Here is a 72,089-nt window from a genome sequence, read left to right as displayed (position 1 = left end):
CTCACTATATATTTTTTGCAATGCCTACTCAGGAGTTTTAAATCGTCTCTTTTCAGCAAGTAGTTACAACTTACAAGGCAACAATTTTCCGTTGAGTGACTAACAATTGCATCTCAGTACTGAAAATGGTCGAACAAGAAGTCATCCTCAATCGCGGGATGTCATTTTTTCAATAGCATTTCATTCTTTCCTGTTATTTTTCTCAGTTTTAGACAACCTGACTTGCCTTTTCACTATCTTTTCTGCAGTGAATGAGATACAAACACAAGATATCCTTTTTTTTTTTTTTGTGCTTCAAAGAATGGAAAGCTTTGTGGCCGAGTCGGACTAGACTAGATTGCAACGAAATCATTTCTATATTTATAAATTAAGACAAGAATGATAGGCAAGGGCAAGCATAAAGTGAAAATCGGCAAACTCTTTTGATTGTAGAATTATGCATATTTCTCAATGGCTTCAATGCAGCTTTTCCATCCTTTGATCAATGAGATACTGGCTTGCTCTTTCCCAATATCTAACGAGTAATCCAGTATTGGAATTCCAAGCAAATAGGTAACTGAAACGCAAAGAGATTTATCGCATTAATTAACGACAGAATGAAGAATCTACCAATAATTATATGGTAGGATTTTTCTTGTCTAAACTGGATTTATAAGAACTCAAGACATATGGTGGGAATACATAGGTGAGGCCCGCCGTATACTTTGTATCTTGAATCCATAATATACCAGGTCTAGGTAAGAATTTCCTTGTATAGTAAATGTGACAAATGAAGAGCTAGTGCTCAAAAAATGAGCTACTTCATGTCTAGCAATTGGGCCTGATAACAAGGAAAAAAATGTTGAAAAGCTACTAATAGCAGCGTGATGAAGCCTACATTATTAGCAGATTAATAAAAGAAGCTTACAGGAGCTTTGCGTCAACTCTGAACTCCTATTTAATAAAAGAGAAATAAATTGTGATAATTTCAATGCCTTGAAGGCTCGTGAGTTCTGTAAAACTAGGTCTTACCCAGGAAAAAATGCTCCCAATCAAATATCGTACAAAGAAGTCCCAACCCTACAATGAATATAATCGAATGGTTGCTTAGGAGGATAACTCAAATCTAAAAAGGTAAGTGTTAGCCATAATGTTTCATATAATCCTAGATACATACCCCTAAGTTCAGTTTTTGCACTCAAACGTGTAACAACATGCTATTTTTTGCTTCTCCACGTAACGAGATTATCACCTACAAAGGTGAAATAACCTAAAATAGATTGTCTGTCATCTATTGCTCCAGGCCAATCAACATTAGTATATGCATCTATACTTCGATAATATGCATTTTTAGTGGATAAAATCTCCTTTCTTAAAGCAGACTTCGGATACCTAAAAAAGCGCGTAACTGCAATCATATGTTGCTCTCTATGATTATGCACAAACTAGCTAACAATACTCAAAGCATATGCAAGGTCCAGCCCTGAGTGTGCTCGATGTATCAATCCTCCTACCAGTCTCTGGTATCTCCTTTATCTGCTGGCAACTGATTAAGCTTAAGGCATTGATAAGTGCATAATTTATTAATTTTACTTCCATCACATTGAGTGTTTCTAGGGTATATTTATGCCTAATTTAGTTGATTAAAGTATAATTATCTATTAGGCATATGTTTAGAGAGTTGTTGGAATAATTATGTTAAATGGAGAAATTATTAGCATTTGCATTAATCTGACTCTTTCCGTATTTTTTAGGGTTTTGGTGAAGTCCCAAAACATAGAAGTGTGGAAGAAAGCTTAGAAAGATCGAAGGATTGAGAAGCGTTGTTGATACAAAGTACACAGGTCGTGTAAGCACAACCATGGACCCGTGTAACATTCTGCCAGAAGAAATCCAGAGAACCGAGAAAGCAACAAAGTACACGGGCCGTGTAACTTGACCCGTGTAAATCTTGGAGACCCATGTAACTTTCTGTGCCAATGCGAAATATACCCATTCAGCTCCAGTAAGTTACACGACCCTAGGCCGTGTAGTGATACACGGGCCGTGTATCCATCGACAATCAGTTTCCTGATTTTACTCCAGTTGCAGATTTTGACAGAGACTCTAAAAGAAACCTAACCCTAGACCATTTATTATAAATAGAAGGGATGCCTCCACACCTTCAAGATCCAAAATTCAGCAGCCTCTCCATTCGTCTTTTAGAATTCATTTTCTTCTTTAATTTTCTATAAGCCATGAACATGAGTGGCTAATTTTTTTAATTCAGTTCAAGGGATTCAAGTTCTTTTGCTTGATTTGTGAGATCAGGTTTTAATTTAATTTATGTCTTTTTGAATATCTATTATTTTCTGATTTAATTATTTTTGATATGTAAAATGATTTGCTAAAAAGGCCTATTAGTTAATTATTTGATTTGATCAATTGCTAGTTCATCTTCATAATCCGTAATTGTTGTGTAAGATTGAACATGAGTAGCATTTAGGTTTTATTAATTATGATTCCAGTTTTTGATAATAACCTAAGGAAACAATAGGGTGGATTAAATGATTTATGCTTCATAAATTGTTGTTCAACTTAACTACTTCCTTTTCTTAAAGCAGTTATTAATTTGATGAGGATTGCTTAATACCAACTCAGTTAATAATTGGAGTCAATAAGAGTATTGGGCTCGAATTGATGAGTATAGGGAAGTCAGGGGTTTACCTCACTGTTTGTTAAATCTATGTTAAGTATTCAATAAGAGATAATTGTATTTCTTTTGTCTATGATCAAATCAATGCATTGGAATGAGAATTACATTGGACTGAAGTTTGTTTAAATTGAGATTTTCATATTTAGTTATTGAATTTCTAATTTCTTCTGATTTTGTATTACAAACCCCCCCCCCCCCCCAATCTTTATCTCTTCCATTTTCCATTACATAAGTGCATGAAATTTAATAATTCAGTCTCTAGGGTTTGACCTGGACTTACCACTTACTGCAGAAAATATCTCATAATTGGTGATTTTAGTTAATTTAATTTCTGGTGGATTCGACACCCATTAAGAATTTTGGTGCCGTTGCTGGGGACTGAAATTCATTGGATTTCGTATTTTTAGTGTTAGGGCATTTTGTTATTAATTTTGTTTGTAAAGTGTTGTTATTTTCAGGTTTTCGAAGAAGAAGAAGAAAAAAAAAATTTATAGTGTTACTATTTATTAAGAATTTTGGTTGAATTTGGAGAGTGGCCCATACCTATTTTGAAGGAAATGACGCTCTGATCAAGATCAATAAATCCGTCCTTGGCCCCACCCTCTTGAGGCCAAATTCTATCATTTTCTAGGGTTTTGAGGCATTTTTCTGTTTTTATTTTGATATGTCTTTGTTTATGACAAGAACTTCTCAATCTGGTGAGTTGATATTTGATCCAGAAGTAGAAAAAATAGCTAAACAATTGAGAAAATTAGCTAAGCAAGGTAGGCTGATTCCGAGTACATCTGAAATAGTCCAATCTCCAAAGGAGCTAAGTTCGGATTCAGATTCAGATTCAGAGTCAAGTTCCGAAAATGAAACCATGGCTGATAGAACTTTGAAAGAGTTGGCTGCTCCTAATATAAACCAACAGCCTTTGTGTATTCAATACCCTGCTTTAAATGTTGCTTTTGAGTTAAAATCTAGACTAATCTATTTATTGCCTAAGTTTCATGGTCTTGCAGGTGAGGATCCACATAAGCATCTAAAGGAATTTCATGTTGTGTGTTTCAGCATGAAACCTCAAGGAGTTTCAGAGGTTCAAATCAAGCTTCGAGCTTTTCCCTTCTCACTGGAGGGCACAGCTAAGGATTGGTTGTATTACCTTCCTTCTGGATCTATCAACTCATGAAATGGGATGAAGCAGATATTTCTGGAGAAGTATTTTCCTGCTTCCCGTGCTGCCAATATAAGAAAAGAAATTTGTGGCATCTGGCAATACAATGGAGAGAGCTTGTATGAATATTGGGAACGATTTAAGAAGCTGTGTGCAAGCTGTCCCCATCATCAAATAAGTGAACAGCTTTTGATTCAATATTTCTATGAAATGGACTGCAGTATGATAGATGCTGCTAGTGGAGGAGCTTTGATTGACAAGACACCAGAAGAGGCAAGGAGACTGATTGCTAACATGGCAGCAAATTCTCAGCAGTTTGGAATGAGAATGGATCACACACCCATTAAGGTTAATGAGGTAAGTACATCTAACCTTGAGAAACAAATTTTTTATTTAACTTCTTTGGTGAGACAGTTGGCTGTAGGGAACATGTAGACTGTTAAGGTATGTGGAATTTGTTCGGGTTCGAGTCATGCTACTGACATATGTCCTACATTACAAGAGGATAAATCAATGCAACATGCTAATGCAGTAGGACATTATGGACAGCCACAACGCAGGTATGATCCGTATTCTAGTACTTATAATCCAGGATGGCAAGATCATCCCAATTTGAGTTATGGGAATCAACCGGTGCAAAACCGATACCTGTAGCAAAGACCACAAGTGAATCAACCACAACCACCTCTGCCTCCTTCAAATCAAGGTATGTCACTTGAAGAAATTGTTAAGGCTTTGGCTAACAATACCCAACAGTTTCAACAGGAGACCAAAAATAGCATTCAAAACATAGAGAGGCAGATTGGTCAGTTAGATTCATCTGTGAGCAAGCTTGAAGCTCAAGGTTCTGGAAAGCTCCCATCACAAACAGTCATGAATCCCAGAGAAAATGCGAGTGCTATACTGTTGCGAAGTGGGAAAGAAGTTGATAACCAGACTCCACATGAGAAAAAGAAGAAGTAAGGAGAAAAAGAGTCTGAAGTTCCTGAAGTTGAGGTAAATACTGAACCTAAACTGAATAAGGTTAATAATTCTATTCTTCCTCCATTCCCCTGCAGGTTGGCCAAGACGAAGAAAGAAGAACAAGAGAAAGAAATTTTGGAGACTTTCAAAAAGGTAGAGGTGAATATACCTCTACTTGATGAGATCAAACAAGTTCCCAAGGATACTAAACTCCTTAAGGAATTATGCACTATAAAGTGCAAGTTGAGGAATAATGAGAAGATTAGTGTGGGGGAAAATGTGTCGGCATTAATTCAGCAAAAATTACTCCCTAAGTGTAAGGATCCAATTTCATTTTCTATTCCCTGCAGAATAGGAGATTCTACATTTGAACGTGCAATGGCAGATTTAGGAGCATCTATTAATGTTATGTCAAATTCAGTTTTTCAAACTTTAAATTTGGGTCCTTTGAAAGAAACCAATGTCATTATTCAGTTAGCTGATCGTTCTAATGCTTACCTACTGGGAGTAGTTGAAGTTGTTTTGGTGCAGGTTGGATAATTGATTTTTCCTGCAGATTTTTACATTTTGGATATGGAGGATAGTGTTCCCACATCAAAGTCAGCTTTGATTTTATTTTGAAGACCTTTCCTAAAAACTGCCAAGACAAAATTTGATGTGGATAATGGTACCTTAACTATGGAATTTGATGGAGAGACTGTCAAATTTAATATCTTTGATGCCCCTGCTGATGACCATTCTATTTTTTCTATTGATGTTGTTGATACAATTGTGCAGGATGTTTTTGAGTTAAGCATGGAGGATGAGTTAGAAGTGGTGATTAGTCAAGGAATTCAAGAAATCAGTACCAATCAACCATTAAGTATAGAGGTTCAAGAGGCAGTAATGGCATTGCAGTCATTACCTCCAACTTTAAAAGGTATGAAGTATCAAAGATTGACTTACCTATATCTCACACAAAATTATTTCCTTTTGTGGTGCAGGCATCAGTTCTTGAACTCAAGCCTTTACCTGAGCATTTGAAGTATGTTTACTTGGGAGACAATGAGACACTTCCAATTATCATCTCAAGTAATTTAACAAACATTCAAGAAGAAAGATTGATTAGGGTTCTAAGAGAACACAAGGAAGAAATTTGATGGACAATAGCTGACATCAAAGGTATAAGCCCATCAGTGTGCATGCACAGGATTTTACTGGAGGATGAGGCTAAACCAAGTAGAGTAGCTCAAAGGAGGTTGAACCCACAGATGATGGAGGTTGTGAAGAAGGAGATTTTAAAGCTACTGGATGCAGGAGTTATTTACCCAATTTCAGACAGTAAATGGGTAAGTCTAGTCTAAGTAATGCCAAAAAAATCAGGAGTCACTGTGATAGCAAATCAAGATAATAAACTTGTTCCAACAAGGATTCAGAGTGGATGGCGAATGTGCATAGACTATCGCAAGCTGAATTCAACAATAAGGAAGGACCACTTCCCACTGCCATTCATTGATCAGATGCTTGAATGGTTAGCAGGTAAGTCTTATTTCTGTTTTCTCGATGGCTTTTCTAGATATAATCAAATTGTGATTGAACCAGAGGATCAAGAGAAGACTACCTTCACTTGCCCTTTTGGAACTTTTGCTTTTAGAAGGATGCCCTTCGGGCTTTGTAATGCACTGCCACATTTCAGAGATCCATGATGAGCATATTTTCATATATACATTGATGCTTGCATTGAGGTGTTCATGGATGATTTTACTGTGTATGGTGATTCATTTGATGCATGTTTACATCATTTAACTTCTGTTCTTGAGAGATACATTGAGAAAAATCTTATTTTGAATTATGAGAAGTGTCATTTTATGGTGGAACAGGGGATTGTCTTGGGTCATGTTGTCTCTAATAGGGGTATTAAGGTGGATAAATCTAAAATTGATTTAATTGTGAACTTACCCTACCCCACAACTTTGAGGGAAGTACGCTCTTTTCTTGGTCATGCAGGTTTCTATCGCAGGTTCATAAAGGATTTCTCTAAGATAGCATTACCTTTGTCTAGACTCTTGCAAAAAGATGTCCCTTTTGAGTTCAGTGAAGAGTGCAAAGAGGCTTTTGACAAATTAAATTCTGCATTGACATCACCCCCTATTATCCAGGCTCCTAATTGGACTATACCATTTGAAATGATGTGTGACGTGAGTAATTATGCAGTGAGAGCAGTTTTGGGGCAGCGTGTTGGGAAGCTCTTTCATGTGATCTATTATGCATCCAGAATACTAAATTCAGCTCAGTGCAATTATTCTATGATCGAAAAAGAGTTTTTGGCTATAGTTTTTGCTTTAGATAAATTTTGGTCATATTTGCTTGCTTCTAAAATAATTATCTTCTCTGATCATGCAGCGTTGAAGTATCTCTTAGCAAGAAAGGAAGCAAAACCAAGGTTGATTAGATGGATCCTTCTGCTGTAAGAATTTGATCTTCAAATCAAGGATAAGAAAGGAGCTGAGAACCTGGTAGCAGATCATTTGAGCTGGTTAGTGACACAAGAAGATCCACTTCCTTTGCAGGAACTTTTCCTGATGAGCAGTTATTTAAAGTGCAAGGTATGATCCCTTGGTATGCTGATTTGGTGAATTATTTGGTTACTAAGGTTGTGCCTTTTGATTTGAGTAGAGCTAAGAAAGAGAAATTGAAAAGTGAGGCTAAGTATTATGTGTGGGATGACCCGTATTTTTGGAAATTTTGTTCAAATCAAATTATTAGGAGATGTGTTCTTGATCATGAGATTCAATCCATTCTTGCTTTTTGTCATGCCTATGCATGTGGAGGTCATTTTGGACCCAAGAGAATAGGTAGAAAAATATTAGATTGTGGTTTTTACTGGCCCACTATATTTCGTGATTCATATTTGATTTGCAAAAATTGTGAACAATGTCAAAGAATAGGAAGTTTAACCCGTAGAAATGAGATGATTCAGAATCCAATACTTATTTGTGAGATTTTTTATGTGTGGGGTATTGATTTTATGGGTCCATTTCCTTCCTCTTTTGGCTTTATTTATATATTACTTGATGTTGATTATGTTTCGAAATGGGTGGAAGCCAAAGCCACCAAGACTGATGATTCTAAAGCTGTTGTAGGTTTTATCAAGTCAAACATTTTTAGCAGGTTTGGAGTTCCTTGAGCTATAATCAGTGACCGGGGCACACATTTTTGTAATAGAACTGTTGAGGCATTATTGAGGAGATATGGTGTTTTCCATAGAATATCTACAGCTTATCACCCTTAAACAAGTGGGCAAACAGAGGTGTCTAACAGAGAGATCAAGTCTATTTTGGAAAAAACAGTGAAGCCAAATAGAAAATATTGGAGCCTTAGACTTGATGATGCTTTGTGAGCTTACAGGACTACTTATAAGACACCCATAGGTATGTCCCCCCTCAAATTGGTATTTGGTATGTTGTGTCACTTTCCTGTGGAGTTAGAACATAAGGCTTATTGGGCTTTTAGACAATGTAATTTGGGTTTGGATACTGCTGGTGTGGAAAAAAAATTATAATTGCAGGAATTAAAGAAAATTCGACTTGAGGCTTATTAGAACTCTAAGATCTATAAAGAAAAGACCAAGGCATTCCATGACAAACTAATTCTAAGGAAGCAGTTTGTGGTTGGACAAAAAGTTTTATTGTATAATTCCATATTGAAGATGATGTCTGGTAGTTGCGTTCTCATTGGATTGGACCCTTTGTTGTTACTAATGTGTTTCCTTAATGGTGCAGTTGAAATTCAAAGTTTAAGAACCAATAAGGTGTTCAAGGTCAACGGTCATAGACTCAAGTCATTTTATAAAGGGTTTCAGGAGTATATAGTGGAGGAACTCAAAGTAAGTAACCCAATTTATAGGATTAAGGAGCTTGCCATGTCGAGCTAACGACATTAAACAAAGGCGCTTCTTGGGAGGCAACCCATGGGTGGCTTGTTAGCCACAATCAGATTTATTTTCTTTCCCTTAGTTTATTTATTTTCTAGCATTTTTTTCCTTTTCTTTTGCATTTGGGCTTTACATTGGGGACAATTTAAGTTTTAAGTGTGGTGGAGGAGAAATTTGTTGCTTTAATAAAAATAAAATAAAATAAAATAAAATAAAATTTGTTCTCATAAGCTTGATTCATGATTCTATATTAACTACCGAAGAGAAGCGCTTTGTCCTTGAAATGACTTTTCTATTTTAGATTGAATTTTTGAAATTTTAGGCAAGGTAATAGTAACTTTAATGATGGATTTTCCCTCTTCTCCATACTATAGAGAAATTTTTTCTTGCATAAATCATTTAGGCTTGATTTAATAGTGAAATGATTAGTTATGTGTACTTTAAACTAGTGTCATGTATATTTCAGAACTTTGTTTAATCTATCAGGGCACTTTATAATATGTAGATGCATAAATTGGGGGAAATAAAAGGTTGAACTTGAAAATTGCTCCGCTATTTTAGTTAAGCAAACTAACCAGGGGTCTTCATAAACCCCATGTCGATTCTTAGGCCAAAAGCTAGCTAGGATATGAGCAAGGTACTTTTCTGAAAGTGACGGTTGAAATAATAAAAAAAAAAGTGATAACTGGGACAAGAGAGAAGTACCAATTTCAAATAAAATAAAAATTAAAAAAAAAAAGCATTTCTATCTCCCCTAAGAATTGCAAAGAGCTATAATTATTGTGCCTTAATAAATTAACCTTGTGTTTTGATATGAATTGATTTAAAATTTTATGGAACTTTAATTGTGTGAGCTTAATTTATTTCAAGCCTTTTGTTTTGTATTGGAAAATTATTGATATATTGGTATAGTGTTGATGGAATTTGTTCTGATGGTTATTACCTTGCTTGCCTCTTCTTTCAAACTTTTAATCTTTTGTTAGAGAATGTTGTGATAAGGTGAAGGTAAGGAACTTCTAAGTAGAGTTGATTGAGAATTTAAGTCATGCTTGAGGATAAGCATGGAATAAGTATGGGAAAATTTGATAAGTACATAATTTATTAATTTTACTTCCATCACATTGAGTGTTTCTAGGGTATCTTTATGCCTAATTTAGTTGATTAAAGTATAATTATCTATTAGGCATATGTTTAGAGAGTTGTTGGAATAATTGTGTTAAATGGAGAAATTGTTAGCATTTGTATTAATCTGACTCTTTCTGTATTTTTCAGGGTTTTGTGAAGTCCCAGAACATAGAAGTGTGGAAGGAAGCTTGGAAAGATCGAAGGATTAAGAAGCATTGTTGATACAAAGTACACGGGTTGTGTAAGCACAACCATGGAATCGTGTAACATTCTGCCAGAAGAAATCCAGAGAATCGAGGAAGAAACAAAGTACATGAGCCATGTAACTTGACCCGTGTAAATCTTAAAAACCCGTGTAACTTTCTGTGCCAATACAAAACATACCCATTCAGCTCCAGTAAGTTACACGGCCTTAGGCCGTATAGTGATACACGGGTTGTGTATTCGTCGACAATCAGTTTCCTAATTTTACTCCAGTTGTAGTTTTTGACAGAAACTCTAAAAAAAACCTAACCCTATACCATTTATTATAAATAGAAGGGACGCCTCCACACCTTCAAGATCCAAAATTCAGTAGCCTCTCCATTCATCTTTTAGAATTTATTTTCTTCTTTAATTTTCTGTAAGCCATGAACATGAGTGGCTAAGTTTTTAATTTAGTTCAAGGGATTCAAGTTCTTTTGCTGGATTTGTGAGACCAGGTTCTTAATTTAATTTATGTCTTTTTTAATATCTATTGTTTTCTGATTTAATTATTTTTGATTTGTTGAATGATTTGCTAAAAAGGCCTATTAGTTAATTGTTTGATTTGATCAATTGCTAGTTCATCTTCATAATTCGTAATTATTGTGTAAGATTGAACATGAGTAGCAATTAGATTTTATTAATTATGATCCCAATTTTCGATAATAACCTAAGGAAACAATAGGGTGGATTAAATGATTTATGCTTTATAAATTGATGTTCAACTTAACTACTTTCTTTTCTTAAAGCGGTTATTAATTTGATGAGGATTGCTTAATACCAACTCAGTTAATAATTATAGTCAATAAGAGTGTTGGGCTCGAATTGATGAGTATAAGGAAGTCAGGGGTTTACCTCGCTGTTTGATAAATCTACGTTAAGTATTCAATAAGAGATAATTGTATTTCTTTTGTCTATGATCAAATCAATGCATTGGAATGAGAATTACATTGGACTGAAGTTTGTTTAAATTGAGATTTTCATATTTAGTTCTTGAATTTCTGATTTCTTCAGATTTTGTGTTACAAGTCCCCAATCTTTATCTCTTCTGTTTTCCATTACACAAGTGCACAAAATTTAATAATTCATTCTCTAGGGTTCGACCTAGACTTACCACTTACTGCAGAAAATATCTCAAAATTAGTAATTTCAGTTAATTTAATTTCTAGTGGATTCGACACCCACCAGGCATAACTTCAATCCTTATTCAATGGTGTATTTGTTGGTTTACAAGTTGAGATATTAATTTCCTATATTGAATCTAAGGTATATTTTCTTTGAGATAGAAAATTTCTATTAATAGATCAAGACACTTAAATTCCAAGGAAAATTTTCAAGGGACCAACGTCTTTCATTTCGAATTATTTAGACAAGTAATTTGAAGAGCCTCTCTTTCTTCTGAATCATTCCTTTAACTATCATGTCATTTACATATGCGATAAGTGCAGTGATCTTACTTTTTTTTTTCAAGAATAAAGTATGGTTTGCCATAGAATCTGCACACTTTTTGAGCATGTATTCTTGGCATCCTTGTGGAAGACCCATGAAGACTTCTTCAGACAACTTGCCCTACATAAGGTGGCATTTTTCACATCAAATTGTAGCAAAGGCCAAACCAAATTCATAGCTAGAGATAATAGGACTCCGATAGTGTTGCTTTTGGCTACAGGTGCAATGTCTTTGTGTAATCAATCTCATAGGTTTTGTGCATATACCCTTTTGCCTCTAGTCTCGCTTTAAAGAATTCAATTGTGCCATTTGCTTTGTACCTCACTATATGCACCCATCAAAATCCAACTAGTTTCTTGTCTAGTGGGCAATCAATAAGTTTTCAAGATTTGATTTTTCGCAAGGATTTCATTTCCTCATTTATCGCTGCCTTCCACCCCTAGTCAGTTAGGGCTTCCTGCCCGCTGTTATGAATAGGTACAAAAGATAATTGATTTACAAATAACTAATTTGATTCTAACAATATTTATAAGAGCATCCTCAGCTTGCAATTGGTTGGATATATATATATATATATATATATATATATATATATAGTTTATCAACATCCAACTTATTATCACCACCCAACTATAAGTCCAAATAATATATGGTTTATCAACATCCAACTGATTATCACCACCCAACTATAGGTCCAAATCACTTGCATCTTAATCAATAGCATCACCACTTGCACTATCATGAGTTTAATTTCAGAAGTGAGTTCAACTGATTATTTCTTTTCTTTAGATATAAACCACCATATCAAAGGTCAGAAGTTCCTCTAAGTACTGCCTTTAAAGTCTAGCTTCTTACAAAATAACATTGAATCTTCATGGAACAGTACATTCATCATGATGAACATTTTTTCAGTTGCGGAGTAATAGCATCGATACAAATGCTAGACAACCAAATATACAGGGAGGCAAGTGATGGACTGCTAAAGTAACAACTTCAAAAAGCGCTTGGAATGGTGTTCAAAAATCAATAGTGCTAGAGGGGACTCGGTTGATCAAATATGTTACAGAGATGAGCTCTTTTCTCCGATAGGACAATGGCATATGAGATTCATCAATAAGGCACGAACAAGTTCCAATAAGTGATGACTTTTTTACTCGCCGCTACATTATGCTTGGGTACAAGGACAGATATTCTTATGAATAATCTATGCACTTTCAAATATTGATTGAATTCAAAACTCAAATATTCAACCTCCATTGTTACTACATAAACCTGAATCTTTGCCATTGTAATAAGTATAAATTTTTTTTATGAAAATTCTAAAATAACAGGTTCACTTCACTTTTAAACTTCTGCATGCACACTCAAGTCATCCCTTTACAATCATTAACAAAAGTAATGAACCGACATGATCCACCCAAAGTAGCAATTTTGGATGGACACTATATATTAGAATATATAACTATAAGAGGAATTGAACAAGTTTATTGAGTGAACATTGTGAACATAATCTCTAATAAAGTGATGTCTAATCTCTATGTGCTTTGATCTAGAGTGCTAGATTGGATTTTTTGTTAGGTTGATGGTACTAGTGTTATCACACCTTATAGGAACATGACTAACCTTTATACCAAAATCTTCTAATTGTTGCTTCATCCATAGGATTTGGGCAACACAACTTCCTGCAGCAATGTATTCTGCTTTAGTAGTAGAAAGAGCTACAGAAGTTTATTTCTTGCTATGCTAAGACACTAAGGTATGCCCTAGGAATTGGCAAGTACCCAAATTACTCTTTCTATCCAAACTGCTTCCAGCAAAGTCAGAATTACTATAATCAATTAGATCAAATGTGCCATACTTAGGATACCATAAACTAATTGAGTGTCTGCCAATGAGATTTTTAAAAATCCTTTTAACAGCAATTAGATGAGATTTCTTGGCACACGATTGAAACCAAGCACACAAACACACACTAAAATGAATATCAGACCTAGATGCAATTAAATACAAAAGAGAGCCAATCATACCTCTATATAGCTTTTCATCAACATCTTTACCTTTTTCTTTATTTTCCAACTTGATGGTGGAGCTCATAAGAGTTCCAATACTCTTTAAATCATCTACCTTGAATTTCTTTAGCATATCTTTGATATACTTGGATTGATTAATGAAGATACCATCATTGTGTTGCTTAATTTATAGTCCAAGGAAAAAGGCGAGTTCACCGATCATACTCATCTCAAATTCATTTTGCATCATCTTAGAGAAGCTTTTGCATAAAAAAGCATTAGTAGCACCAAAAATGATATCATCAACATAAATTTGAACAACAAATATATCATATTTGTGTATCTTTGTAAAAAGTGCATTGTCTACTTTTCCTCTTTGAAAATCATTTTCTAAAAGAAACTTACTACGCCTCTCACACTAAGCTCTAGGGGCTTGTTTCAATCTATGTAAGGCCTTAGTGAGTTCATAAACATTATTAGGAAATTCATAGCTTTCAAAACCTGGTGGTTGTTTAACATAAACTTCTTCATCAATATAACCATTCAAGAATGCACTTTTAACATCCATTTGATATAATATAAAATCCTTATAGCATGCAAATGCACATAACATCCTAATAGCTTCAATTCTAGCAACAGGAGCAAAGGTTTCATCATAATCAATACCTTCCTCTTGATTGTATCCTTAAGCTACTAGTCTAGCCTTATTTCAAATAATATGCCCTTTGTCATCCATTTTGTTCTTAAAAACCTACTTAGTACTAATGATAGAATGATTTCTAGGCCTAGGAATAAGATTCCATACTTTATTTCTCTCAAATTGATTAAGTTCTTCTTGCATAGCAAGAATCCAACTCTCATCATTTTGAGCTTCATCATAAGACTTTGGTTCTAATTGAGAAACAAATGCAATATTACCAAAGTATTTTCAAAATTGAGCTCTTGTCATCATCTTTTGTGAAGGGCTATCAATGATATCCTCCTTTGGATGATCTATATGATATCTCCATTCTTGAGGTAGGTCATCATGATGTGGTTCATTAATTTGGAGCTCTTCAATATTGGGTAATACTTCTTGATTACCTTTTTTATCTTTTTCATTTGCATTTTCATTAGTAATTCCATCTGCATTTGCACTTTAAGGCTCATCAATAGGTTGACTTTGCTACTTTTGAGTCACATCCCTTTTTGTTCCAAAAGTTCCACCTAGTTCATCATCATCACAAATAATCTTTCTTTCCAAAGAGTTGTTAGTTTCATCAAATACGACATGAATAATTTCTTCAACTAACAAAGTTCTTCTATTAAAAACTCTATATGTTTTGCTATGTATGGAATATCTAAGAAAAGTAACCTTATCCAATTTCACATCAAACTTTTTGAGGTTATCCTTCTTGTCATTCAAAATGTAACATTTACAATCAAATGCACGAAAGTAAGAACTGTTAGGCTTTCTCTCTTTCCATAACTCCTAAGATATTTTCTTTAAAAATGGTCTAACCATTGCTCTATTTAAAATATAGCAAGCAATGTTTACGACTTTCGCCCAAAAATATTTTGAAAGATTGTTTTAACGAAGCATTGTTCTTGCCATTTCTTGTAAAGTTCTATTTTTCCTCTCTAAAACTCCATTTTGTTGTAGAGTTCTAGGAGTTGAAAAAGTTATAGAAAAAGCCATTGTTTGAACATGTTGTGCACTGCGGAAGCGTGTAAATAACAAAGAAACAAAGCAAACACGCAAAACACTAATATTTATGTGGTTCACCCTTTCACAATAAGACTACATCCACAGGCATGTCATCTTCCACTATCAACAAAAATAAATCATCATTACAAGCTCATAGCTATACTACTCATCAACCCAATTAAACCTAAAAGAACCCATACAATATAACTGCTTATAATAAATATATTAGTTAGTCCCTCTCAATCTTTTCTAGACATAACCCAATATATTTACTATTATAATAATACACCACAAAGGATGTCTTCAACTATATGGGCAACAGCCCTCTCACTAATGGACAAGAATCCCTTCCTTTTAAATTCTATGTCCTTACTCTACCGTAGGCCGAAGCCTCTCTCCACTGCAATGGGCAAGTGTCCCTCATCAATGGGCAGAGCCAAATCCTCAGTAATTGGCAAAGCCCCTCTCTACCATGGGTGACAGCCTCACTCCATGGCTGAAAGCCACTCTCTTCAATGGGTAAAAGCCAAATAACCTTTTCTATCATTCTCCTATTTATAGTGTTAATTCCCTCAATCCTTATCTGATTAGGAGTCTTACTCAATTTAGGAATAACACTAAAATAAGAGTTCTACTCATTATAGGAGATATTCCTCCATCCTATTGAGGAATATTTCTCCCACTCAAATTAGGAAAAGATCTCTCTCCAAATCCCATTAGGATTTTTAGTCATAATTCTAACAATCTCCATCTTGACTCAAAATCCATCAACCATTGCATACCTCAAATTCTTGGGTGTCATCAAATCTATATGCTTGAACTTGAACCCTTCAAATCATCAATTCTTCAATCTTCATCTTGGGTGAAACTTGCTTTATTCTTCAAAAAATCTTCACGTTATCAACCATCTTGATTTTGCATCAAGAGCTCCACCTCAGTTTCAACTCTCCACTACCACCATTATTGCGTGTGTGATTTTCTACATGTCGCAACAGCTCCACCTTCAACCAAACTCACCAAGATCATCCCTATGCTCTGATACCAATTTGTTGTGTACTGTGGAAGCGTGTAAACTGCAAAAAAATAAAGCAAACACACAAAATACCAATATTTACATGGTTCACCCTCTCAACATAGGATACATCTACGGGCATGTCATCTTCCACTATCAACAATAATAAATCATCATTACAAGCTCATAGCTATACTACTCATTAACCCAATTACACTTAAGAGAACCCATACAACATAACTACTTATAGTAAATATATTAGTTAGTCTCTCTCAATCTCCTCTAGATATAACCCAATATATTTACTATTATAATACTACATCACAAAGGATGTCTTCAACTATATGGGCAACAGCCCTCTCTCACCAATGGACAAGAATCCCTTCCTTTTGAATTCTATGTCCTTACTTCACCTTAGGCCGAAGCCTCTCTCCACTGCAACGAGCAAGTGCCCCTCATCAATGGGTAGAGCCAAATCCTCAGCAATTAGAAAAACCCCTCTCTACAATGGGTGACAGCCTCACTCTATGGGCTGAAAGCCACTCTCTTTAATGGGCAAAAGCCATTCTCTTCAATGGGCAAAAACTAAATAACCTTTTCCATCATTCTCCTATTTATAGTGTTAATTCCTTCAATCCTTGTTTGATTAGGACTCCTACTCAATTTAGGAATAACACTAAAATAAGAGTTCTACTCACTATAGGAAATATTCCTCCATCCTATTGAGGAATATTTCTCCCACTCAAATTAGGAAAAGATCTCTCTCTAAATCCCATTAGGATTTTGAGTCATAACTCTAGAACAAAATTCATTAAAAGATTGGTTTTCAAAGTCTCTTCCATGGTCACTTCTAATGGAGGAAATGAGTAAGCCTTTTTCACTTTGTATTTTCTTGCAAAAGGGTGCATTACATCAAAAGTTTCATCCTTGTGTGCAAGAAAATACGTCCATGTATACCTAGTGTAATCATCCACTATGACTAATGCTTATGCTTTACCACCAAGACATATAGGTGTAATAGGACCAAACAAATCAAGATGCAATAACTCAAGAAGCTTAGATGTAGAAACAGCATTCTTTGGTTTGAAAGAAACTTTAGTTTGTTTTCCAAGAGAACAAAGCTTGCAAACATGATCTTTTTCAAAATTAATTTTTGGCAAACCTTTAACAAGATCATATCTTAAAAGTTTTGAAATCACATGCATGCTAGCATGACCAAGCCTTCTATGCTATAACCAAATATTTTCTTCAAGAGACACAAGTCTCCTTTCATTTCCATTTTCAATATCATTCAAATCGAGTAAATATACATTTTCACTTCTAGGTGCAATGAACAATGTATGATCATCATCCAAACTCCTAATCTCATAATTTGAAGAATTAAAAATAACTTTGTAACCTTTATTACATAGTTGACTTACACTAAGAGGATTGAATTTCAAACCTTAAGCTAGTGCAACATCCTTTATGCTTGGATTCTTCCCAATAGAGCCACTTCCAATGATATAAGCTTTGCCTTTGTTACCAAATCTCACATGTCCACCACTTTTTATGGTAAGGTTTCAGAATTTTTTCTTGTCTCTAGTCATGTGCCTTGAGCAAGCATTATCAACATACCACTATTCACATTCTTGCTTACTTCAAAGGCATACCTAAAATTAGTTGACTATTTCTTAGGTACCCAAGCAAATTTGGGTCCTTGGGGATTAGAGACATTAGAAACTATTCCTTTAGGTACGCAAATCTTTTTCACCTTTAAGGAACATTTCCTTATGGGACAATGACTAACCATATGACCATTTTGATTACAAAAGAAGCAAATAACATTTGGTAATGAAGAAGATGAAGCTTTCACAAAGAAATTTTTGTATTTGCCATAATGCATGAATCCATCATAACCAAGACCAGATTTTTTATTTGATAATCTTTGAGAACTAAGTAAAGTATCAAGTAAAGTATCAAGAATTTATGTGCTATTGGTGAATGTAGCTAAATCATTTGTCAAAGATTCCACCTTGGCTTTTAAAATCTTGTTTTTCTCAATGACTTTTTCATAAGTAGTTTTTGAATCTTCTAACTCCTTTTTCAACTCATCAAAAAAAAGCATTTGATTTTTATAAAACTTGTTGTCTTGCATAGCAATACTCAGAGAAATATTTTCTAATCTTAAAGAAGCAATTTCTTTATTTAAAAAAGAACATCTTTTCTTACAAACTTTGCATTCTTCATACAATTTGGCAAATGCATCTTCATATTCTTCAATACTAATAGATTTACAATTATTTGCCTCATTGTTGCTTTCTTTTAGGTGAGAACTTTCTGGTTTGTTCTCTTTTAGAGCCATGAGACAAATGCGTGCAACCTCCTTGTCACTTGAGGAGTCTTCACTATCCTTTCAGCTAGCAACTAATGCTTTCTTGCACTTATCTTTTGAATTCTTCTTTTTCAGCTTAAGACAATTTAGCTTGATGTGGCCAGGTTTGTTGCATTCAAAGCATTTGATCTCACTTTAATCCTTGCTTGTTTCACCTTTGGGAGAATACTTCTTTAGAAATTTCTTATATTTCGAACCTCCCTTTTTGAATGCTTTCTTGAATCTTCTTGCAATCATAGCAATATCATCTTCATCACTTGAACTATTGGAGCCATCACTTGAGGCAGCCTTAAAAGCTATAGTTTTCCTTTTCTTATCCTTTTTGTTCGATTTCAAGGCAATTCCTTTCTTTTTTCTTTTTTTTTCATCATCTGCATTGATCTTGTTCTTGTCATAAAGCATCTCATGAGTAATAAGAGAACCAATCAACTCATCATAAGTGAATTTGGAGAAGTCTTTGGTGTTAAAGATCACTATCACTTTTGATTCCCATGATTTAGGTGGTAACCTTAAGACTCTCTTGACTAATTCTTCTTCAGTGAATTCCTTTTCAAGTGCTTTAAAGGCATTCACAAGATCAGTAAATCTTGTGCTCATTTCTGAAATAGTTTCTCTAAGTTTCATCTCAAATAGCTCATCTGGAACAAATCTATTGGCTTTTGGTTCCTTCACTCGATTAGTCCCTTCATAAGTGATTTCAAGTTTATCACACTTTTCTTTTGCAGATGTGCAACCTAAAATATGATTATACTCAGTTTCATTAAGTGCACAATGAAGAATATTTAAAGCTTTAGCATTTAAAGTAATTTTCTTCTAATCAAGTTCATTATATTCCTCTTCAATTTTTTCTCTATAACCATCAACATGCAACACTATTGAAATTTCAGGACCTTTAATAATTCTTTGCCATGCTTCAATATTAATAAATTGTATAAATTTTCTCATCCTAACTTTTCAAAAAGAATAATTAGGACTATTAAACAAGAGTGGTCTAGTGATAAAGTGTCTTTCAGCCAAAGGTGCAGGGATACTAGCTGTGTTAGATGTGCCAGCCATTATAGGATCTCTCTAAGGTGTTCAAACCTTAAGCAAGAGAGAAAAGCTCTAATACTAATTTGTTATCCCAAAGAAAATGACCAAAAGGGGGGTGAATTGGACACTTTAGGCAATTTTTTAGTCCTTGCTTAAGACTTAGTGAAATTTTGTGACTAAGCACTTCTAAGCATGTGTATACTCTGTTTTCATAGTGTAATCTAAGTAACCTAACAAGTTATGCACAAACAGTAGCTGAAACACAAGATGATAACTTAATATCAAGTATTTCTTTTTACATATAGTTCAAAATATGCAGGTCTGATTATTCAATATTAACTCATTAAAACAAATTCTCAATACATTCAATATATAATAAAGTCATAAAATGCTGAAAATTAAAGAGTTAAGGGAAGAAGATTATCAAACACAATATTTATAATGGTTCAACTTTCTTGGCCTACATCCACTCTTTCCAAAGTCCCACTTTGAGAGTCACTCCACTATTTGATCTCTTTCAACAGGCCAGAATCAAAAGCCTTGATAATATCCGCAAGCTTCTCAAGTGCTTAAAACTGATACACTTGTATTATATAGATTTTTTTAAGTACATTTGTATAATATTTCATAGCATTTAGAATAGTAATCTCATGCATAACCATTAATCTCATTAACTTCTGTAAATTCCATTGCCAAGCTCTAAATTCCATGTTTTCTGCATCATTTCAGGTGTTTGGGTGAAGTCCCAGGGCATAGGAGAGCAAAAGGAAACTTGGAAAGGCCAAAGGATTGAGAAAAGCTTCTGATACACATTACACGGGTCATGTAAGCAAAGTCACAAACCCATGTAACCCACTGCCAGAAGAAAGCCAGAGAGCCAAGGAAGAAATAAAAGTACACGGGTCGTGTAATCAGACCCGTGTAAGCTATGGAAACCCATGCAAGTCTCTATCGGGAACATGCTTGAAGAATTTTCTAAGAATAGAAGAACATGGGTCATGTAATCAGACCCGTGTAACTAGCGGACCTGTGTAAACTCTTGTGCCAATGCAAGACACAACCATTCAGCTCCAGTAAGTTAGGGTCATGTAGTGACACACGGGCCGTGTACCATGCGGCAGCCAGTTTCCAAATCTGAATTCTAGCTCTTGTTTACACACTCCAAACAGACTCCTAATGCTTTTGGGGATTCTAAAGACCTAACCCTAGACCAGCTATTATAAATAGAAGTAAAAAATGACATCAGAAGGGGGCTCCTTTTAGTTCAACCCTTTTGCAGATCTTTTTAGAGAGTTTCAGAAGGGTTTTCACTTTTTCATACTTACATTCTCTGCAGCCGTCTTGAAGAGTGGAACATCAGCATAAAAAGGAAATCCTCAGCCGAAGTCCCATAAAGATTAAGATTGCAGTCATTCCTCTTTGGTTCTTTTGTTTCATCTCTCTAAGCGAACTCTTTATGTTCTTTTATTTTATTTTCTCTATGTTTGTTAAACTCACCATGAGTGAGTAATTCCTTTATTCTAGAGTTAAGAGAGTAGCACTTGCAATTGTTATTATGGATAAATATTGAGTTTTATTTATTAGATTTGAGTTTAGTTCTTTGATTCAATTTCTTATATTCTTAATGCATGCTATGTGTTGGTACCCACTTAATATTGATTGTATATATTAATTGAAGGACTGAAAGGTGAAGATTAATATTAGAAAATCAAGATCTTGAACATAGGAAATATGACCTAGAGATAGGCTGATGACCTTTGTAGAGTTCCAAAATTAATCATAGATCTTAAAGGATTTTAATTAATTTAATCACCATGAAAGTAGGGTTTGGGTTAAGTAAAACACACCTTGAGTGCCTTGAGAGAGCACTCAGGATATCTTAGGATTAATTTCCATCAAAGCAACTATTCTCAATCCGATGAATAAACGAGATTAAAATCCATAGTAAGGTTGCAGTGTGAAATCTTAATTCTAGAATTGCTTTTATAAATAATTTAATTCAAAATTTACTTTCAGCATCGAAAATAGGTTAAACTCATTTTTCATCTATATTCGGTAACCTAAACAGTCAAAATTGCTATGTAGCCTAGTACTTGATAACTAAATTCCTCGTGGGAACGATACTTTACTCATCACTTTATTACTGGTTAGCGATCCGCGCACTTGCGATAGTTGAAAAACCAACAAACAAGTTTTTGGTGCCGTTGCTGGAGAATTTTAATTTTAGTAATATTAGGCGATAAGTAATTTAGCTGATTTAGGTATTTTCATTTATTGTTTAATTTTGTTTAAATTGTTTCATTCTCTTATTCTTTCTTAGGTGATTGGTTTGGTACATGACCAGAACAAGACCAGAGGAAGAAGTCTTTGATTTGGAGCCAGAGATAGACAGAACCCTAAGAACTATCAGGAGGGAGAGGAAACATGAAGGATAAGATCAAGGATATCCAGAAATTCCAAATATGGCCAACAATAACAACAATAGACCAAGACTCTTGAAGGATTATAGAGCTCCCTCCATACAAGGATTCCAACCTAGTGTTACAAGACCCACAGTGGATGCCAACAATTTTGAACTAAAATAGGCATGGCTCCAGATGATCCAATAGACGCAGTTTGGGGGTTCACTAATAGAAGATCCACAGTACCACCTCCAATGCTTTCTTGCCCTTTGTGACACATTCAAGATGAATGGGGTCTCTGGTCAAGCCATAAGACTCAGAGCATTTCCATTTTTCCTTCGAGATAGAGCAAGGAAGTGGTTACTTTCTCAACCAGCTAGAACATTCACCACTTAGGAAGACCTCTCATAAGCTTTTCTAGCAAGGTACTTCCCACCTGCAAAGACTGCAAAGTTTGAGAGTTAAACTCAACACCTTTAGGCAAAGTGAAGGTGAATCACTCTATGATGCATGGGAGAGATATAAGGACCTATAGAGAGAATGGCCGCACCATGGCATAGAAGATTGGCTCTTAGTTCAGAACTTCTATAATGGGCTACTGCCCTCTACAAGGAGCACAGTAGACTTAGTAGCAGAAGGTGACCTAGTGGAGAAAACAGTAGATCAAGCACTTGAACTTCTAGAGAGGGTCGCATATCACAACTACGAGTGGTTAAATGAAAGGGGAAATACAAGGAGAACAGCAGGAATCCTAGAAGTGGATGCCCTAAGCATGATAAATGCTCAATTTGACTAGCTCACAAAGGGGCTTGATAAAATGCAGGCCAATGCTATAGAGATGAACAGTCAACATGATGACAGCTATGGAGGAGGATACATGAGTTCATAGTATAATAGCTTCAATGAACTCCCCATGGAACAGATGAACTATGTGAATAATGGAGGAAGCTTTAAACAAAGATAGCCCCACAATCCATATTCAAACACTTACAACCCTGGATGGAGGAACCATCCAAATTTCTCATGGTCCAGTCAACAAAACTAGCCAATAAACAAACAGTAAGGGTACAGACCACCAGCACCCCTGGGATTTCAGAATAAGGGACAAAACCCTACACAGCCACCGCTACTCCCTTAGAGCAAATAGCTTGAATCAAGGTCAACTATGGAATCCATGATGGAAAGCTTCCTAGTAGCCCAGCAATAGCAAAATGAAATGATCAAACAGCTAGCTTCCAGAATGGACCAACTTGCCACCCACAATAAGATGCTTGAAAATCAAATTGCTCAGTAAGCAACCTCTTCAAACAAATCTGCTGGTAAACTGCCTAGTCAACCAGAGATGAACCCAAAGGAGCATTGTAAGGTAGTTACACTAAGAAGTGGAAAAACTCTAGAACAACCGGAGGAAGAGCCAATAGGGAAAACCTCTAAAAAATCTGAAAGTCAAGCAAAGAAGAAAGAGGAAGAAGCCAAGAAGGATCAGGAGGAGGAAACAATGAAGAAAAAGAAGCTACCAGAGCCATATCAGCCTCCCCTACCTTTTCCTCAGAGATTTTAAAAAGCCAAATTGGACAAGCAGTTTGGGAAGTTTTTAAAAGTTTTACAGAAACTCACATTCCTTTCACTGAAGTACTCTCTCAGATGCCATCCTACACCAAATTCCTTAAGGAAATTCTATCAAATAAAAGGAAGCTGAAAGACTATGAGACTGTTGCTCTAACAGAGGAATTGTCACGACCCAGGGATGGGGTTGGGATGTGCTTGTTCAACCAGCTACGCACTGGGGTGGAAACTTCGTGTCCCACATCAGAAACGGGAAGAAAAGATTTGGGCCATATATGTGGGAGCCTTCCTCACCTGGTCAGCGTGCTTTTGGGAATGAAACCTCCCAAGGGACAAATCCGTGAGGCCTATGGGCCAAAGCGGACAATACTAACTGGAGAAGGATCGGGCTGTTACAATTTGGTATCAGAGCTAGACTCCCTCTAGTACGGTGTGTGGTGCGAGGACGCACCAGGCGGAAGCTGGTGGGCTTGTCACGACCTAGGGATGGGGTTGGGACGTGCTTGTTCAACCAGCTACGCACTGGGGTGGAAACTTCGTGTCCCACATCGAAAACGGGAAGAAAAGATTTGGGCCATATATGTGGGAGCCTTCCTCACCTGGTCAGCGCGCTTTTGGGAATGAAACCTCCCAAGGGACAAATCCGTGAGGCCTATGGGCCAAAGCGGACAATACTAACTGGAGAAGGATCGGGCTGTTACAGGAATGGAGTGCCATACTGCAAAACAAACTGCCTCTAAAGCTGAAAGATCCAGGAAGCTTCTCCATACCTTGTCTCATTGGCAACAACAAAATAGACAAGGCCCTCTGTGATCTTGGGGCAAGTGTGAGTTTAATGCCTCTATCAATATGCCAAAAGTTGGAAGTCAGAGAACTGAAACCCGTAACAATTTCATTGCAATTGGCTGACCAGTCTGTTAAATATCCTATGGGAATACTTGAGAACATTCCTATCAAGGTGGGCAAATTCTTTATTCTAGTTGATTTTATTGTCCTTGAAATGGAAGAGGATGTTCAAATCCCTATCATCTTGGGAAGTCCTTTCTTGGCAACCGCCGGAGCAATCATAGACATCAAAAACGGGCAGTTGACTCTCAAGGTAGGAGATGAAGAAGTGGAATTCAATTTGTTCGACACGATGAAACACAAATTGGAACCTGATGAATGCCTTAGGGTTGACATAGTTAACAAGCAAGTTGAGGAGAAATTTCATAAGGTCCATCCTGAAAATTCTCTTGAAGCATGCATTATGCACAACCACACAGCGAATAATGATAACACAGAAATAGCAGCCTGTGCACAACATTTAGTAGCTCATCCACTCCTACACTTGGCTCAAGCTTTCAAGGTAGAGGAGCTGAAGGAGGAACAATCCAAAAGCAAGCCGGAGAAAAGCACCAAACATGTAGAATTGAAACCTCTTCCCTCTACGCTAAGGTACGCATTCCTGAAATCAAATTCTAAATATCCTATTATTATTAATGCCAATCTATCTGAAATAAAAGAGGAAAAATTGCTAAGGGTGCTTAGAACCCATAGTAAGAGCATAGGGTATAAAATAGAAGACCTGAAAGGGATTCATCCTTCCATTTGCATGCATAGAATAGTCATGGAAGAAAATAGTAAACCCACTATTGAACATCAAAGAAGACTTAACCTAAACATGAAAGAAGTAGTAAAAAAGGAAATTCTGAAACTATTAGATGCAGGTATTATATACTCGATCTCTGATAGCAAATGGGTTAGTCCAGTGCATGTAGTGCCTAAGAAAGGTGGGACAACTGTCATTCAAAATGAAAATGATGAACTAATCCCTACTAGGGTAGTTACTGGTTGGCGCATGTGCATAGATTATAGGAAATTAAATAGTGCCACCAGAAAGGACCATTTTCCTCTTTCTTTCATAGATCAAATGTTAGAAAGATTAGTAAAACATTCCTACTTCTGCTATCTAGATGTGTATTTGAGATTTTTCTAAATTCTTATTCACCTAGAAGACTAAGAAAAGATCACATTCACAAGCCCTTACGAAATATTTGCATATAGAAGAATGCCCTTTGGTTTGTAATGCCCCTGCTACCTTTCAAAGATGCATGATGGCTACTTTTTCCGATTATATTGAAAATATCATGGAAGTATTTATGGATAATTTTTCTGTTTATGGCACCACCTTTGATGATTGCCTAGCTAACTTATCTAAAGTGTTGCAAAGATGTGAAGAATCAAACCTAGTCCTGAATTGGGAAAAATGCCACTTCATGGTAAGAGAAGGCATAGTTCTTGGTCATCTGATATCAGAAAGAGGGATTAAAGTTGACAAGGCAAAAGTTGAGATCATTGAAAAAATGTCACCACCAACATCAGTCAAAGAAGTGTGAAGCTTTTTGAGACATGCAGGCTTTTACAGAAGATTCATCAAGGATTTTTCCAAAATAGCTAAACCGTTGACAAATTTATTAAGTCAAGATATTCCCTTGGATTTTGATGAAAATTGCCTTGTTTCTTTTAATAGGATAAAAGAATCCTTAATCTCAGCACCCATTATGCAACCACCTGATTGGAAGCTACCATTCGAAATCATGTGCGATGCAAGTGATTATGCTGTGGGAGTAGTACTTGGACAAAGGAAAGATAGAAAACTCCATGCAATTTATTACGCCAGCAAGACACTTGACGATGCATAAATCAATTATGCAACCATAGAAAACAAATTTCTAGCAGTAGTGTTTGCAATTGACAAATTCAGATCCTATCTTCTTGGATCAAAAGTCATTGTATACACAGACCATGCTGCTATCAAGTACCTTTTGAATAAAAAGGAAATGAAGCCAAGGTTAATTCGATGGATCTTACTACTTCAAGAATTTGACCTTGAAATCAAGGACAAGAAAGGGGTTGAGAATGTGGTAGCCGACCATCTCTCAAGGCTGAGATATGAGGACATAGAAGAGGCCGAAGAGTTGCCAATAGATGACTTATTCCTAGATAAATACCTATTAGCCTTATCCTTAGTTCCTTGGTATGTTGATTTTGTGAATTTTCTTGTGTGTAAGGTTTTGCCACCCAACATGTCTTACTATCAAAGAAAAAAATTTTTGCACGATGTGCAATACTATATATGGGAGGAACCTTTGCTATACAAGAGATGCAATGACGGGCTGATAAGATGATGCATACCAGAAGAGGATATAGAGAGTATTCTTCAGCACTGCCATTCATCACCATATGGGGGACACTTTGGCATCACAAAAACAGTAGCTAAAATTTTGCAAGCAGGATTTTATTAGCCTAACCTGTTTACTGATGTGAGATCCTTTGTGCTGGCTTGTGATTAATGCCAAAGAATAGGTAACATTTCCAGAAGGAATGGAATGTCACTGCACAATATATTTGAGGTAGAACTATTTGATGTGTGAGGGATAGACTTCATGGGCCCATTCCCCTCTTCTTTTGGAAACAAGTATATTTTGGTTAGTGTTGATTATGTCTCAAAATGGGTAGAAGCAATAGCCACGCCAACCAATGATACTAGAATGGTCACAAAGTTCCTTAAGAAGAACATCTTCACAAGATTTGGTACACCATGAGCGATAATCAGTGATGGAGGAAGTCATTTCTGCGACCAATAATTCAAAACATTATTGAAAAAGTATGGAGTGACTCACAAGGTGGCCACACCTTATTATCCTCAAACCAGTGGTCAAGTAGAAATCTCAAACAAGGAGCTGCAATGAATCCTAGAGAAAACAGTAAATCGCTCAAGGAATGATTGGTCTGTGAAGTTAGATGATGCATTGTGGGCATATCATACTGCAAATAAAACTGCAATTGGAACAACACCCTTTCGGTTGATTTATAGGAAATCATGCCACCTCCCTGTCAAACTTGAACACAAAGCCTACTGGGTGATTCAGACCCTAAATTTTGACCTCAAGGCTGCTGGTGAAAAAATACTGCTATAGCTCAATGAGTTGGAAGAAATCCGACAGGATGCGTATAAGAATGCTAAAATCTTCAAAGATAAGACCAAAAGATGGCATGACAGACGCATAACAAGAAAAGAAATAAGAGAAGGAGACCTTGTCCTACTCTTCAGCTCTAGACTAAAACTTTTTCCAGGGAAGCTGAGACCAAGATGGTCAGGTCCATTTAAGGTTATACAAATCTTCCCGCATAGAGCTGTGGAAATCTGGAGTGAAACTTTAGAGGCATTCAAAGTGAACGGGCAAAGGCTGAAACCATATTTTTCAGGGAGAACCCATAGAGGAAGGAACCAACTGTACCTTCAACAACCCTCTGGACAGACCGTGATAGAACAAAGGCAAAGTCAAGCTAATGACAATAAATAAGTGCTCTTTGGGAGGCAACCTAAAATTTCTATTTTTATTTCTATTTTTACTTTATTTTATATAGTTTCCTTTATTTTAACTCTTATTTTTGTTTTATGTCTGTTTATGCTTTATTTCATAGGCACCCCCAGTCTTAATTCAGTAAAAAGCAAGAACTAAGGGCAATAAAGGAAAGGAGACGTCAAGTCTAAACCACACAAGAGGAGACCATACATAACCAGGGAAGTAGCTCTATTGCTAACTTTTTTATTCATTTTATGCATAGTGGTAAGCATTAATTTTTCATACGGGCAGAATTGGAGAGTCAAAAAATTACACGGGTCATGGTTTTACACGCCCCGTGTAACCTTTTGGGATCTAGAAAAAACCCCTGTACAAGCCCCAAAAACTTATATGGGTTGACCCCGTGTAACATTACACGGTGCGTGCTTTGATAATGGAGAGAGAAACTTTAAATTTGAAGGAGGCAGAGGGCTACACAGGTCCCAAATCAAATTTACACGGGCCGTGTAATTCATCTAGCATTTTCGTTCTCGGACAGGAAGTTACACGGGTCCCTGAATAAATTTAGACAGGCTGTGTAACTTGACAGAAAAGGAAAATCTCAAACAAAAGATTACACGAGTCTCCAGGTTGGGACCCGTGTATCATGTCATAGACGTGACTCCTGGGGCACGAAACTCGTGAAACAAGGGTTCACAATGACCCTTTAAATTCACCCCACTCCCTTAAACTCCCTCACAATCAAAAACTCTTCCCCTCCAAGACTCCTTCCCTTTAAAAAACGCGCAAATCTCTTTCTTCTCTCACAAACCCTAGCCTCTCCTTCTCCAAAACCATCAATGGCACCTGCAAAGAGACCAACCCAATGAATGGGCTCTTCCTCAAGGCAAAGAGGCAACTCCACACTCTATCCTCCTCAGCCATCGCCTCAACGCCCAAGAACCAGGCAAACCCAGCCACAAGCAGCAACACAACCACCACAACCTAAATTTTCCATTGCCTGGCCATTCTGAGACAACGCCCACCAGGACTTGTGTGTCCGACTGAACAATGGGAGGATTATCTCCACCAAGTACATGGACTTCGGGCTGTTGGAGCAAATTAGCCTATGAGAGGAGATTAAAGAGCTACTAGATAGCATTGGGTAGACTAGATTCACCCAACTACAATTCCTAGCCTACCACGACACCACCCTAGAGTTCCTAGGGAGTTTCAAGGCCACCCTATGGCCCACAAATCGAGAACACAAGGTAAAGATTGAATTTAGGCTTTTTGGTGTTGACTGCATTATGAACATGGATGAGTTCAATGCGGTGTTTGGCTTTGACAGCGTTGGATTCTAAGAGATTCCACAAAACCAAATGACCTACAATAGTGTGGACTTCTTAAGCTCCATCACACTAAACACTGACATTTATAACTCCAGCAAATCTAAATCCTCTGGCATCACCAGTCCCGCCCTGAGGTACATGCACCGACTCTCCGCACACACTATAATGTGCCATGGGGATAGGCTGTGTGTAGTAAACACTAACAAACTCTTTTTCCTATGGTGTATGGTCACTGGGCAGTGCTGCAGCACCAGCTTCTTCTTCTGCAACCACCTTCGCTGCCTATGTCACTAGCCTATAGGGCAAATCGTGCTTGGTGGCCTCATCACAACCCTCGCACTCCACTTCAGCTTCGTCCTGGGGCATCATAGACTACGCTCTATTGCTGGTATAACCAGAATCAACCAAACCATCTGCATATCCATAGGGATATGCAAGAAGGTTAGGAACACCTATTTCCTGGTCGATGCTAAAGGAAATGTCATTCCCAAAAGAGAAGAAGCACAACCAAAGCCTGATGAACCATCAAAGCAATAGAAGGAAGCCCAAGAGCCACTCCACCATGATTTCCTAGCCCGAGTGCCTCCCTACACTCTACCCCCGATAGACCCCATCCTTGCATACCTTCATCGAATGGAGACCACCATAAACAACAAGATGCAAGCGCTCGAGGATAGTCTCCAGGAGGCCCACAACAAGCTAGACATGATCATGGAGAGACTTGATTGAGAGGGACAATCATCACCATCAAAGACTTTTTAGAGCTAGAACTTTAGGATAAGATCTTTCATGTAAAAATTTATATGCCCTAATCCTATTCAATGCTCATAGGTCTCCATTGCTTGCTTTTTGTCTAAACTTTAAATTTCTTAATACATAATATGCTTTTGGATAATTTTGTGTGCTATGCTTTAATTTTGCATATTGTGTTGACATTGAGGACAATGCCACATTTGAGTTTGGGGTACTGATGCATTTCATGCATTGCATCTCATTGCTTAATTATATCCATATCATACTTGTGTATCAAAAATCCAGAAAATTTTGCAAATTTCAAATTTTTGAACTGGTTTTTAACTTAGAACTGTAACCTCAAAAAAATCAATGAGCTAATAATTGGACTCCAAGGAATGAGGAATGAATGTATCTGGATAGGCAAAAAAGCTTTAATCTGTTGTCTGTAAAACAACTTAATCACTTTAGTGGAGCTAGACTAGTTAAATCCATTCATAGCTATTAATTTGTCACATTGAACTTGCAAAGTTAGGAGAAAATTTTTGAAATACAAGTAAACCTAAAAATGCCTCACTAGCTCTAGAACATGTCCCTTGGACCTATCGAGGCGAAATTCTAGCATATGTTTGAAAAAGAGATGATTAAGGCATTCTTTGATATAACCTCACTAAGCCTTAGCCATGCTTAATTAAAATAGATATCCCTTGTAACCAATTTGAAACCTATATCTATTCCTTAGAATTTATTGCTTACCCATATTATTTACCTAGTTCCTAGCCTAAATATCTATCCTACCCTTTTGAGGAGGCTAAATGCATCAGTAAAAAGTATATTAAGTGTAAAAAAAAAATAAAGAGAGGATGTAGAACTCAAGAAAGAGTGCAAGTGTGCAATTGAAATCAAAGAAAAATTTATCTTTCCAACCCAACAAAAGCAATGAGTTTGAGGGAGAGGACAAAAGGGACATAAAATTAAAAAAAAAAAAACAAAAGAAGAGGTCCCAAGATAAGTATCATGGAAGCATGCTTGGCACTATAAAAATAAAAAATAAAAAAAATAAAAAAAAAAAAAAACAAAAGCCCTTCCTCTCCATACAAAATCAGTGAATAAACTTAGCATACTTGATATTTTATGCATACATGCTATCCTCACATTTGCATTCCCTAAAAATCTTTCATTGTCAACCAAGTCATTATCCTCTAGCCCCATTACAACCCTTTAAAGACTTTTTGATCTTTTGAAAAGTGTATGCTACATTAGTGGAGATAGAAAATTGAGATATGCCTATGGAGTTGGAATCGAGTCATTCCATCACAATCATTCATAATAGAGGCATATTTGGGGGAGTAAGTGTTTCTTGAGTCGATCCTGACAAAACAGGTTATTTGTGACTCATTAATAACCTTGCATAGAGGAATAACTAGTTGAAACTCCATGAAAGGTGTGAAGGTTTAAGCAGGTAGCTATTGAAGCCCTTATGCCTTGAAGGAAGGGAATTGGTATGAAGGTTGAAGGTAGCTATTGAAGCCCTAAAAAGTATTCTAAAAATAGTTTTAATTTGCTTGAGGACAAGCAAAAGTTTGAGTTTTGGGGTATTTGATACATTTGTATTATATAGATATTTTTAAGTACATTTGTATAATATTTCATAGCATTTAGAATAGTAATCTCATGCATAACCATTAATCTCATTAACTTCTATAAATTCCATTGCCAAGCTCTAAATTCCATGTTTTTTTGCATCATTTCAAGTGTTTGGGTGAAGTCCCAGGGCATAGGAGAGCAGAAGGAAACTTGGAAAGGCCAAAGGATTGAGAAAAGCTGCTGATACACATTACACGGGTCTGTGGCGGGTCGTGTAAGCAAAGCCACAGACCCGTGTAATCTACTGCCAGAAGAAAGCAAAAGAGCCAAGGAAGAAACAAAAGTATACGGGTCATGTAATCAGACCCGTATAAACTATGAAAACCCATATAAGTCTCTGTCGGGCACAGGCTTAAAGAATTTTTCTAAGAACAGAAGAACATGGGTCATGTAATCAGACCCGTATAATTAGCGCGGACCTGTGTAAACTCCTGTGCCAATGCAAGATGCAACCATTCAACTCCAGTAAGTTACACGGCCCTGGGTCGTGTAGTGACACGCGGGCCGTGTACCATATGGCAGCCAGTTTCCAAATCTGAATTCCAGCTCTTGTTTACACTCCAAATAGACTCCTAATGCTTTTGGGGATTCTAAAGACTTAACCCTAGACCAGCTATTATAAATAAAAGCAGAAAATGACATCAGAAGGGGGCTCTTTTTAGTTCAACCCTTCTGCAGAGCTTTTTAGAGAGTTTCAGAAGGGCTTTCACTTTTTCATACTGGCATTCTCCAAAGCCATCTTGAAGAGTGGAACATCACCACAGAAAGGAAATCCTCAGCCGAAGTCCCACAAAGATCAAGACTGTAGTCATTCCTCTTCGGTTCTTTTGTTCCATCTCTCTAAGCGGACTCTTTATGTTCTTTTATTTATTTTCTCTATGTTTGTTAAACTCACCATGAGTGAGTAATTCCTTTATTCTGAAGTTAGGAGAGTAGCACTTGTAATTATTATTATGGATAAATATTGAGTTTTATTTATTAGATTTGAGTTTAGTTCTTTGATTCAATTTTTTGTGATCTTAATACATGCTATGTGTTAGTACCCACTTAGTATTGATTGCAGATATTAATTGAAGAACTGAAAGGTGAAGATTAATATTAGAAAATTGAGATCTTGAATCTAGAAAATCTGACCTAGAGATAGGCTAATGACCTTTGTGGAGTTCCAAAATTAATCATAAATCTTAAAGGATTTTAATTAATTTAATCACCACGAAAGTAGGGTTTGGATTAATTAAAACACACCTTGAGTGCCTTAAAAGAGGACTCAGGATATCTTAGGATTAACTTTCTTCAAAGCAACTATTCTCAATCCGATGAATAGACGAGATTAAAATCCATATTAAGGTTGCAGTGTGAAATCTTAATTCTGGAATTGCTTTTATAAATAGTTTAATTCAAAATTTACTTTCAGCATCCAAAATAGGTTTAACTCATTTCCCATCTATATTCGGTAACCTAAATAGTCAAAATGTTGTGTAGCCTGGTACTTGCTAACTAAATTCCTCATGAGAACGATACTTTACTCATCACTTTATTACTTGTTAGCGATCCGTATACTTGCAGTGGTTGAAAAACTAGCAAACATAAACCTTTACAAGCGATCCGTACACTTGCGGTGATTGAAAAACCAGCAAACAGAAACCTTTACAATGTCTTTACTTCCTACAAATGACCACAAGCTTCACTAGGTGCTTGAAAACCTTTCATAAGTGTGTCTTCACACTTACACAACCTTAAATAGGTTTTGCTGTAGATGAAATCACTCTCAATAACTCTCAAATACATAAATAAATGCTAAAAGATTAAGAGAGAAGATCTATCACTCAAGCTCAAAAGTATTGAATGAAAGCTTTGTGAAATTAGCATAATAAATTCTCAATGAATAGAAGCACTTTCATTCGGTAAAATTATAGTAAATAATGCCCTTTATAGGTGCTTTTCATTGCTAAAAATGTTTACTAGAGAATGTTTCTAACGAGTCTTTAAATTTCAAAAAATTAACTGACAATTTATTGAAAGTTGTGCAGCAAAGTTGTGTTAGTTCATATCATAAAAATAGTTAACTAAAATTTTTATAGGTTAACTAGTTTCATAAGATAGAAAATTTAGCCAACAGAACTAGGTAACTAATTTAGCTACTGTCTGACTTGAATTTTGAAATTTTGAGTTTTTGAAAAAAAATTGTAAAAATTATTTTATTTATTCAAAAACCATAGGAATGATGTAAAAATACTTTCTAAACACTTGAATCTAAAAACAAAATTGATTTGAGGTCTTAAATGGCATAATCTCTCTAATCTTGTACAATTGACCTAAGAACGTAATTTCTATCCTATTTCTTCATAGACTTTGATTCATCTTGTGTAATACAAGATGGTAATCTCCTTTTAGATTAGCCATTTCGATAGAATAGTCCTTCCATCAATGTCTTTGCACATCATAACTGATAAAATCACTTCAAATACTATGCATAAAGGGTTAAAATATATTTTATTAAGTTTTTCTATCATCAAAACCAAGCTCATTGTGGCTAGTGGGGCCTACAGTTTTATCTATAACTAATATTTTTATAGTACTATAAAAACAATATTATATATGTATTTTATTTTACACTAAGCAGGTTTACTTCCATTAAATTAGTCAATTTCCCGTAATTAACTACTTTACAAAAAATAATATAATTTTACGGAAATATTTTGAGTTGAGTTACAAAATTATGTTAAATCATCATAATTTTTGCAATATGTTAAAATGTGCTATAAATATAATTTTAAATAAAATTTTAAATTTTAAATTTCTAATGTTAGATTACAATATTTTATTTGATTTTATCTATAATTAATAATTTTTTATAGTATTACTAAAAAATATTATATATGTATTTTATTTTACATTAAACAAGTTTATATTTTCCATTAATTTAGTTAATTTTCTGTAATTAACTATTTTACAAAAAATAGTATCATTTTTGGAAAATTAATATTGTGAAGTGACTTGTAAAATTATGTTAAATCATAATAATTTCTGTAGCCTCTTAAAATTAGCTATAAAATGTTATGATTTTAATTAAAATTAAAATATTTATGTGGAATGTTAGATGACAATATTTTATTTAGTTTTATCTGTAACTAATATTTTTATAGTATTAAAAAAAATTATATATGTATTTTATTTTACGTTAAGCTAGTTTACGTTTCCTATTAAATTAGTTAATTTTTTGTAATTAATTATTTTACCGAAAATAGTATTATTTTACAAAAATATTGTGAATTGAGTTGTAAAATTATATTAAATCATCACAATTTATGCAACATCTTAAAATTTATTATAAAATGTTATGATTTTAATTAAAATTAAAAATTTTAGATGTGATCTGTTAGATGAAAACATTTTATTTGATTTTATCTATAATTAATATTTTAATAGTATTGCAAAAAAAATATTATATATATTTTTTATTTTACGTTAAGCTAGTTTATGTTTTCCATTAAGCTAGTTAATTTTTCATAATTAACTACTTTACAGAAAATAATATCATTTTACAGAAATATTATGAAGTGGGTTGTAAAATTATGTTAAATCATTATAAGTTTCGTAATATCTTAAAATTTTCTTTAAAAATTTTTAATTTTAATTATAATTTTAATTAAAATTTGCAGAGTTTAAATATAAAATGTTAGATGATAATAATATTTTGTTTAGTTTTATCTATAATTAATGTCTTTTATAGTATTATTAAAATAATTTATATATGTATTTAATTTTAAGCAAAGTAAGTTTACTTTTTTCATTAAGTTAGTAAATTTTTTGTAGTTAATAACTTTATAGAAAACAACATTATTTAACAAATATTATGAAATGAGTTATAAAATTATGTTAAATCATCATAGTTGCCGTAATATCTTAATTTTTTTTTATAAAATTTTGTAACTTTAATTAAAATTATAGATTTTAAATGTGGAATGTTATATGACAATATTTTAAATGCGGAGTTTATATTTTTTATAGTATTACTAATAAAAATGTCATATATTTATTTTATTTTATGAAGTAAGCTTATATTTTCCGTTAACTTAATAGATTTTTTGTAATTAACTACTTTTCCATTAAACTGTTTTGAGCCTCACCTGTTGGGGGCTTAAGGTGTTGTTTTTTGTGTAGTAGATTGTACACTGGTTATACATCATAGGTTTCAACTTGCTTGATATGGTAAAATTTGTAAAAAGCCTAAAGAATACACCTTTTTCTTTCTTTTGGTCCTTTCGCTTAGGACACTCAATTTTTGAATTATCTTGAACTGCTTTCTTTAATTTTGTCAATTTTGATTAATTTTCTTATTAAATTAATTCTTTCATAGTTATTTCTAGCACTCTCTTAGTTATCACTCCCTGCTTTTACAGATACTTGTTCAACCCAAGACTAATATGCAGAATTGGATACTACTTTGAATTATTAAAATAATCAAAAGCTACTGCTATTGCATCTCAACTGAGACTATTTAATATAACAAAATTTTCAAAGAACTAAGCTAAACAATAATTAACAATTTTTTATACTTTTTAAATGTGTGTTTAGTATTACTTTTGAGAATTGTAAAATTAATTGGGATAACCGCCAAAAAAACTATACTTTTCAAATTTTACAATTCTACCCTACACTATGAAAATTTTCAATTAAACAATAAACTTTTTAACCCTTACTAATTCTACCCCAGCCATTAAGAAAACTATTATTTCACTAATAGAGACGGCATGTAAGTGCTACATAAGAAGGCAACTTCAATTATATGCAATATTTTTTATATTAGCATACTGAAATAATATGCTCCTACCCAAAAATACATGTTCTCAATCTCTTTCAATATTCTAATCCCATATTTTTGTTTCATTTGTCAATAGTAAAGAATTGTTTAAGTGCAACATGTCAAATATCTATTAATACAAAGTATTTATATTGAATTAAACATACTATTTTTCCTTTCATTCAAAGATATATCTTCCTCTTCTATGCTAACTGCAACTAGGTCATACTCACATGGCGTCTTACGTGCAGTCTCTGTTAGTGAAATAACAGTTTTTTTAACAGTGGAGTAGAATTGACAAGTATTAAAAAGTTTAAGGTTTAATTATTAATTTTCATAGTATGGGGTAGAATTGCACATTTTTGAAAAGTACAGGGTTTTTTTTGGCACTAATCCCAAATTAATTTATTATGGTTTTTTTTTTCCAACTGAATTCGTCAATAGAAAAAACACTTTTTTTGGTCTCCCAACAAAAATGCTAAATGGAGCATTATAATATCTTCACATTATAATCTCCATTTTGATGCTAAAAAAATTTTAACTAATTGTAAATACCTGTAAAATATTAAACAATAAAAGCAACTCATCAAACAGACATACTAGGTGAAAACAAATGGCACAACATATTTGTTTGCAACCTATCAAGCCCAAGTGATTATTATTCCTATAAAACACTTGAAAACTTCAAGTGCTTTATAAATCTATTCCTAACAACATAAATAAATGATAGTAAAGATTACAAATGAATATATTTGCATGGATCCTGATATATGATACTAATACAAGTTAAAGATGGTTGTAAATGATAGCAACTATCTACAGCTAATTCTAGATACAAGCCAAATAGGTGACATTTTTACCTTTCCTATTCAACATTCACTATTTCCATTCACCATCATTGCTCTTTAAGTCTTAAAGTTGAGAAATCAATGAAGCTTCATTGAGATTTATTTTGTCCTTCCCCAACAATGATCTAATAAAAGATATTTTTCCAATGCAACTAGACAACTAAAGAGGCAAAATTGATAATTCCCATCTAGGTGGTGTGTCAATGTAGAAAATGAAATTTAACAAGAAAATGAAATTTAACAATGTTGCTAGCACATCACGCAAATGGTAGCCAACTTGGTATTTGCATATGTACAGTGTTCACATGGCTAATGGCCTAAATCATCCATAAACAAAATTGTTGTTGTGTCTTTACAAGCACCAGGAACATGATCAAGTGAGTTACTGTCACCTAAATTCAAATGAAAAAATTGTGAATATATATATCATTATCTAGCATCATAAAATCCTATATTTTATTTTTAATTTCTTGAAAATGACAATTAGCTTAACAAAATCTAAATGGACAAAAAAAAAAAAAAAACACAAAATCTAGTAGTTTGAATGAGATATCTACATGTGCTTCTTACATTTCAACCAAGAAAGTAAGGTTTCTAATTTTAATTAGTAGAACTCCAGTCAAGTTGAACAACCTACAATAAGCTGTAAATGTTTGCACCAAAAAAGTAATTTTTTATCTATAGGTCCAGATTAATTAAATTAGTTTTTTGTAAAATTAATTTAAGTAATTAAATGGCTGAGATAAATTAGTAGATATATGTGGGTAAAGATAAATATCAAGAAAGAGTTAGCAAATAGATAGTTAGCTAATAGAGTAGTTTGAAGAAGTTACCTATGAAATTGGGAGTTAAGAGAAGTTACAAGTAGTGGGCAGGTAACTACTAGCAATAGCAGAACGTGGATATGACTTTCTAGATTCTTCTAGGCACCTACATGGATAACCATAAATATTAGATGAGTAGCAATATTTATAACCCCAACAACTCAATTCAACAACACCAATTAGACTCCAACTGTAACACCCCAAAATTTTATTATTTATGAGTATTTTTGGTATTTTAATTTTATTTAAATTTTAGGAATTTTTTTGAGATTTTTCGGATTTTAAAAAATCGGGTTCGATTTTCCGAAAATATAAACTTTGAGGATTTTTAAAAATTAATTTAAAGACCACGTGGCAAAACTAAAAATATATTTAGAGTATACGTATTTTTCTGAGTTTTATGAAATTTTTTTCGGAATTTTTGGACCTCGTTTTCGGTCTCGAGGCAGAGTAAAAATTCAAAATTTTGTATCCTGAATCGAACCGGCCGAATCGAACCGGACCGGATCGGACCGATCGAATCGGACCGGCCCTTTTCCTTCTTCCTTTTCTTCTCCCGCGCGCGATGGCTCTCTCCCTTCTCTCCCTCGTTTCTCTCTCCTCTCCGCCCCTAGCCGCCTTGCGCCATGACCAGCCACCAGCGGCGACGGTAGCCAGCCACCAGCCCGTAGCCCAATACGGCCGGAAAAACGCGCGTGAAAACGCCCCTGCCAAATCCGGCCGATCCGGCCACCGATTGGACCGGGTCTTGTGTCCAAAATCATCTACTCGCCGAGAGCTTTCCATAGACACCAAGAACGCCGAAATCCATCGAGCGGATTGTCCGATTTTTGCTCGGGAAGATTTTAGCCCATTTCGACTTTTGGGCTAGATTTCTCGAAAACCGTGAATCCCACGAGAAAACCGAGGCCACCAGCACGCTCCATTCGTCGAGAGCTTCGCAACGACATAAATTTCGAATTTTTCCGACACCGTTTTTCGGTGGGTCCCACGGAACTTCGCAGTGTATTTTCGAGCATTTAATGAGCTTGGAAAATTCTGAAAAATTTATGTACTAACCCCCGTGTTATGGGCTTCGTGTAGGTATCCTCGATTCGCGGAAATTCGGCGATTGGCCAAGATGCGCAAATTTGGGCGAACGGACGTTCTGGAAAAGTCCCCGAATTGGATCGAGGTTTTGGCTAGCCCCCCATTGTCAGACGTCCCGAGCGCGTTCCCGAAGTCGGAATAGGCAAAGGTAAACCCGAACCTTGCTTTTTCATAATTTTCTAGTGCTTAAATAGGATTAAAAATCCATAAAATATTCGTGGTAGCTTAGAAAATTATGATTCTTTTTGCAATAGCTTAGTAATATTGCTAAGGACCGCGGGGCAAAGTTTTATAATTTTTAGAGCTTGTTTGGGCAGTTTTTGCAAAAATGATCAATAATAAGGACTAAATTGAAATTTTACATATTGTGATGGATGACGATTTGATGGGCGGGAGGGTGTGTGATATGATTGTCGGTGAGCGGATGACCTTCTTCCTCCGCCCAGCCGCCACAGTGATTGTCGTCAAGTCTATGAGTAGAATATTAATTTTAATTGTAATTTCGATATTATTATATGTTCAGCATGCCCATGCATCACTTATATGCATATATTTATGTAGTTAAACTCTAGGCACGATTTTTTATGCATTGATAAATGTTAAAGTGCCATGTATGTTGTTGTGGTAATTTGGAGCAGTGTGCGTGCGTTGGCGTGCGTGTGATGTGGTGTGGACTATGGATAGGACGGGTAGACACGGCTTGAGTTCTTCGCTGGGACCCCGATTTGGTATTTAAGTGGAAGTCCGAGCTGAGTTCTTCGCTGGCACCAGGTTGGATTTAAGAGAGCTGTATAGGATCGGCTCCCATATATTATGATTGATGTTACGAGTGCGTGAGTGCTCCAAAGTACCTGTTTGATGTTATGATGTGAAAATGATGTGGATGTTGCATTTCACTCTACAGGGTGCATTAGATTTAGATAGTTATAGAGATTATGGTTAAAATTGATATTTTACTCTCTGAGTCGAACGCTCACTCCTGTTCAATATTTTTTCAGGTTACAGGAGGATTTTATTTTGGTTAACCTGCTTTTCTCCCTCGCAGGTTGTTTATCAATGTTTGTGTAATTTTATTAACTCCTAGAATTTCCGCATGTGTTAGAAGTATTTATTTGATTATGGTCTGTAATATTATTATCATGTTGGACCTGTAAACGTATAATGATATGCATGTTTGATGGATTGGATGAGGGAGCTGAGCTCCCATTTATTATTATGTTGATGAGTATGTGGAGGGTGAGCTGAGCTCCCCAATTGACTATATATTGTGTTTACAGGTCGGGTGAGTCGAAAACTCCCCGTTGGAAAGTCCATTTTATGGCCGGACTCGGTCCGTTTGTTTTCTTGATATTGGGCCCAAATGGGCCTTAGAGTTGGGTTAATGAACAGTTAGGCTTACTACGGGCCTCTGGGGCTTTAAGCTGGCCCAGGTCCTAGTGCCGATCCGGCCCATAGGTTGGGTCGTGACAAATGTGGTATCAGAGCTTAGGCTCCAGATTCTTAGGGAATGTTGTCTAAAGTGTTGGGAAGAGTCTACTAGGAGTCACATGCGGAAAAATAGGGTCCATATTCGTCTTGCATTGTCATCTTTGCTTCTAGTTTCTGCTCCATATGTTATGTATAAATATGAGTCTATAGAGCTGTGTAATGAGCAGTTTTGAATTTTTGTGGGCTAATGCTGTTGAATTTCAGGAAAATGCGTAGAAGCAGGAGAGCTGCCACTGCACCAGAACCAGATGTGCCCGACGAGGTGTCGGCACAGGATGAGGCGCCTGCCCCGAGGAGGCGGGGTAGGAGGCCTAGAGCTGCTCAAGTAAAAGAGCAGCTACCCACAGTTCAGGAACAGTCCTTTATGGCACAGGGTCCCATGGACCCCATGGCAGCTACTCTAGCTGGTTTGCAGAGAACCATCGACATGATGGCACAGTATATGGTCCACCCTCCACAGCAGCAGCAGTCCACTGCACCAAGAGAGGAATCTTACAAACAGATCATAAATTTCAAGAAGTTGGTGCCTGGAACTTATGATGTGTCAGACGATGCATATCGGTTTTTAGATTCCTGCAGACGAGCAGAATGTAGTCTGATTGGTGATAGAAGATTGATAGAGTGTATGCAGCAGGTCATGGGGCCTATGCCTAGACAATGGATGAATGACTACGTGTTACCCCGGATGGAGGGATTGACATGGGCTCAGTTTGTGGAACTTTTTATCAATCGGTTTGTGCGTAAAGCTTGAGATCGAAGCGGTGGGCCTTTGAGGCCTTAAGACGAATGGCGGTGCAGTAGATGAATATGCTCTGCAATTTACGGAATTGAGCAGATATGCCCCTACGGCAGTATCTCTGAGAGACTATGAAGGTGAAAAGATTCCTAAAGGGGCTTGACAGGAGGTATGCGAACTGGCCATGATGTCCGATCGATCTTTTGATGTGGTGGTTGATCGAACCAGACATTGAGATTAGCTATCTTTGTGGATGACAATGGAGAGCAAAGAAAAGCGAGCGAGAGGTTCTTGTGTGTTACCCACATGGGTACTACGGATAGTGGTGGCCAAACTACTTACAGAGGAAGAAGCGAGGAATAAGAGGAGTGGTTTTAGACACAAATCACGAGGGTTCGGACCGAGTGCGGATCCAGCGGTGGTAACGATTCGAAGTGCGGCGATTCAGCTCGTTCAGATCCTCTTTGGCACCGTGTGCACTGATGTGGAAGAGCACATTCAGACCTTGTTTGATGGGTTCAGAGTATGCTTCAGTGTGGCCAACCAGGTCACTTTGCTAGAGAATGCCCGTTTTGATGAGCCACAGATGGGGTCACAGTGGTTACATTGCTAATGTTCCTCGCGATTGTATCCGGTACTTCCAACATGGCGGCGATCGATTCGATGGCCACAGGCCGAGGACAAGGGGCGTGGATTTGGAGGCGGATCAGAGGTAGAAGTCGATGTCGTGGTTCTGCCACTCAGGGTAGGGGTCAAGCTCGGGTTTTCACCCTGACTCACCAGGATGCTCAAGCTTCCAATGCAGTTGTGGCAGGTATTCTTCTGGTCTGTTCTTATGAGGCTCGTGTTTTGATAGATCCGGGTGCTACGCACTCATTTGTCTCCCCTGTGTTTGCCATGAGGTTGGGTAGAAACCCCACAACTTTAGAGTGCCCTTTGTCAGTAGCTACCCCACTTAGTGACAACATAGATGTAGATATGGTTTTTCCGGGTAGCCCGGTGGTAGTGGATGGAAAGATCCTCCCAGCAGACTTGGTTCCTTTACCAGTAATGGATTTTGATGTAATCCTGGGGATGGATTGGCTGTCAACTCACTATGCCACTTTAGACTGCAGGAACAAAAAGGTGTATTTCCACATACCTGGTGTGGAAGAGTTTAGCTTTGATGGTGACAGGAGCGTGGCTCCATATAATTTGGTGTCAGCAATTAGTGCTAGAAAAATGTTGAGGCGTGGATGCCAAGGGTATTTGGCATTGGTGAGAGATACATCTGTAGAAGGTGTCAGCATGGAAAATGTTCCTGTTGTCAGAGAATTCATGGATGTCTTCCCTGAGGAGCTTCCAGGGTTGCCACCAGGAAGGGAAATAGAGTTTTGCATTGATGTTGTGCCGGGTACAAACCCCATATCGATGCCACCTTACAGGATGGCACCAGCAGAATTGAAAGAGCTGAAGGAACAACTACAGGAGCTTTTGGACAAGGGTTTTATACGTCCGAGCACTTCACCTTGGGGCGCTCCTGTTTTATTTGTGAGAAAGAAGGATGGGTCATTGAGGTTGTGTATCGACTACAGACAGCTGAACAAGGTGACAGTGAAGAACAAGTATCCACTTCCTCGGATCGATGATCTGTTTGATCAGCTCCAAGGAGCTAGATTCTTTTCCAAGGTAGACTTGCGATCAGGCTACCATCAGTTGAGAATCAGGAATGAGGACGTGTCCAAAACGGCTTTCAGAACAAGATATGGTCATTATGAGTTCTTGGTGATGTCTTTTGGACTCACTAATGCACCAAAGACCTTCATGGACTTGATAAGCGAGGTGTTCAAGCCATTTTTGGACCCGTTTGTCATCGTATTCATAGATGACATTCGGTATACTCTCGAGGAAGAACACGTGTGGCACTTGAGAATGGTGTTGCGGACTTTGAGGAGCACGGCTATATGCCAAATTTTCAAAATGTGAATTTTGGCTAGAAAGCATCTCATTCTTGGGACACATGGTTTCTAGTGACGGCATTCAAGTGGATCCCAAGAAAATTGAAGTCAGAATCGATTGGCTTAGGCCTACAACAGTCACTGAGGTGCGAAGTTTTCTGGGTTTAGCTGGCTACTATAGGCGTTTTGTACAAGATTTCTCCAGAATAGCGGCTCCCCTAACTAAGTTGACCAGGAAGAATGTTCCATTCATTTGGAATGATATGTGATGTGAGTTTCCAGAAGCTTAAGGAGTGTCTAACCACTGCCCCTGTGTTGACACTACCTGTGAGTGGTGAAGGATACACCGTGTATTGTGACGCCTCCAGAATTGGCCTAGGGTGTGTCTTGATGCAGAATGGAAAGGTAGTGGCTTATGCTTCAAGGCAGCTAAAGAGGCATGAGCAGAACTACCCCACCCATGATTTGGAAATGGCGGCTGTAGTCTTTGCACTAAAAATCTGGAGACACTACCTGTATGGTGAAGTGTGCGAGATATACACCGACCATAAGAGTTTGAAGTACATCTTCCAACAGAGGGACTTGAACTTGAGACAGAGGAGATGGATGGAGATTACGAAGACTATGATTGCACCATCGGTACCACCACAGGAAGGCCAATGTTGTGGCAGATGCTTTGAGCAGAAAATCTTCTGGTAGTTTGGCGCACATTTCAGCAGATAAGAGACCGTTGATTCAGGAAGTACATGAGTTGATGGATCAAGGTTTAATCCTAGATCTGTCAGATGAGGGGGTATTGTTGGCTCACTTTTCAGTGAGGCCAGACTTGAGGGACAGAGTTAGAGTTTCCCAGCACAGAGACCAACAATTGATGAAGATCATAGAAAGAGTACAGCAAGGCGAAGGTGGTGAGTTTGGATTTGCCAATGATGGCGCCCTAGTGCAAGGTTCTAGGATATGTGTGCCCGATGTGGACGACCTCAGGAATGAAATCATGCGAGAGGCACACTACACACTGTACAGTGTCCACCCAGGTTCCACCAAGATGTACCATGAAGTGAAAGATAGCTACTGGTGGAGTGGCATGAAGAGAGACATAGCAGACTTTGTGTCCAAGTGCTTGACTTGTCAGAAGGTGAAGTTTGAACACCAGAGACCGTCAGGGAAGCTGCAAGAGCTCCCTATCCCAGAATGGAAGTGGGAAATGATCACTATGGATTTTGTGACTGAGTTGCCTCGTACCACGCGAGGATATGATTCGATATGGGTAATTGTAGACCGCTTGACCAAATCAGCTCACTTCTTACCTGTAAAGACTACATACTACGTGCACAAGTATGCGGCTCTACATTCGAGAAATAGTCGATTGCATGGAGTTCCGCTTCCATAATATCCGACAGAGGGCCCCGATTCACTTCTCGGTTTTGGAGAAAGTTGCAGGAGGCACTTGGCACCTGATTGAACTTGATGCGGCTTTCCACCCTCAGACAGACGGACAGTCCGAAAGGACAATCCAAACACTGGAAGACATGCTTCGCATGAGTGTCTTGGATTTTGGAGGTCAATGGGATGAGCAGCTAGCTTTGGTGGAGTTTGCCTACAACAACAGTTACCACTCCAGCATAGGGATGGCACCCTATGAGGCATTATATGGAAGAAAGTGTAGGTCTCCTCTGTGTTGGACAGAAATGGGGGAAGCGAAGGTGCATGATGTAGACCTAGTGCGTACACTTGAGGTAGTTCCTTTAATCGTGGAACGATCAAGCGACTTTTCGACAGAGAAGAGTTATGCGGACCCAGACGGAGGATGTGGAGTTTGCGATGGCGACTATGTATTCCTGAAGGTATCTCCAATGAAGGGAGTCATGAGATTCGGAAAGAAGGGCAAGTTGGCACCTCGGTATATCGGACCTTTTGAGGTTACGGATAGAGTTGGAGCAGTTGCCTACCGGTTGGAGCTACCACCCAACCTTTCTCACGTTCATCCCGTGTTTCACATCTCCATGCTCAGGAAATGCATTCCCGATCCTTCTCATGTCTATGCTGGATGTGATAGAGCTAAAGAGAACTTGACATTTGAGGAGCGACTGTAGCCATAGTGGACTACCAAGTGAGGCAGTGAGATCAAAGCAGATCCCTATGGTTAAGGTTTTGTGGAGGAGTCGGTCGGTGGAAGAGTGCACTGGGAGTCGAGCGGGACATGCGTAGCAAGTACCCTTACTGCTCAATGTATAATGATGTACTTTATTATGCATTGTGAAAAAATTCGAGGACGAATTTTCTGTAAGGGGGGAAGAATGTAACACCCCAAAATTTTATTATTTATGAGTATTTTTGGTATTTTAATTTTATTTAAATTTTAGGAATTTTTTTGAGATTTTTCAGATTTTAAAAAATCGGGTTCGGTTTTCCGAAAATATAAACTTTGAGGATTTTTAAAAATTAATTTAAAGACCACGTGGCAAAACTAAAAATATATTTGGAGTATACGTATTATTAAGTTTTATGGAATTTTTTGAATTTTGGACCTCGTTTTGGTCCCGTGAGTAAAAATTCAAAATTTTGTATCTGAATCGAGCAGGCCGAATCGAGCCGGACGGATCGGGCCGTCGAATCGGTGGCCCTTTTCCTTCTTCCTTTTTCTTCTCCGCGCGATGGCTCTCTCCCTTCTATCCCTGGTTTCTCTCTCCTCTCACTTCGCCCCTTGCAGCCCGGCCACCAGCCCGGCGCGCCGTAGCCAGCTCGGCCGCGGTGCGCCCGAACGGCCGGAAAAACGCGCGTGAAAACGCCCCTGCGCGCGCGCGCCGCTTCGACTTCTCCGGCCGATCCGGCCACCGATTGGACCGGGTCTTGTGTCCAAAATCATCTACTCGGCGAGAGCTTTCCATAGACACCAAGAACGCCGAAATCCCTCGAGCGGATTGTCCGATTTTTGCTCGGGAAGATTTTAGCCCATTTCAAATTTTGGGCTAGATTTCTCGAAAACCGTGAATCCCACGAGAAAACCGAGGCCACCAGCACGCTCCATTCGTCGAGAGCTTCGCGACATAAATTTGAATTTTTCGACACCGTTTTTCGGTGGGTCCCACGAAACTTCGCAGTGTATTTTCGAGCATTTAATGAGCTTAGAAAATTCTGAAAAATTTATGTACTAACCCCCGTGTTATGGGCTTCGTGTAGGTATCCTCGATTCGAGGAAATTCGACAGTTGACCGGGTCTGCAAATTTCGAGCCAGACAGACCCGTTACCGAAAAAGTCCCCGAATTGGATCGAGGTTTTGGCTAGCCCCCCCTTGTCGACGCCCCAGCGCGTTCTCAAGTCGGAATCGGCAAAGGTAAACACGAACCTTGCTTTTTCGTAATTTTCTAGTGCTTAAATAGGATTAAAAATCCATAAAATATTCGTGGTAGCTTAAAAAATTACGATTCTTTTTGCAATAGCTTAGTAATATTGCTAAGGATCGCGTAGCAAAGTTTTAGAATTTTTAGAGCTTGTTTGGGCAGTTTTTGCAAAAATGATCAATAATAAGGACTAAATTGAAATTTTACGTATTGTGATGGATGACTGATTTGATGGGCCCAGAGGGGTGTGTGATATGATTGTCGTGAGCCGATGCCTTTCTTCCTCCGCCACCGCCACAAAGTGATTGTCGTCAAGTCTGTGAGTAGAATATTAATTTTAATTGTAATTTCGATATTATTATATGTTCAGCATGCCCATGCATCACTTATATGCATATATTTATGTAGTTAAACTCTAGGCACGATTTTTGATGCATTGATAAATGTTAAAGTGCCATGTATGTTGTTGTGGTAATTTGGAGCAGTGTGCGTGCGTGTGATGTGGTGTGGACTATGGATAGTACGGGTAGACACGGCTTGAGTTCTTCATTGGGACCGGTCCTTCGGGTAGACACGGCTTGAGTTCTTCTGGGACCCCGATTTGGTATTTAAGTGGAAGTCCGAAATGAGTTCTTCACGGCACTGAGTTGGATTTAAGAGAGCTATATAGGGGATCAGCTCCCATATATTATGATTGATGTTACAGGGTGCGTGAGTGCTCCAAATTACCTTTTTGATGTTATGATGTGAAAATGATGTGGATGTTGCATTTCACTCTACAGGGTGCATTAGATTTAGATAGTTATAGAGATTATGGTTAAAATTGATATTTTACTCTCTGAGTCGAACGCTCACTCCTGTTCAATATTTTTTCAGGTTACAGGAGGATTTTATTTTGGTTAACCTGCTTTTCTCCCTCGCAGGTTGTTTATCAATGTTTGTGTAATTTTATTAACTCCTAGAATTTCCGCATGTGTTAGAAGTATTTATTTGATTATGGTCTGTAATATTATTATCATGTTGGACCTGTAAACGTATAATGATATGCATGTTTGATGGATTGGATGAGGGAGCTGAGCTCCCATTTATTATTATGTTGATGAGTATGTGGAGGGTGAGCTGAGCTCCCCAATTGACTATATATTGTGTTTACAGGTCGGGTGAGTCGAAAACTCCCCGTTGGAAAGTCTATTTTATGGCCGGACTCTGTCCGTTTGTTTTCTTGATATTGGGCCCAAATGGGCCTTAGAGTTGGGTTAATGAACAGTTAGGCTTACTACGGGCCTCGGGGGCTTTAAGCTGGCCCAGGTCCTAGTGCCGGTCCGGCCCATAGGTTGGGTCGTGACACCAACAGTCTATTTAGCTTTTACTCTATCTTTCTTTAATTTTTCAAATTTTTGCATTTAATTCAAGCCTCGCATTCACTTTGCAATCAATCAATCAAAATGTTATTTCAATTCCCAGTTTACTTACCTTTAATTTACAAGTGAGATTGAAGAAGTTACATTTAATTTAGTCAGTTCTCATAATCATTTGATTCAAGAAGTCAATTGCGCATTTAGGTGATCACTCAATATTTGGCATGCTCGCAAATCATAAGTTGTGAGATAGCCAAAATTGTTTTTGAAAGAAACAATAAACAAACAAATTTTAAAAAAATAAAATCACCAAAATGTTAATCAAGGAAGGTTGAAACTCAACGAACTAAACTAATTATTTCTGTTAAAAAATAGAGGAAATTCCCTAGGAAAATCAACAACAGCACAACACAACATAGCAGGAATTATTAGATACTACTATTGTTAATAATATTAAAAAAAATTCATTTGATGTGGGAGTATGAACAAAGCAGAAATTGTATTATTTATTTTACTTGGATTGGGCTCATTTTGTTTGAACCTATGATTATATATCTTTCCATAGGCTCATCCTATTTTTATTGCTAAATATTGCTTTCAAAAAATCTACACACTTATTAATTAAATTATTTCTCCAAACTTATCAACTAGAGACAAATAATATCGAAACCCTCCATGAAATTCAACATATAAATAACATCAATATTTTGTTGCTCATCTTATCTAAATAGTCTATAAGCTTATTGAATCATTGCTTTATAATGAAGTAGAGGCTGAAAAGGAGATTTGATTGTTAGGCTAATTAAAATGGGCTTCTTTTAGTTTGTGATGGGTAGAGTAATTTGGATTGGAACAATGCTGGTTTGCCTTTTATAGCTGCATTCTTAGTTACAGTTCTCTTCCCTTGGCCAAAGTTATAAACCAATTTTATTCCATTTTTCGACTAATTTTTCAACAGTTATATATTGATAGAACAGCTAGTCAAGATTGGAAATTCCACAGTGATATATTGATAGACCATGAGCTGCTAGAAAAGACTTAAGAGCTTGATCCAAGAAAATGGCCCTTAAACCTTAGAGCTTAATCGAAACAATTCAGAAGCTGAAACTATAACTCTTACTAATAGAACTCCCCTTTACTTGTTGCAATTACCTCCATTTGTAAAATTAGGCATCCCATGAACACTAAAATTGAAAAATATGGAAAACCTAAACAGTAATTGAGCATTCAAGCAAAAATAACATCCTTAAGTACTAATTTTATCCCATTTTCAGTGTTCAGTAGTCAACATCATTTGCAAGTCCAAATACTCCCCTTGTAATTTAGTTTCTAAAGCTAGTGATAGACTCAAATCACTATAGCAAGGCATAAAGGTATCAAAATAGTATAAAAAAAAAATGCAACAATCAACCTCAAATTCAAAAAATCCATGTCAAAGCTTTGTCATATATCCAACTTTAACTATTATTCAAAAATTTTTAGGAACAAAACCTTTGGAGGAAACTTGTAAGTTGCAGGTAATCATATATGAGACAGAATTTCTAGATAGGTGCTGGAGAGCAACAAAGAAATGTCAATCTAATTGATAGCTGCTATCAGATGTAGTTAATCACAAAATTTCTTAGTAAAAAGACTATAGGAGAAACAAGCATCAATCAATGAAAACGGGACCTAAATTTAAAATGGGACCTAAATTTACTTTAACTCTATTAGTGCCTCACAATCTCTAGTATCTCTCCTGTAATTTTTGCCTATTGTTCTTGATGTAAGCAATAGAAAGATTCATATATCAAAGAAGCAACTCTAAACTATGACATGAACATGAAATAGAGATCCAATTCATATATCAAAAAGTGTCCCGAAACTTTATATCATATTAGCCCTAAACTATGCTTATAACCAAAATTCACAGAAGAACAGATAATTCTATAGTTTGAATCCCAATTCAAAAACCTCTAGAAATTAAAAACTGAAATCAATAACTAGAACAATTAAAAACTTCAAAATAAATCTAACAATCCATATAACCAAAGAAATAAGAGGATTTCGGCACTTACTAGACCATAAATTTTGAGACTTTTTGGCTTTTGAGAGAAGAGGAAGACTATGAGAGTTAGTTTAGCTACTCTCTGACTTTTGTACTAGGTAACACATTATATCATTGTTTTATACTGTAAAGAGAAAAAAGATGATCGAAAGGAGACTCTTGACATCGATGAATTTATGGGTTACTAGGATTTTGAAACTGGTTTAATCAATTAAAAAAGCTATATAAAGTTTTAATGCCAGGATTATAATAACAAAGGACGTAATGGCTAATAAAACAAAGTAACTTTAGTTTTAATAAAACACCTTTCTTTGAAATACAAGGGAATAGGCCAAAGGAGGAGGCTGCCAAGTGGATCACTCCACGATAGCCATGTGGCAGCCTCTCTTTTGTCCTCCAATCTGAGAACCAATGGGAGACTGCACGTGGACTGCTCACTGCTCTCCATGTGGCATGCTCAGAGATTGTAATGTGGTAGCATCTTAATAGCCATTGTATTTAACATTAAAATGAAAAGAAATTGAATTTGAACTAGAATTGAACTGGACTGCTAGTTCGAATCAGAGGTTCTAGGCTGGTTCAAGGGGGTAAACCGTAATCGGCCCACTCACCTGTCTAGTTTAAGGATTGAAATCATTAACTCGATCCGGTCTCAAACTTGACCCAGACTGATCCCAATCAGGTTCACAGTCTAAACCAAACCGTGGCTAGGTTTACCACTCACCAATAGGTGTCTTTCTTCCACACACACGCGCACATAATATTTATCAATAATATTTTCTTTTTCAATAATAACATAACATTATTAAATTAGGATAATCAGATAAGTTACTTATCAGCATCTTTTTATGTGGGGTTTATTTGCTTCTCTACGCATATATTTACAAAATGTGCTGACTATATCAATTTGTGTTTAATTAATATGATTTTAGCGAGTTTAAGTGTTTGATAAGTTAAAAAAAAAAATTGTTTAGGTGCTCAATACGTTAATCTCAAGTAATTCTCCCTCAAACTATCTTCGAAGAATCCCATATTTTTTAACAAAATTATCAACCAAATGACAAAGATAGTTTGTTTCCCTCGTTACTTCAATTTTATTCTAAATTTTTCCTTCCATGGGTGTTAGCATGGAAATATAAGTACAAAGAAAATCCTCAACTTCAAGTTCCCATCTTATCTAGAAAATTCAAGACATAATGGTGGAATAAATTTGCTCATTCCCAAAAATTGAGCAAAGAATCTGTTTTACAAAGGTTACAACAAAATCCAACCTGTTATAACAAAAAATATGCTTGCCTCTATAATGGTCTAATTAGTTTTGATTGTTATCCAAATCTAACCGTTTTTTTACATGACAAAAATATACTTGATAGTTTGGTTTTGCAGATTAAAACTCACAGTTACAAAATGATGCATGGTTTGGCATTAATCCAGCTCTAGCTCTTCAGAAAATTTAGCTGAATCTAATGAATATGACTACTTTGGCATCTTTATGACAAAAAAAAAAAAAAAGGAAAGAAAGAAAAGAAAAAGTAAAAGAAAAGAAAAAGATTATAATTCTGTCGAGTGCAACTGGAGAGAAAATAGTAAACAATGAAGAAATAACAAATGAAAATTTTGAAAAGTTATTTAATAATTGGGAAATCTCCAAAGTTCAACAAAACTAGATTTACCAGTAATCCAAATTTAATTTCTTCCACAAAACCAATTATTCTATCAAAATGGAGGAAATATATTCCACTTACAAAACCTTTTGAAACAATCAAATTATTTTCACAAAACTCCTGAATAAGCACAAAAGAAAAAAAAAATATATAATTATATCTACATTGATTTAGTCTAAGTTAAAATTAAACCACTTATAAAAGAAGAATAAAACACTTAAGTGCTAGTTATTCTCAGAGATGTACTGTGACTAAATAATTAATTATATCAATATTTTATTTCATTAGTATAGTAACTAAATTTGTTAAATTAATTATAAAATGTTATTATTTAACTCTAAAAGTTAATTAAAAAAATTTAAATTATTTTTAAAAATTACATTTCAAAGTATAATTAATTATATTTTAATAATTATTTATAACATATATTAAATTAATAATTAAAATAATAACTTATTAATTTTTTGAAATTATACATTATTATTATTTAATTATATACCGGTTAAATCTATATTCGACTTCAACATTAAGCTCTTAACCTTTTGCTTCACTGGTTCAATGAATGAACGGTTTTAAAAATTTTGATTGTGAGTTTTTTTTATTATAAATAAATATAATTTTTAATATATAAAATATAATACTTAATATATTATTACTTAAAATTAAAAAATAATTATTTATAAAAATGATCCCATTTAAATTTAAAGAGATATTTATGAATTAATTTAATTAAAAAAGTTAAAAATTACATTATTTAAACTTCCCCAGCAAGTTCAACGCTATTCTAAAATTATTCATGAAAATCCACGATAACCCAATTTTTTTCATTTCAACCGTGCTATGCTCGTGGCTACTAACAGCCACCATTCCACATCACGAGCGACCCTTTTGAGTGCCAACCATCACTCTACCACATATGCGCATGTTGCAGGTTACAGCTGGAGCCCCTCCAAATTCCCTCATGTCCGCCACCGCAACCGCCACAGCAACATCGTCCGCTCCACAAGAGCAGCCGATTCTAATCCCTTCCCTCCCAAATGATATCGCTTTAAATATCCTAGCTCGGCTACCTCGGTCTCACCACCCTCTCCTTTCCTTGGTCTCCAAGCCTTTCCGCTCTGTCTTCTCCTCCCCTCTCTTCTATACCACCCGCTCTCTCCTTCGCTGCTCCCAACCTTTTCTCTATCTCTCTATCCGCATATCCACCACAAGCTCCCTGCATTGGTTCACACTTTATCACAACTCTCCGAATCCCACAAAACCTCCATATTTCCTAGTCCCAGTCCCACCTACCCCCTCTCCTTTACTTGGCTCTGCTCTGGTTGCTGTTGGCCCCAAGATCTACGTCATCGGCGGCTGCCTCAAGGATGTCCCCTCCTCCCACGTATGGGCTCTGGACTGCCGCTTCCACACCTGGGAATCCGTTCCCAACATGAGAATTTCCCGCGAATTCGCCGCCGCCGGGGTGGTGGATGACAAAATCTACGTCATCGGCGGCTGCGTCGTGGATACTTGGGCCCGGTCGAAGAATTGGGCGGAGGCTTATGACCCAAAGACTAGAACTTGGGAATCAGTGGATAGCGCGCACGATAATTTATTGCGAGAGAAATGGATGCACGCGAGTGCTGTGATAGATAACAGAATCTACGCAATGGCGGACAGGAATGGGGTGGTTTACGAGCCCCGAACTAAGAAATGGGACAGTGTAGGGAGTGAATTGGATTTAGGATGGAGAGGGAGGGCGTGTGTGGTGGATGAGGTTTTGTATTGTTACGATTTCTTGGGAAAGATTAGGGGTTTCGACGTGGGAAAGGGTTTTTGGAAGGAGTTGAGAGGGGTGGATAAGGAGTTGCCAAGGTTCTTGGCCGGGGCAACAATGGCAAATGTTGGAGGGAAGTTGGTGGTGGTTTGGGAGAAGAAAGGGAGTGGAATTGGGAATGAAAATGGAAATGGGGATGGGAAGGGAAAGGGAAAGGGAAAGGAAATGGAGATATGGTGCGCTGAAATTGAGGTGGAGAAGAAGGGAGATGAGGAACTGTGGGGCAAGATCAAATGGTGTGATGTTGTTCACAAGGTTCCAATTAGGTCCACCATTGTTCATTGCTTGGCGGTTACGTTGTGAGGATCTATTGGAACAGGCCAAGTATTTTTATTTTTTAACTAAATGCTTATTGATTTATAGTTATTGTCTGGTTTCTATTTGGTTCCTGCAAGAATTGTGCTTGATCATGGTTAATTTGCTTGTTCTAATTGTTTATTAATGAACTTCTTTAGGAGTTGAATAGTTGGATGCATAATGCTTCTTTTGGCATATGATGCCAATTTTAGTATATCTACAAAGCAAACGCACAAACAAATTATATGTAAGTATAACCAACCCCACAATGGTGGGATTTGAACATGGGACCTCTTGGTTCCAGGGTCTCAACCTTACCTAGTTTTACCACTATACAAAAGCATCATCATTGGCACTGTTGAGTTTTTAGGAAGAAAGAAGAAAAGGGAGAGAAAGGGAGAGAATTAGAATGAATCTCCCAAAATTACATTTTCATTTATTTGTGCTTGGCACAATATATAAGAGTCTATATTTATAATGGAAAATACAAGATATATGGCATTTCTTAAATCGGTCCTTAATACAAGCACTAATTAAGCTAATCAATAACATGATTTTCTCATAAGCATATCCCCATAAATTAAAGTAAAATCTCATCAATTCCAACACTCCCCCTTATGAGATTTTTGTTGCAGTTGTGGATTTCAAATGAGAATTTAAGATAAAAATAGCTTTGGGACTCAAACCCTGAAGAAGGAAAATAGCTTTTGGGATTGAGACTCATTACTTTGTGAAGATAGAGGACAATAAGAAAGCAAAAACCCTAGAATTTTCTATTTTTTTACATGGTATCAGAGTCTACCCTGTTTCAATGTTAGGCCACTCTCAGATATATTTGCCTGCAAGCTTCACGCCCCAGATGTACATACTTGGGCATAAGGGAAGGGTGTTATTCCACATTGTTTTGGGATGAGACATTTGAGATAGCTTTTGGGGTGGAGTTAGGCCCAGTCTATTTTCTCTACAGGCACATATAATGCCAATTACATTCGCGTGACCTAATATTGATGTATTTTGTAAATATAAACTGTTGCCTCTGTTTAGTGCTAAGGACAAAGGAGGCATGTAGGATTAGTATCTCAACAGTGAAAGATTCCCAAGGAATTATTGACAGGGAAGAAATGTTTGCTTTTAGCAAAGGGAGAGAAAGTGGGGGAGTCATGAGGACTTAGATTAAATCAATGGAAGCAATAGGTTCTGATAAACATTAAGCGCCTTCAATCATTAGTATTTTATGTTTGTTAATGCTTTGCAGCAACTAGATCCTTCATCTTATTTGCGTTCAAAGCACTAGTATGTGATGTTTCTACGCATTTTACATGCTGTATTGGTAAACAGTAAATGCCATAAAGAATTACAAGCTAACTGCTAGCTTTAGGGTATAGTTGGATGGTGCAAAATATTTCATGCTTATGTTTCTTCTTTAGTTTGTTGTGAGTTGAAGTGTGTAGTAATACGTAGCCTCCCATTTGAGTCAAAACACCAAGTAAGAGATTTATTTATCTAATATCATTTCTGTTATTTAAATAGCTTGATTTAAAATTATTTACATTTTACTTCAAAGATGTGCTCCGAGGCAGGCATCTGTTCCTTTTGTTTCAGATTAGCTTAAATGTCCCTGGTGCTTATAAGTTTTAGTAACTTCCCCAATTGTTATCTGTATTGGCAAGCATAACCTACATGGACTCTTGTGTAACTTCATGCCAAAAATGCTAGGGCGTCCCATTCTTTGAGTCTGTCAGTTTGACATTGTCAGAAGAACTACAGACCCTCGTCTTTATTGCTATATTTTTCTCATCTCAAGCTCGATAAAGAGATCCTTATAATGTCTTTTGAGTTTCTTCAGGAAATTCGTTATAAAATTTCATCATTATAATCTTCTTTCTATTTCATGCCATTACTGACTTTCGGCTGAGAGTAGAGTGAAGTTGAAATACATCTATTTCCTATTTATAGTCTGATTCCAAGATCAATATTTTTAGTTTTTTCCTTTCATTTTGAAAATCTATGAAGTTTTATGCCCCACCAGTTCTCCAGAATACCTCTAATTCAACTTGTCTAGAAAACCCAATTCAAGTTGTGCCCTACGAACTTCATTGTAGGTTTAACTTCTTTAAAATAACTGGAATGGTTATGGGAATGAATTTAGGTTTAACCTGCAGCACAATTAGGCATAGTCTACCACTTAAAATCTATATGGATGTTCTAGCTGCTATTGTACTAATTGTCCCTCATCTGTACTTTTCTGATTCTGAAGCTCTATGGCTTTGTTGCTTTGTTAATTTTTATGGTTTTATCTGAAATTATATAGGAAACATTAAGTTCTGAAAAGTGTAATGTTATACAGGCTAAACTTGCCTTGAGATGACATGGGGGAGTCTCAACAACGGAGCCATGAAGAAGTTTAAGCCTGATCTCCATGATTATGGTCTCAAGCTGGTATGTAATCAGGAGACTACCATGGGCATGTGAAGGATCTAAAAATATTCAGGGCAGTTGACTTGGAATCACTTTAATACCAAAGAGGAGTTGCTAGAGTAATGCTTTTTTTCGTGTGTGTGGCCCATGTAATTAGTATTTCTGTTGTCATTTCTTGTATATATTGGTTTGTAAGTGTTCAAGGCAAAAAGCTCTTGGCAGTTTTATAAAGAATTCTTTGGTGAAAGATTGGGTTCATAGGAATAAGCTTTTGTTGCATGTTAATTAGTTGAAGTTGTGCAGAAGCTAAACAACATGAAATATATATATATATATATATTGTATTATCCTTTAAATTCTTTAGTCAGTTTTGTGTTTTCCTAGTTGCTTATTCATGATGAGAACCAGAAAATGATATCTACAGAGCAGGATGCCAACTGCCAAATAAATATTGACATGGTAAGTTTATTTCAAATGCCAAGAATGCCTCTACAGAAAATTTTTTTTTTTTCTTCTGGATCCAGTTTTTGTATTTTATGCTTGTGCTGAAGTCTCTTGGCAGAGACTAGGGTAGAGTACTGCCAAGGAGGTCTCTATTCCCATTCCTCCAGCTGATTCCATTTTTGCTGGTTGTCCGTAATGGTTGTTATATGGTTTGGTGAGGCTACTATGTTGCTCAAGGTCTTCTTCAATTATCTCATTCTTCTTCCTCAGCCATCAGTTCTTGGTTTGAGTGGAATGAGATTTGGTTTCTCCAGGTGTTTTGTGGAGATTCCTATTGGAGAGCCTTCCTATATGTGTTGCGCTGGAGAGGAGGGGAGTAATGGTTTCGGTTATCCGCCCGAGATGTGGATTATAAGTGGAAGACTAATTGCGCTTGCTTGTTTGCTGTCATTAGGTTCATGGCTTTTGCCTTATTTCTCCTCTTGGATTGAGGATTGGGGTTTTAAATGTTTCAAATTGCAGTGAGTGGTTCTCCACTGTAATTGCTGGTCCGGATGTTGACGCAATTCGGCCTTTTGTTATCTTTCTGCAGTTACTGTAGGTTGAAAGAAATTGGCTGGTATTTGGGAAGAGTAATCGCAGCCCTGCGGAAATTTGCCAGCAACCTATGTTCTTGTTAACAGAAAATGCCGCAGCTAGGGAAAGGGAGCATGATAGTCGGTTATCTCAAACTTGCCGTTGGTCTGCTCCACGCTTGGACTGTATAAAACTCAATACTGACGCCTCTATTTCAAGTTGTTCTGGTTATACTGCTTATGGGGCTGTCTTTGGAGACTGAGGGGTAGACTGTTATTGGCTGCTGGGTGTAGGGGTGTGCAAATGGTCGGTTCGGTTTTGAACTGAATCGAACCGAAAAATCAAAAATAAAAAATTTTAAAAATCGAACCAAACCAATTAATAAGAGAAAATTGAACGAATCAAATCGATAAATATCGGTTCGGTTTGGTTTGGTTTGGTTTTAAACAGATCAAACCGAATTTTATAAAATTTCATATTTTCAACATTAAATCTAAATAACAAGAACATAAAAAAAAATTAGAAATCAAAACTCAAAAATCTTAGGGTTTGGTTCAGTTTTCTTTGATTTTCCTTGATATATGTATATATTAATAATTTCGGTTCAGTTCGATTTTTTTTTATTTTTTGTGAAAATAATTGAACCGATTAATCGAAATTATCAAAAATTATAAATCGAACCGAACCGATTGAATTTTAAAACCGAACCGATTAAACTGAATTGACTCAGTTCGGTTCGGTTTTTCGGTTTAAACTGAATTCTGCTCTCCCCTAGCTGGGTGTCCGTGAGATGCGGAGATTGAAAAAAAAAATAGCACTAAGGGAGTACACTTAGCAATTTTAAAATTTTAAACCCTAAAGTTTCATGCAACATGCAAATTCTTTATGCTATTGCAAAAACATATTTTATGTTATAACAATTATAACTCAATTGCTAAAAAACCTATTTGTTATTGAAAAACTTAAATCTTAAAATTATTAAAATAAAATTAAGGATTTTACCCATATAGGTGCAGAATTACATTCAACACCTAACCCGGGAAGCTTAGATCGCCAAGAGTCGATTCTCTAGTCCGTCCACACCAATAAGATAACCAAAGCATCAATATTCATCCAAAGCTCCTTTGTGCTTCCTCTCCTTGTCTTGACCAAGCTTGCACAAAGATGAAGTTTAAGGTTTTCTTAATTTTTAAACTTATGGAAGTGTAAAGAAACAAGTTCTCTACCTTTAATTTAAAAGTAACAACTTTAAATTTCTGTTGAATTAATTACATGGAAGAAGATGGGAGAGTTTGACTTGAGAGAAAAGTAGAGACGAAGAAGAGATTAACAAACTTAATCTTTCATTCTCTAACTATTTGATATATTTAATTCCCTTAAAGGTCAATTAGTGTTTGATCACTAATTATTACCTCCTTTACAAGTGTCTACATCTAATTCTCCAATTAAATGTGTTTTCTAATTTTAATTTGGCCACTTGTCAAATTTACTTAATTTAGGGAATTAAAACACTAATTAGTTAGTATTAAGGAAAATACTAATTAACTACTAATTTCTCTCTCTCATTACTTCTTAAGTCATTTTAATCAAATTAAAATCTGCTTTAAACATTAACTTGAATGTTTCCATTGATGAATTTAGTTTCAAGTCATGCTAGAGACTTTGCAATCTTATTGCAAACTAAAAACAAAATATTAATTTAATTAATTAATTAAACCATTTATTTAATTAATTAAATTAATTAAGCTTTGATCATGTTATTTTTATTGTGTGTGACTTTATAGGTTCATTACTAATTGGCAATGAGAATAATATTAACTCTTTAATATTATTAGAATTATTCTATACTTAGAGTGAAATTCTCTTATTACTCTTAGTTCTCATAAATCATGGTTGACACCTAGCATAGTGTACCATGACTACCCAACTAGTGATGAATTAATTTAAACTTAACTCATGAACCTTGATTATACATACCATGCACTAAAATCTCTCCGTTACAAATCTCAATTCTAGCTAGGTTCATGTTTTATGTCAAACCCTAATTGCTTAGAATCATATATCCTCATCTTAATTCAAATTTTTTATTAACAAGACTTTACAATCAAAAACACTTTTCCGAATAAGTCTATCTATCCTGGTCAGAAACTTTATTCATTAAGAGTAATTAAAATAGACATAGGATTTTATCTCTATTTACTTAGGACAATGGATTCCATTTTGACTAAACTCCTATCTCCATATATAATTAGTCGGAGCCAACACATGTCCGTATACTCATACCTTGTATAAGTGTGTAAACGGTATCAAACTCAAATCACCTATATATAAGATAATTGTGTTATCTCAGGTCAAGAGATTATATGCACTATTATGACCTAGATGATCATGTATTAAAAAGAGTAAACTCTATGTACACACCATCTTAATATCACTGGTTCAACCTACTTATCTCATAAGTACCCATCATGTTTGTTATATGGCATGAGACTCACCATTCCATCTCATTAATATCTCATACTAATCCATGGAAATAAACAGAGGTGACAGTCTATACGGATAAATCATACCCAATGAGGTATTCTTGACTGTGAATCAAAATTTATAACACTTGTATTAAATTATTCTGTCATTCATATTCTTAACACCTTAAGAATGAAACATCTAATAAGTTGTTAAATGATATTTTCAATTAAATTTAAACAATTTAAATTAAAAGAAAAGATATATGCCGTTAAAGAGGAATTAATATTTACAAGATACAAATTACAAGTTATGCTCTAGGGCATACTACAAACAGAGATGTGTTGTGTGCTAAGGGAGAAGCTTTGTTTTGCGATCATGGCTTTCAACACCTGATAATTGAAACAGATGCCTAATGCTTGTGTGTGTTTTCCCTGCTATTTGGAATTGAGGATTTTTTGTAGAATTTTTCACTTGCTGCCTTGTTGGCTAGAATTGATTGAGAATTTGAAATTGTGACCTATTAACAACTTGTACTAATTTGCCTATAAGTTGAGTTGTAGAACTCCAATTGAGATGAAATTTGAACCAAAATTTTCTTAAGACATAGACCTCAAAAATTGCTTTAGAGACCTTGTATCAATTCTAAGTGTGAAGTACTTGGATATTGAGTGCAAGTTCAGGTAAAAATCTGGAAACCTGAAAATCTCAGGATAAGGCACCCAGGAATAGTACCGAGTATTTTGGCTATAACTAATAATCTAGACCTCCAAATTGAGTGATTCAAAATGATAATGAAAGCTAAGACATAAATCTAAAATTTTATGAAGAAAGCACAAGTTAATTCTTGCTTTTACCTGTGCTGATTGTTGGTGGAATATTTAGAATGTGTAGTTATTTTAGGAATTTTACTAGGAATTTATTTAGTTAGTTACTAGCGGAAGTTAGAATAAATATTGAAGCTTTTGAAATTGTGTGTTTCAGTGGAGAAGAGAAGTTTGAAGTAAAGGGAGAAATGGGTCAAAAAAAGGAGACTAAGATAAGGATATTGAGTGCAAGTTCAGGTAAAAATCTGAAAACCTGAAAATCTCAGGATAAGGCATCCAGAAATCGTACCTGGCATTTTGGCTATAACTAATGATCTAGATCTCCAAATTGAGTGATTCAAAATGATAATGAAAACTAAGACATAAATCTAAAATCTTATGAAGAAACCACAAGTTAATTCTTGCTTTTACCTGTGCTGATTGTTGGTGGAATAGTTAGAATGTGTAGTTATTTTAGGAATTTTACTAGGAATTTATTTAGTTAGTTACTAGTGGAAGTTAGAATAAGTATTAAAACTTTTGAAATTGTATGTTTCAGTGAAAAAGAGAAGTTTGAAGTAAAGGGAGAAATGGGTTAAAAAAAGAGACTAAGATAAGGTTTGTGCACAACTCTAATCTTCTTGTGTTTTAAATTTACAAATGAAAAGAATAGATTTTCTACAAGCTCAAATGTGAATTTCTTTTGTCTTAAAAAAAAAATGTGTTATTGATTGAGAATTATTTATATTGTTTTGAGAACATTTTTAATGTTGAAAAGAATTTACTATTGTGATGAAAAGATGGATGTTTAGCCATTTATTATATTGTAGCATGGGCCCGATATATGTGATTTAGAAGTGTTTATAAAATTAATGTGTTGTCAACCATATATGATGATTTGTGATGATTTAAAATGTTCATTTATTTGAATGGAAATTTTTTTAAATTGTTTTAAAACTATAGTTGGCAAGACAGATTTTGATTTCCTTCCTCACTTTATGAGGTTGAGATTGGATATGTTCCTCCTTCACTTGTGGGGTTGAGATTGGTTATATTATCCTCCCTTTTTGGCTTACCAGTTGAGGTTGAGATCGCATGAGTGTACTCATATTTGCTAGCTAGCTTTGTCTCCCTCATTAGTTTCGGCTAGTTGGGATTGACATAGCTTTGTCGTGGTATACAACACTGCATTAATCAGAAATTTTATGCCATTGCACAAACTGAAAGATGTTAGCAATATTAACTATTTTTAAATGGTACAAGAAATGTGTTAAAGCCAATTCAGCTGCTCATGCTATAGCTAGCTTTGCCTATTCTCTTAAAATCCTTCTGTTTTTCTGTTTCCAGTCTAGAGATTATAACGGAGGCTCTCTGCTGTGTTGATGCTGGGTTTCTGAGTTTTTTTTTTTTAATGAAGTTGGCTGTTTTATCGAGAAAAAAAAAAGTTTGAGCTATTGAAATAGATGATATAGGGCTAATTTTCATCTACCATCCTTGAATTTTAAGGATTATTTCAACAAAATTCCTAAACTTTAATTTGTATTACAAAAATTATCTAATTTTAATTTTATATTGACTAAAATCCTTTTTGCCGAATTTAGTTGGGGAACTCTGGCCAAAAGCCGACTTTACATGCGTTGTTAGTTTCAACACAATAATAAAAAAAAATTCTCTTCCTGACACCTGACATTTTAATAATAAAAAATATATTTCTCTCTATCCTCTCTCTCCCTTATCGTCTCCTTGCCCCCTCTATTCTCTCTCTCTCTCTTGCCCCCTCTATTCTCTTTCTCCAACACAACCTTGACATCCCTTATGCAACGCTCTAAAACTCATCCCTTTGGCCAAAGATCCATGAACCCAACACCACAAACTTCTATTTACTCTCCTTTACCACAAACCCACAACCCAATGTATTAGGAGATAGATAAACTTTCTCCCTTCCTTTGCTTTCTCTAGCCGTTATATCCCATAACCCAACACTATTTGAGTTTACAAGAACAAGGATCTCATTAAATCTCAATGTCATTTACTTCTTAATTTTCATAAATTACTCCTTAGTTTCCATAAATGTATGGTCTTATTATCATTATCGCTACTACCACTAATACCACTCCCCTCTATTTGCATCTCTCTGCTTGCCTCTCTCTGCCTCTCCTTGATGCATTAATGCATTGCGCATCTCACCATTCTCAGCCTATCATTCGTATCTCTCCACTCCCCTCTTTTTCTTATGCTCAAACACACTTGATTTGGTGCTCACAAATCCACTTGATTCTTCTTTGTGGCTCTGTCTAGTGAGTGCACACATATATGTCATGTTGATTTCTTACTTTCAGCTTTAGGTGCTATTTCAATGTGCTTTTGTCCCAAGTCCTACCTTAATCCCAAAAACTTGATCGTTGTTGATCTAAAATGTGTCATTGAATCATTGACATGGACATTTCAATGCCTTTCTTTATATAATTACTACAAACCAATTATTCGATACCAATCTTTTTATCTTCACAGTTCATTATTGGATTAAACTTTTTAATTAAAAATTGTTTTGGATTTCTATTAGTCAATTTAAAATTAAACTTTAAATTCTCAAGAAAATATAAGCTTTTGAAAAAGAAAGGAGAAAAATGCCATTCAAGTGAGCATTTAAGGGGAATATTGGAAGGAGTAATTTTTATAGTCCGTCTCTAAATTTTACTCTAAATAATAAAAAATATATTTTTCTCTATCTTCTCTCTCCCTTATCGTCTCCTTGCCCCCTCTATTCTCTCTCTCTCTCTTGCCCCCTCTATTCTCTTTCTCCAACACAATCTTGACATCCCTTATGCAACACTCTAAAACTCATCCCTTTGGCCAAAGATCCATGAACCCAACACCACAAACTTCTATTTACTCTCCTTTACCACAAACCCACAACCCAATGTATTAGGAGATAGATAAACTTTCTCCCTTCCTTTGCTTTCTCTAGCCGTTATATCCCATAACCCAACACTATTTGAGTTTACAAGAACAAGGATCTCATTAAATCTCAATGTCATTTACTTCTTAATTTTCATAAATTACTCCTTAGTTTCCATAAATGTATGGCCTTATTATCATTATCGCTACTACCACTAATACCACTCCCCTCTATTTGCATCTCTCTGCTTGCCTCTCTCTGCCTCTCCTTGATGCATTAATGCATTGCGCATCTCACCATTCTCAGCCCATCATTCGTATCTCTCCACTCCCCTCTTTTTCTTATGCTCAAACACACTTGATTTGGTGCTCACAAATCCACTCGATTCTTCTTTGTGGCTCTGTCTAGTGAGTGCACACATATATGTCATGTTGATTTCTTACTTTCAGCTTTAGGTGCTATTTCAATGTGCTTTTGTCCCAAGTCCTACCTTAATCCCAAAAACTTGATCGTTGTTGATCTAAAATGTGTCATTGAATCATTGACATGGACATTTCAATGCCTTTCTTTATATAATTACTACAAACCAATTATTCGATACCAATCTTTTTATCTTCACAGTTCATTATTGGATTAAACTTTTTAATTAAAAATTGTTTTGGATTTCTATTAGTCAATTTAAAAATAAACTTTAAATTCACAAGAAAATATAAGCTTTTGAAAAAGAAAGGAGAAAAATGCCATTCAAGTGAGCATTTAAGGAGAATATTGGAAGGAGTAATTTTTATAGTCCCTCTCTAATTTTTATTCTGAATTTCACTTCCGTTCCAAATTTTACTTTCATCACTTAACTTAATTTGTTATTAAAATATCCTTTAACTTTAATTTTATTTTACAAAAGTCCACTTAACATGCTTTAACAAGTTTAACAGATTTCTAGGCTAAAAAAAAAATTAAAATTACTTTTCTACCTTTTTTCCTCTCACACTCAAAAAATACCGACCTATCACAAAAATATCAATACCATCACAATGATTTGCTTCTGAAAAAGAGGATGATTTACACTTCATTGAAAAGTGTTAACGTTGCATTTATAAGCATGACAATATAGCTTAGAGAAACTTTTTAATTTAGAAATCTTCTATTGCGAGTTAGAGAGAATTTTTATAAAATAAAATTAAAATTTATGAGTTTTTTAATAACAAATCGAAGTTAAGAGTTGAAATTAACGGATAGAAATGAAATACGAAATAAAGTTCAGGAACAAACTTTAAAAATTACCCTAGAAGCAAGTAATCATAAACCCACCAGCAGATATGGAGAAGGCATGGTGCTACAACTTGGAATATAAAATTAGTCAATAACAAATTCATTTTACGCCAATCTGTTGTTCAAATATGTTGATGTAAGTTTTGAACATATAAACCACCTATACACACCATCCACAACCAATGTATCCGACTCATGTAAGGGGGTAACCCTTACACACACCAATTCACCCTCTCGAGTATTTTGATTTTTTTTCTCAAAGGTAAACGCACGCACACAGGTGATTCAGTAACATGATACAACCCTTCAGGACCCCACACCAGTTTTGGATGGCGTGTTTAGGTGATTTATATAGATTAACGTATCTTGATAAAATGCCATGGTTCACTTGTGCGTGTGCATTTACCTTTGAGAAAAAAAAAAGTTTTGAGGATATGATAACACAATGTTTTGTTAAATTTGCCACTGGATCAAAACTTTCCAAATGCATGATCGAGACTGAAAGTCGAATAATCCCCCTTACAATGTGTAACATATATAGAAATTAGTACATGAACATAAAAGTGGAAAAACATTGCTCTAGTTCCACTAGGATAAAAGCTCGTTCGATAAGGGCGCAAGGTAGGAACCCACAAAACTCAACCTGCCATTGACTTGCATAAACAATGGTTAACGCAAGCCTTTTTATTTGTTGCTCAAGATCAAGCGTCACTTCACTGTATATACAAATTGCACTTTCAGCATCATAAAACAAGAATCTTACACGTTATTTGCATCGCAGATGATCCACTAGCACAAATAATACATGCAACATGCCATGTTCCGCAAATAAAAATAGGAACGTGGCATACGCAACAGCTCAAAGAGGAAGCAAGTCACAAAGCAACCGGACAAAGTCTTGTTAAGCTACATTCCCATTATAGGCAATGCCCTCCTCTTCCTCTAGGAAATTCTCAATTTTTTCTAGAGCCTGGTAAAAATGTCCAAGTCCAATTAGTTAACCCAACATGTACTAATGCGAGGGTGTGGGCTAGTAGTAAGAAAAACACATTTCAGCGTGGTGCAACCACATGGTGAACTGATGAAAATGCTTCAAGAACTATGTCCTAGTTATGCGTGAGCTGTGTATCAAGTTTATGAAAATACATGCACATAAGATACCTCAATCGCAATTGCAGTTGGTGTGATACTGGAAACATCTCTATATCCTAGTTTTGCAGCAATATCTGTACGATAGAAACACTCACTGTCAGACCTTTCGTAGACTAACCTTAGAGATTTAGACAGTTGTACAGAATAGCAAATTCTCAAATGCATGCAAAAATAACAAAATCACATAATGAACAGTGGACACAAATCTGAAGCATAAGTGTTGGCACACTTACTTTCAAGAGAAACCCTAGCGTTGGCATTTGCATAATATTCACCTCTCTCTTCAAGAAGAGTAGACAAACGCCTGAAAGCCTGTAGAGAAGTTGAAGTTCGAAGACAATATGAGATATGAAATCCCATTTTTGCCGAACACTCACCATAGCATGTAAACAATGGATGGATAATGGAGAAACTACCTTTGTGTATTCATCGCCTGATTCATGGTGCAAAAGTGGGCGAGAATTCGTTCCCACTGCTGCAATCCTCTGTGCCAAGGCTTCCAAAGGCACATCCAACCAGACACTAATTCCCTTTTGCATGTATTTCCTGGATAGCAAACAAAAGGAATACTGCTTTAAACAACCAATGCATGTAAGGAAATCAACCAAATAAATAGAAGATAAGAATTTTAACCATTCATAACATTTGATATCGTACCAATTAATGGGCCGTATAACTGCACCTCCACCGGTAGAAACAACAAGCCGATGCATCATAGACAACTTCTTCAAGGCCTCAGTCTGAAAGAGAATATTGCAATTATTAAGCTTGGATGCCACAAGCCAAAGCAAGTAATCATACATGTCTGAGTGAGTCAGTGAGAATTAGTATTTGTGCAAGTAGAATTAGATTTGTAGCAGATAGAAGCACATATGGTGATTGATTGATTGGCATATATCGATGTATGCTTGCTGAATTACCTCTTTATTTCTGAAGAAACCCTCTCCATAGAGCTTAAAAATTTCAGCTACTGAAGCTCCATCAACCTCCTGCTCCACCAATGTGTCACTAGAACATCCACAAAACATAAAACAGAATTAACATATTATTTGGCAACAATGGCAACTGTCAAGTGGATAATCCACATCATAAGAGATACATGTCAAATGTCAATTCAGCTTCCAGTGGTCAACTTTCTTTATGACTTTTCCCTAAAACAAAAACAATAACAGTGATAGGTACCAACCAGTCACAGAACGAATAACCAAGTACTTGTGAGAGAATCTTGCCCACAGTGGTTTTTCCAGAGCCCATCATTCCTGCATTTCACAAGCACTCAGTTACTCCCAGAGTAATCATATAATTACTAACACAGAAATGAAGAATTATACAAAGAAACTGACCAACAAGATATATACAGCGTCCATTTATACAAGGCCCAACCTCTTGTGACTTATTCTGCAAATTTTATTAACATCTAGTAAGATGCTTGAACACGGCTGTTTTAATGGACACATAACTGAACTGGGTTTTATCTTTAAGGCCTAGTTCAGAGACAATATAGCAAAGCAGATGCTGAAACATCACTAAGGAACATAAAGCATTCCTTTTTAAATTTCATAACTCCAATTGTTAAGTATCAAAAGACATGAGTTCAGACCTTTAAAATCAGAGATTCATCAGATGAAGCATGGAAACTTCCAGATTCCAATACTGAAGCTGCAAAAGCAAAAGTCAAAAGAAACTGTAAATATCCAAAAAGCAGAGAGGAAGAGAATGAGAAAGATCAATTATATACTACGAATAACAGTCATCATCCATTCTTTTACTTTACACAAGAAACATTTGTTCTCATATATCCTATTAGTCCATAAAGGTGAAACAAACCATTATGATGAGCTGATATATTGTAAATTGCAATCAGGACTTAAGAAACCAATCTAGAAAACCTTTTTCCCACCACCAGCATAAGAATAGGAGAAATTACTAATACTCCATACACAAACACCCATGCATAATTACATTGACCATGTCATTATTCCAAAACCCATATTATAAAATTGGCAAAAAGCCCTTTTAAGACCCTTAAAATTATTCTTAAGGTCAAATAGGCTCTTGTCAATTTAGTTGATCCTTTTAAGTTCCTAACAATTACTCTTAAGTTGTATTTGGTAGAATGTAAAAAAATTAATGGTTAAATATTACCTTTATAAATTTTAATCTTTAGAGAAGGTAATTATTACCTAATCCTCCCAAAATTAGCACTTAACCTCTCAAGAAAGTATAAATAATAAAATGGTGAAAAGTTAACCTGATCTCTTTAAGTATCCAAACAACATTAGTAAGAAGTTAAAAGTTACAAAAGTAATAATTACCTGTTATTAACCTCGTATCAAACGCCCCTTTAGAGTCAAATAAGCTTTTGTCAATTTAGTTTATCCTTTTAAGCCCCATTTAATTACTCTTATAGTCAAATAAGTTCTTATCAATTTAATTGATCCATTTAAGCTTCTATAAATAAAAAATTTGCTATTTCAAGCCCCACTTAACACTGTGTGTGGTCTATTAAATATAAGTCCAATATGCTCAACGCCACTAGGTCACGCCACTCCTGAAACTCCTCTTTTGTATCCAGCACGAGACATACCGAAAAGTACTAATCTTAGCACTGGACATGCTGAATGGTAATAATAGTGCACAACACCCATATTTTCAATCATTTGTCTTCTATTTATGGAATTAAGCCGCAAAGAGAGAGAGAGAGAGAGAGAGAATAACAGATAGTTTAGCTCTCAGGCTATGTAAAAAAATTGGATATCAACTAAACATTTGTCTATCACATGTAAATCACGTGATGTAATACATATAAAACCGCTTTGACCCAAATTTTCAATATTTTGACTAAGAGTAATTGTCACGAGTTTAATGAATCAACTAAATTGACAAGGGCTTATTTGACTATAATAGTAATGTCAGGGGCTTGAATGGATGAACAATGGCTTATTTGATTTTAAAAGTAATTGTTATGAGTTTAAATGAATCAAATAGATTGATAAGAGCTTATGTTAATCTTCAGGGGCTTAAAAAGTCTTTTTGCCTATAAAATTAGTAATACAATCCAAAACCAAAATTTTATCAATCAAATCCACAACTAGCAAATTCTACTCACCTACCAATTTCCAATTGCAACAGATTTCTCAAAAGTCAAATCAAATAAATGGGATCACAATCTTATTTTTCTCAAACCAATTCATATAAGACTTTAGCATAAGTCTGTTATTTCTCAAACTAGTACTAAAATTATACTCTAAAAATTTAAAAAAAATTAAAAAAAAAAAAGAGGGAAGAAACAACCAAGTCGTATTTTTCCTATTCAACTTGAAACAACCAAAACCCTAGGCAACCCCATCCTCTTTAAAAATATCCGAAGTACCCAAAAAAAACAAAAAAAAAAAAAGGAATTCTACAAGAAACAGCTCAATTCTCATTACCCACATCACATACCAAGTCCTAAAACAAAATCATATCTCAAGAACAGTTTAAAAAATTAAAATTATTCATATTGTTAATGTGATTACCTGGGGAGTTCCTGTAAGAACAAAAAACTTTCAAAGAAACCGTTCTATGCCCATTTTTATTTCTCTTGGGCTGAAAATCAGCCGAAACTATCACTGGAAATTTCTGTTTTTCCTTCAATCTACTCGAACACCTCAAAGAACCGGTGGGATACTTCCTGCAGAATTTTTCCGATTCGATCCACGTACCAGAAGATTGCATTCTTTGCGCAAGATTCGCATTCATTTCTCACAAAAAGAGCTAATTTTCACTGCAACTAAAAAAAAAATGCTTTTAACCAATTTCTTAATTCGCAGAACCAACTCTTTCAATACCCAGATCAAGATTCTTCTGCAGAAACAAAAACAGATTGCTAAGGAATCGATTAAAGAATTTATTAAACAATGAAAATGATTCAATCGCCATTAATCGTAATGTATTGAAAGCGATTAGCTCACCAGAGAAAGCAAAAGCAGAGTCTTTTTAACACCAGAAAATTTTGAAGGAGTCTTGAATCGATGAAGGAGAAGCTTCGGTCTCTCTTTCTATGTCTTCTTGCTTCCACCGTTCCGTTTATAAAGCGGTCGTTGGGTTCTGAGAGGAAATACCTTAGCCCCAATTTGGCGTGCTGAAATTTTAAAGGGAGAATTCATTTGTTTGGTATGCTGAAAATGAAAATTACAACATGTATTTAAATTGAATTTTATAAAATTATAACTTATTTATATTTATTTTTTAAAATATTTTTAAAATATTAATTTTATAAAATAAATAATAAGTTTATAATTATATTTATTATACTTAATATAATAATTTTATATTTATTTTTTTATTAAAATATATTTATATTTTATATATTATTACCTTGAAATAATATCTATTACTATATAAATTAAATAATTTAGAACGATAAAATAAGAATGATGATATGAAAATGATAAATGAAGGTGAAAAAATTGATTTTGTGAGGAAAAGGGATAATGATATGAAGAAAAGTGTGAAAAATGGGCTTTGTGAGGGAAGAGAAATAAAAGTTGGAAGTAAGGATAGTTTTGTCATGAAAATTTATTTGGAAATTGAAGAATTCAAATCATAAAATTAGAACTCATATTTTTTTACTTTTAAAAATAAAATTTTAAATTTAAAAATAATGTGAAATTCATTTATCACAAATAGGCCCATAGGGTCAAATATTTTTTTAGTAGAATGAGTTTTATTTACACTTAGAGCGCGTTTAGTATGGGGTTAAAAAATTGAGGGTTAATTGTTAATTTTATAAAATTTAAGCGAGTAATTATTAAAATGGATAAAAGATAATTAATGGTGCAATAATTAATGATATTTGGTACAAGGTTAAAAAATTAAACTCATATGAAATTATATAAATACCTATATATATATATATATAATTTTTTTGCAATTCATAATGGAATAAACAATATAGAAATTCATATTTTTCACACCCAAAAATTTTATGGTTTTGCTCATGTGATGTGATTGAAAAAAAAATCATACCTTTTTCTATTATAGGAGATGAAGAGTTTTTGGAAATAAAGGGATCAAAAAATAAAATAAGTTAAGAAAAAATAGAAAATGAATATATAAATAGTGTGTTTAACTTCTGTTAACCTATCCACTCCAAGGTTAACATTTAATCCCTAAAAAGAGGTTAAATATTAATGAGGTTAAAAATTAACCTATTCACTGTAAAGCATCTAAACAATATTAAAAATTACAAGATTAATTATCAACTCGTACCAAACGCACCCTTAGATGTATACACTCAATCAATTCAAACATAACATATATACAAAATTATAGTAAAATTTACTTAAAATAATAATTTATTAATTTTTCTATTAATTAAGTATATATATACTCGGATATGTATAAAAATTTTTCTTTTTTTTATCTCTCTAAACCACACAAATACTAATGAATTGATATTGATTACGAATTTTAAAAAAAAAAAATTGACTATGAAAACAAGTAGTGTTATACGCTAAAAATAATAAAAACAAATACAATAATATTTCAAATTTTTTATAGATAATTAGATAATGAAGAAAATAACTAGAGACAATACAATCGTAAATAGCATCCAAATAAAAAACCTCAAAAGATAATGTGAAGCAATGCAGACCGTTGATTGCAATCGCCCATAATTGATAACTAGTTATAATTAATATAGATAAAATTATATATCCATATTATTATTATTATATATAAAAGGAATAATAAAAATATATATCACATTATTTATTTTATTATTAAAATAAATATAATGATTAATTTATTATATAACATATTAAAATATAATTATTTTAAATATATATAAAAATAACATCATAGTTGTTATATTTTTAATATTTTAAATTATTATTATTATTATTATTTTAAATAATTTGTTAGTATAAAAAATTTATTTTAAAGGTACAAAAATTATATAATTAATAATTTTTTTAAAAAATAATATAATATAAATAAATAAATAAAATAAAATCAGCTAGAAATAACTCTATCTACTAGTCTGATGAATATTTTACTAATTATTTATCAGCTCTACCTATAAAACACTTTAATTTATTTATTTAAATATTTATCAACTATAAAAAAAAAAAAAAAAATACTTACTATATAAGGGGAA

At 35.4% G+C, this 72,089-nt stretch overlaps 2 protein-coding genes and 1 non-coding gene across 4 annotated transcripts; 1 reads left to right on the top strand and 2 right to left on the bottom strand.

Annotated features, from left to right (window-relative positions):
* Positions 1-3,899: 3,899 nt before the first annotated feature.
* On the bottom strand, positions 3,900-4,006 carry LOC131169910 (small nucleolar RNA R71). Its single transcript, XR_009140857.1, has one exon. It is a non-coding gene; the product is annotated as a small nucleolar RNA R71 (small nucleolar RNA).
* Positions 4,007-52,572: 48,566 nt separating this feature from the next.
* On the top strand, positions 52,573-56,623 carry LOC110670402 (F-box/kelch-repeat protein SKIP6). Its single transcript, XM_021832443.2, has 2 exons — positions 52,573-53,922; positions 56,268-56,623. Exons 1-2 carry the CDS (start codon positions 52,721-52,723, stop codon positions 56,281-56,283), a joined length of 1,218 nt encoding a protein of 405 aa, XP_021688135.2. The 5' UTR covers positions 52,573-52,720; the 3' UTR covers positions 56,284-56,623.
* Positions 56,624-65,272: 8,649 nt separating this feature from the next.
* LOC110670409 (shikimate kinase, chloroplastic) lies at positions 65,273-70,170 on the bottom strand. 2 transcript variants are annotated; one of them, XM_058154259.1, is made up of 11 exons: positions 69,901-70,170; positions 69,466-69,793; positions 67,548-67,606; positions 67,291-67,345; positions 67,134-67,206; positions 66,868-66,955; positions 66,605-66,687; positions 66,364-66,493; positions 66,181-66,259; positions 65,957-66,021; positions 65,273-65,511 (listed from the first exon to the last, which is right to left on the bottom strand). In XM_058154259.1, exons 2-11 carry the CDS (start codon positions 69,686-69,688, stop codon positions 65,509-65,511), a joined length of 858 nt encoding a protein of 285 aa, XP_058010242.1. In that variant the 5' UTR covers positions 69,689-69,793; positions 69,901-70,170; the 3' UTR covers positions 65,273-65,508. The 2 variants fall into 2 exon arrangements, with proteins under 2 accessions (XP_058010242.1, XP_021688144.2); XM_021832452.2 differs by having other exon boundaries at positions 65,273-65,765; positions 69,901-70,169.
* Between the last annotated feature and the right edge of the window lie 1,919 nt (positions 70,171-72,089).

Source organism: Hevea brasiliensis, chromosome 10 (assembly GCF_030052815.1).
Source record: "Hevea brasiliensis isolate MT/VB/25A 57/8 chromosome 10, ASM3005281v1, whole genome shotgun sequence".
In the NCBI taxonomy this organism is placed as follows: domain Eukaryota; kingdom Viridiplantae; phylum Streptophyta; class Magnoliopsida; order Malpighiales; family Euphorbiaceae; genus Hevea; species Hevea brasiliensis.
This window is presented reverse-complemented; position numbering and strand designations above follow the sequence as displayed.

Bases quoted from the DNA above. Each gene is read 5' to 3' on its own strand.
- LOC110670402 (XM_021832443.2), top strand. From the start codon at position 52,721: ATGCGCATGTTGCAGGTTACAGCTGGAGCCCCTCCAAATTCCCTCATG.
- LOC110670409 (XM_021832452.2), bottom strand. From the start codon at position 69,688: ATGAATGCGAATCTTGCGCAAAGAATGCAATCTTCTGGTACGTGGATC. The intron at 67,207-67,290 runs GTCAGTTTCTTT...TGTGAAATGCAG, and splicing joins ACGCTGTATATATCTTGTTG to GAATGATGGGCTCTGGAAAA. The intron at 66,260-66,363 runs GTAGTTTCTCCA...ACTTCTCTACAG, and splicing joins CAGGCGATGAATACACAAAG to GCTTTCAGGCGTTTGTCTAC.